At 37.7% G+C, this 72,089-nt stretch overlaps 1 protein-coding gene across 2 annotated transcripts; it reads right to left on the bottom strand.

Moving 5' to 3' along the window:
* Positions 1-49,471: 49,471 nt before the first annotated feature.
* On the bottom strand, positions 49,472-70,674 carry LOC122606245 (potassium channel AKT1-like). 2 transcript variants are annotated; one of them, XM_043779206.1, is made up of 10 exons: positions 70,364-70,674; positions 66,346-66,711; positions 62,596-62,653; positions 62,185-62,502; positions 61,853-62,098; positions 61,653-61,751; positions 61,332-61,550; positions 60,944-61,138; positions 50,856-50,931; positions 49,472-50,560 (listed from the first exon to the last, which is right to left on the bottom strand). In XM_043779206.1, exons 1-10 carry the CDS (start codon positions 70,609-70,611, stop codon positions 49,635-49,637), a joined length of 2,751 nt encoding a protein of 916 aa, XP_043635141.1. In that variant the 5' UTR covers positions 70,612-70,674; the 3' UTR covers positions 49,472-49,634. The 2 variants fall into 2 exon arrangements, with proteins under 2 accessions (XP_043635141.1, XP_043635151.1); XM_043779216.1 differs by lacking the exon at positions 66,346-66,711.
* Positions 70,675-72,089: the final 1,415 nt, after the last annotated feature.

Below are 72,089 nucleotides of genomic sequence, written 5' to 3'. Positions count from 1 at the left end.
CATCGAAAGGTTGATACTATGAGAAACTATACTCTTATACGATTCCAACGATAGGTCATACCCCTAAAACAGACTTGCGGATCAAAAGTTATTGACATTTAAAAACTGACACGCAAATAGACCAAAATCACGGCGCGAGGTGTCAAGATCGCGGCGCGAGTTCAGGGGCTAGCGGCGCGAGAAAAACCCCTGACCTACGAGGGACCAATCTAGCGGCGCGAGGAGGAAAGTTGCGGCGCGAGGAGGCTCAGATCTGCAGATTTTTAAGCCAAACACGATCCAAACTTCATCCAAACCCCATTTTTGACTTCCAAATCGACTTGGGATGCTTCAAGACTCATTTTGAAGCTTAAAAAAACATAGTTTGACATAAATAAACACATCCCACATCACGGTTTTGATCCATAACATCATACCAAGTTCAATTTCGGGTTTGACCCAAGTCAATCCTAGTGAAACCCTAATTTGACCCAATTCAAGTTTTGACCAAGGGTTTCTTAGATATGACTAGTAATGAAGTTCTAAACATAAAGGAAAGGATTTAGGACGAGTTTAACTTACCAAAATGGTCGCAAGCTTCCAAATCCGGGTTTAGGGCAAAAACTTGGATGAACACCTTTAAATCCTTAATTTTCTTGGAGAATGATAATTATTATTATTAGGGTTACTTGATTTTGTTAATTTATTACTATCAACACAAGGTTTAGGGGAATTTATGAAGAATTTATGATGGATTTGGGTGGTGGTTGAAAGAAAGAGAGAAAGAGTAATGGGAGAGAGAGATATGAAATGTTTGGATAGGAAAAGGAATGAATGGTGAGTGTGTGAGGGAGTAGGATGGGGGCCGGCCTTGGGAGGTCCATTTTGGGCTCTCGCTCCACTAAATTCAACAAAAAGCTAAATGTTAACCATTCAAACTCTAAAACGAGACCGTAAACACAATTAAACTCAACGTTACGTTACTATATGACAAAACGTTCGATAATTCATATAAACCAATAAAATCGTTCATATTCAATTATGTTCGATTACAAGCCAACTAAGTCAAAAATCACGAATGCTACAGTAACATTGATTCAAGAGTTTTTAAATATTTTTGTTATTATATGGAATTATGGATGGTATCATGTGTTATTGATTTTTTGTATCTAATAAAGTTATATATTTTTTTTTATTAACTATAAAATTATAATCTTATTAGTCTTTATCTCATTATTTTATTTAAATAGTATTTGATGAAAATTTTAAATAACCCAGTATAACGTTCGAGTTTAATTTAATTTTAACAATATAATGCTTATTTCTATTTCTTCAGGTATAAATAGTACTCGTATAATTTACTAACCTGGTTTAATATATATATTGACTTGATTCACCCGTCGTGCATCACGATAGCCACATCTAGTATAATGAATGAAACCCTAAAGACTTACAATTTGTATTCTTGTTACTATAGAGCAAAAATCGCGGATATGATCATATGATACATATTATATATATAGTTCTGGTTTTCATCATAACGAGTATATGAGAATTTGTGTTTGTATTTATGTTTTTTCTTTTTTATAAATTTGTTCAGGTGAAGAAGTTGGACCGTGGCTAGTGTCTCAAAAGAAGTTGGTGCGTCTTTTTGTTTACTTGACGAAATTGTTTTCGGAAGTTTAAGTAAACTGGATATGAAAGCCTTATGCATTTGCAAACACGAAATTGTTTTCGGAAGTTTTAGTAAAATGGATATCAAAACCTTGTGCATTTGCAAACGTGTTTCGAAAGAAATAACTGATGCATCATTTTTCCTACCTGACGAGATTGCTTTTGAAATTTTAAGTAAAGTAACGGATTTGAGAACCTTATGCATCTGCAAACGTGTTTCCAAACGCTTTAATAAGATCGCATGTCAAGTCGCAAGTCAAGTCGACGCCTGTTAGGTCGAAAATTGACCAAGTATAATTTGTTCAGAAATATCTAAAGTTCAGAGAAAATACTTGTACAGAAATTCTGAGGACCCTCTCAGAGTTAGTTCTCTGAAGCTTCACTTCAGATCAAGATCAGCCCAAACTGAAGACATTCATTCTGAAGTCGAAGACTGAAGAAGAGAATCTTCTGAGAAGTAGAGCTCTGAGGAGATTCTATCTGATTGAAGATCTGAAGCTGCCCAGTGTAAAGTACTTACAACACTTTACACTGATTACGAGGAAACCTTTTTACTTTACCATGCTTTATCCCGATAATAACATTGTCTCTGGAAAGCTTTTTGGTTAAGTCAAATGGTTGGGAATAAAGTGTGAAATGTCACATCAAATGACTTTCACACTTAACCTTAAAATATACAATTTAAGGAATCTTATTGATTTCCTTAAATGTATCCCAACAAGGTATTGTACGGCCTAGTCCACGTCATCATGGACTTTGCCTATAAATACAAGGCTTCTCACATTTTGCAAAGGGCTCGAAACTTTGGCATTGCAACTTGTGAGATATACTCTAAGTAATTCTTACGAGTATTTCCAAGTTATTAGATCACTTGTATTACAAGGTTGTTTAGATATTTTCACAAGTGTGATTATCTTTGTTCCGCAACAACCTTTGTATTTTGTTTATATAAATGAATAAAATACATTGAAAAATACATCGTGTCTCAATTGCCTAAATACTTGATTATACATATTACTTATATCGTTTCTTGCATTTACTTTCTGTTGATATCCATATCTGGATCGTATTCTGAACTAGTCATTCTTCTAGTTTAGAATTACTTGCCAGTCGGGTTTACTTGATATACTTGTCTTATTTATTGTTGTATTCGACTAACATCTTGTGCAGGGACTCACAACGCCATTTCCTTGATTGCTCCTTCTAGTTGGGAGACTAGTAATAGAGAATTTTGCGAGGATGTAAATTCGTATGCCATATTAAAACAAAATCTTGACAAAAATTTTTATGGTAGTCGGACAGGTCAGAGGTTTATTTATTTGGATGGTGGATTGATCGACTCAATGACAAAGTTTACAAGACTCAAGTCTCTGTATATCGAACTTCCTTTGTCATCGTTTGACGATTTACCTCTTCTAAAGTGGAAGGTTTTTATAGCCTATAGTAGAATCAAATCATTTGTGATCTTGTCACCGAGATCAATACATGACACAAAGGGATCATCATACGATGACCATGAAAAAGAAGAGCCAACTTCAAATAATTTGTGGTATTGTAATCTCGCTACTGCACAGATGTATTTGAAAGATGCATTTTTAAGGTATATGATGTTGTTGGGTTTCGCTCATGAATGTCCTTATTTGGAAAAGATCTTCATTACAGATTCATGTAAAATAGGAAGGATGTCTCTTAGTGGTGCAAAACTTTTCGAGGCTAGAAAATCATCTACTACACCTCTTAAAGTAGACGAATTTCATCATGTGATTAGTTGGTGATGACGTACGCCCTCCGGCAATACTTACGGAAAGCTTAAGGCTCCGGATTATCTGAATCCGGAACCAACTACACTACGAGACAATGACGTCTACGCTCGTACGTTGCAGACTCGTATTGGGATATCTGAGCTAAAGAGACAAAGTTTGTTACACAACACGACGCACCGAACAACGGCTCCCGGCTGAATAGGCGTCATGCATCAAGGACGGTCCCCTCACTTGGTGCCTATAAATAGCAGAACTTTGGCCTTGAAAATAAACAAGAGATGCAACCAAAGAATACAGTACACATTCATTACACTTGGTAGTGTGAGAGTTGTTTAGACTTTCGCACCAACTGGGAACCGCTAGCAAGCCTCGTAAAATCCCAATACGTAAAATCCCAAGCCTCGTAACCCTATCGAATTTAAGACATAGTAACACATCCTTAGACCCTGTGTAAATTTATGCTTAAACAAGTGGCGCTATCCGCACTCTACTAACTGATCTTGTGACGAACAATGACGGAGGAGAACCCGCGGTACCCCCCGGGATTTTTGAGAAATAATGAGACAATTAATAGAACCACTAATCAGAGAATGCTTACGACGCATAAATATGCGTAGTGTTCAAACTCGACTAGACTACGACGATTGGAGCGAAGATGTGGATGAAGATATTGAAGCAAAAACACTGCCGCAACCCCATCCAGCGCAAGAACCAATCAACAGAGTACGATTTAGCGACACAGTGACTGGAGGGGCACCTCCGGCCAGCAACACGGTTTCGGCACAAGCACAGGCTGCTAACTTGCCACCCTCGCTGCGCAACAAGTCAGTCAACAAGGGCAGACGTATAACCCGGCATATAACGGCTACAGTTATATATACATGCCGCAACCCACTCCCATCCCACCAATGGGGTATGGCGCATAATATTTCCCAAATGGTTATCCACAACACCAATACTTCATACTGCAGAACAATTCATATTTCACCCCTCAACCGAGTTACACCCCAGCGCAACCAATGTAAACTCGAGGTCAACAGACAAATCAACAAGCAAGCGGCAGCGGTTTACCTCCGGAGGCAGATATGGTTGTCCAAACGGAGCCTGACTCTCGAAAGGAATGGAGATGTATGACGGAAAGGATGATCCGGACAACCATTTAAAACACTTCAACGGCATGATCCGGATGTAGAAGTGGAAGGTCCCTGTAGCATGCCACATGTTTGCTTTAACGCTGAAAGATACAGCAAGGGCATGGCTAGACAGTTTACTGGTCGGGAGTGTAACCAATTTCGAAGATCTAAAAGCGAAGTTCACATCCCATTTCAGCCAGCAAAGAAAATATAAAAAGATACACCTGGAGGCTCACAATATCAAAAGAAAGGAGAATGAAAGTGTACGATAGTACATTGCTAGGTATACAAATGAAACCTCTTTGATAAGGGGTCTAAGTGAGAATCAGAGGGTTTCAGGTTTCATACATGTTCTGAGATACAAAGCGCTAGTAGAATTCCTTTCCATGGATCTGCCAGAAACATACACGGCAACCACAGACAAAGCACACATTTTCTTGACAGCTCAAGAGACAAGCGGAAATGTAAGGTATGTCGGAGGGGAGGACGGAAGAAAAAGACATTGGGGCAAAGACAGGAAAAACCCCGACAAGATAGGGGTCGCAATTCACCCTATCCAAAAAACACAAATGCTCCCTCCAGTAGCCACAATACCTTGCATACCCCAAATAAAAAGCAGAGAGATGTTTTGTCAGCAGAATAAACAAGATCAAGGAGCAACACAAAAGGAAGAGATATAACAAAGTTTTGTGAATTCCATGGCACGCATGGACATGACACGAACGACTGTGTCGTCCTCAAGGGAAGGATAAAAGAAGCAATGGAGACAGGGAAATATTCCGGTTTTCTGAAAGGAATACGAGAACCAAATCAAAGACAGTACAAGGGAAAGCAACCAATGGCACTTCCGGACGCCAAACCGGAGCCACTGGACGAGCCGATAAATGTGATTATCGCTGAAGTAAGACACCAAGAAAACAGAATAGTAAAACAAGAGGCATGGAAGTCAGCCGCAATAAGTTTCCCCCCAATCCAGGAAGAAGAAGCATCCGAAGCACCTATCGTAATAAGTGCAGTCATAGGAAACCACCCAGTGAAAAGAATTTATCTGGACACCGGGAGTGGTTGCGAAATCATGTACGATCACTGTTTTCAAAAACTAAAATCATCACTAAAACAACTGAAGAGAGAATGCTCCAGTCCCCTGACAGGGTTCTCCGGAGAAAGATCATGGTCTACCGGAGAAATAACACTACCATGCACAGTCGGGGAAGGCCAAAAGACAAGGTCGGAAGTATTAAATTTCGTTATAGTAAAGGCCGCGTCACCATATAATGTCATTTTGGGAAGAACAACAATGCGTCGACTTGGTATCGTAGCATCACCAATACATGCCATGGCAAAACTCCCAACACCTTATGGTGTCATTTGCATAAAGTCCGAAGCCTTCACAGCATGCCGGAGCAACATAACGAAAGCAAGGAAATGAAGGTAGAGGGCGAAACAAGTAAGCAAGTAAGCAGTGTGGAAGGAGCAGAGGAAAAAGTTTTCATTAACGATGAGTACCCAGACCAGCACATTCTGGTCGGAAAAACCTTGCCGGAAGAAGTAAAGGAAAAGTTGAAGGACTTGTTGAAAAGAAACAAAAATATCTTTGCATGGACCCCAGCAAACATGACGGGAGTCCCACGGCAGTTAGACATCGGTGGTGACAGATTCGATACCCAACATAGACTAAATGCTATGCCCCATATTGAACCAATAAAGCGAAAGAAGTGGAGCCTAGCTCCTGAGAGAAACAAAGCAGCAACAGAGCAGGTGGCAGATCTGGTGAAAGCCGGGATACTAAGGGAGGTGAAATACCAAAGCTGGATAGCAAACCCTGTCATGGTTAAAAAACATGATGGTGGATGGAGAATGTGTATGGATTTTACGGATATCAACAAAGCATGTCCTAAAGATTGCTACCCCCTGCCAGAAATTGATTGGAAAATCGAATCCTTGGTCGGTTTCAAGCTAAAATGCTTCCTAGATGCCTACAAAGGCTACCATCAAATCCAGATGTTCCCACCAGATGAAGACAAAACAACTTTTTACACCAATGACGAAATATTTTGTTACAAGAAAATGCCGTTTGGCCTAAAGAATGCGGGGGCGACTTACCAAAGGTTGATAGATAAAGCATTCGGGAAGCAGATTGGGAGAAACTTGGAAGCGTATGTGGACGACATGGTGATAAAAAGCAGAAGTGAAGACGAAATGTTAGAAGACATAGAAGAAGCCTTTCAAACGCTCAGGCACATAAATATGAAGCTAAACCCGAAGAAATGCCTGTTTGGAGCAGAGCAGGGGCAGTTCCTGGGTCACATAGTTACCCAGGAAGGCTTCCGGGCAGACCCGAACAAAATAAGAGGCATACAAGCCATGCAAGCTCCAAGAAACATAAAAGAAGTCCAAAGTCTTAATGGTAAGCTCGTAGCCCTTCATAGATTCTTGTCAAAGTCGGCAGACAAGTCCCTACCATTTTTCAAAACTCTCAAGGGTTGTTTAGAGAAGAAAAACTTCGTGTGGACAAAAGAAGCCCAAGAGGCCATTGAAAGAATCAAAGAATACTTACACCAGTTGCCGATGATCATGGCACCAGTAAAGGGAGAAACACTACAAATATACCTGGCAGCCGCAGAAGAAACCATTAGTGCAGTCCTAGTCACAAACAGAACAGAAGGGCAATTCCCAATTTATCATGTCAACCGGGTCCTCCAAGGTCCGGAAACCCGATACCCAGAAATAGAGAAATTGGTCTTGGCGCTAGTACACGCAGCACGCCGACTGCGGCGTTATTTCCAAGCCCATACAGTGCAGGTTTTGACTGACAAACCAATCAAGCAAGTGTTGAACAAGCTGGAGATGTCAGGAAGATTAGCGAAATGGGCAATTGAATTGGGGGAACACGAAATAGAGTTCCGGCCCCGTACGGCGGTAAAGGGACAAGCGTTAGCCGATTTCCTGGCAGAAGCCAATCATGAGAAGAAAGTAGTAAAGAGAAAACTGCCCCTAGAATCTTACAAAGAAGATGCAGAAAGTGAAATGAGGCCAATCTGGAAGTTGTTTACCGACGGAGCCTCGAGCGCCGACGACTCCGGCGCTGGTTTAATCCTGATAAGCCCGGAAGGACAAGAGTTCACATACGCTCTAAGATTCAACTTCAAAGCCTCCAACACCGCCTCTGAGTACGAAGCACTTTTGGCAGGCCTAAGAATAGCAAGACAAATGAAGATAGAGCACATACATGCATTCGTTGTTTCCCAGATAGTCGCTTTCCAGGTGGAAGGAACTTATGAAGCAAAGGAACCAACCATGAAAAAGTATCTGGAAAAGATTCTAAGTATAAGAAAGCAGTTCAAGCACTTCGCGATACAGAACATCAGCCGTAACAAGAACAAGATCGCCGATACGCTAAGCAAACTAGCCTCAACTTCTTTTGCACATTTCACAAAGAAAGTGCTAGTTGAAATGTTAGAAAAAAGCTCGATTGAAGAAGGGGAGGTGACGGCCCCCATTGAAGAAGAAGGAACAAATTGGATGACCCCCATCATCACATATTTGTCTACGGGAGGACTCCCCGCAGATAGAGACGAAGCAAGAAAGATAAGAATAAAAGCACCACAGTTCTCAATTCAAGAGGGAAATCTATATAAAAAGTCATACCTAGGCCCAATGATGCGATGCATTGGTCCCCGCCAAGTGAAAGAAGTAATATGAGAATTGCACCTGGGGTCTTGTGGATTGCACTCCGGACCAAGAACAATAGTAAGGAAAATGATGACAATGGGATATCACTGGCCGTCGATGCATAGAGATACTGCCGAAGAGCTTCGTTCATGTGACTCCTGTCAAATCCGCTTCCATACCACCAAAGCCCCGAAGAATAACCTGATACCTGTGACGGCGGCATGGCCATTCATGAAGTGGGGGATAGACATAGTGGGACCGTTCCCAAAAGCCCCCCACAATGTCAAATTCCTCGTAGTAGCAGTCGATTACTTCACTAAGTGGGTGGAAGCTAAACCACTAGCAACAATATCAGGAAAGCAGATAGAAAAATTCGTGTGGGAACAGATTGTGACAAGATTTGGAGTACCAAAGACAAATGTCAGCGATAATGGCAAGCAGTTCCGCGACGGAGTTTTTAAAGATTTCTGTACTGGCCTAGAAATTGAGCAGTCTTTCACTTCTGTAGCTCACCCACAAGCAAATGGTCAAGTGGAAGCAACAAACAAAAGTATTGTGAAGGGGATAAAGACCAGGCTGGCAAGGTGCCAAACCGGATGGCTAGACGAGGTACACTACGTTCTGTGGGCACACCGAACGACCCCAAAGACTAGCAATGGAGAGACTCCATTTAGTCTTGTTTATGGGACGGAAGCCATGATCCCGGCCGAAATTAGTGTCCCCACTCTTCGAAGGAATGCCAACCCAGAGCCGAATGAAGAAGAACTAAGAAACAACTTGAACCTACTCGAAGAACGAAGAGAGGTCGCATCCATCAAGGAAGCAATCTACAAGAAACAAATGGAAAAATACTATAACAGTCGAGTCCAGAAAGAAGCCTTCCAACCTAGAGACTATGTGTTCCGAAACAATGAAGCTAGTAAAGGCGAGAAGCTAGGAAAGCTAAGTGCACAATGGGAAGGGCCCTATGTGGTAACAGAAGCCTCCGACAATGGAGCATATAAGCTGGCGACGTTGAGCGGAGATGAGATCCCCAGAACATGGAATGCAAATCAACTAAGGAAATGTTATGTGTGAAATGTCAGACAAATTAAAGTAATGAAATCATTTGTATGAACTGCTCCATGAATCGAGATTAATGAATGACATTTTCTTACCTGTAATGTTATAAGTCAATTGATAAAAAATCAAAGTATATTTGCTTCCGCACACGCTCCGGCTAACGGAACAAAATACTTACATTCTACATAAATTAAAAATCAAAGTATATTTGCTTCCGCACACGCTCCGGCTAACGGAACAAAATACTTGCATTCTACCTAAATCAAAAGCAAAGTATATATTTTCTTCCGCACATGCTCCGGCTAAGGAAACAAAATATTTTAATAAAAGCAACATATTTAACTCACTCCAGACGCTTGCAAGTAGAAAAGAAAAACGTAGCATTAACGAAATGGAAATCACGGGGCACATGGCCGACATAAACATAGTAAAGTAGGAACATTGTATCATGCCAACAAAGACTTACAAACCAAGGGAGAAATTGTCTAGTGCCAACAGAGGCTTATAGGCAACATGTTCATTAGATGGATAGAAAGTGACATAAACATCCCGGGAACAACAAAGGGAGCGCAATAAGGAAGATACGACGACAGAGTCAGCAGCTGCAGCAGATGCGGAGGGAGTCGCTTTGGTAGCAGGGGCAGTGGTAGCAATCTTAGTAGGCCAGGGAGTAGGTTCAAGTGCCACCAGTTCTGCGAAGGAAAGCTCGAAGCCATTAGCCAAGCTTTTCAAATATGGGAAGGATGTATCAACAAGCTTCTTCCCAGCTTCCTGCAACTCCGTAAGCGTAGCAGGGTTATATCCCGGCATGCTCTCGACATCAACCTCCGGTTTTTCCATCCTCATATTCTCCAAATAACAATGCACACCATAGGCAAGAGCTTTTGTTTGGACAAAACCCATGACTTTACCAAACTTACAACTGCCAAGTAACCTCCGCACAAATCCGGGAAGAGCATTGAGAATGGACCTTTTATCCGCACGCAACTCGCCAACTTCTTGAGTAAGGGACTTCACTTTGGCCCACAGATCTTTTTCAGAATCGATAACACCCGAAAGTTCGACCGAAAGTGATTCAACCGTACCTGTTGCATCCTTACACTGCCACTCCCAACTTCTCTTCTCGACTTCAAGGTCAGAAACTTTTTCACGAAGCAATTCCAGCTCTTTCTCAGCCATCTCAGTTTTCTCCTTCTCAAACTTGACATCGGCTTTCAATTCAGCAACTTTAGCCTCCACTTCATCACTATCCAGCTTCCGCAACTCACGCTTGAAAAGAACATTCTCCTTCATCAACCCTTCAGAATGCTCGCTTATGATCCTCATCCTCTGGACATACTCAGCCTAACAAAACACGAAGTACAGATAAAGACACAGAAATAAAGGTAACAAAACAAAATTAGCCGGATCGGCACACACCTGAACATGCATATGGCGAGTGGCGGCATCGTTAGCATAATCCTGAAAAGTTTCCTCCGAAAACTCAGACAATCTCTTCATTCGGGCCGGAGCAACAACCCCCGTCACATAGCTCAACAGCTCCTCATCTTTCCGGAGAAGGCTCCGAGAAGGAATGTGGTCAAGAGTAAAAGACAACGGACCATCATCCTCCGGAAGATCGGGGATAGAGAAGTTAGGTGCAATAGTATCTGTATGATGTAGATAAGGATCGGGGTAAGGAGTGTAATAATCCCCGGAAACACTTTCAGTTTCACTAGAAGAAGACCCAATAAACTGCTTCTCAACATCAATGGAAAATCTAGGAACCTTACGAAGGCTAGCAAGAGATTTACCTTTGCCAGGGATAAAGTCAGGAGCCATGTCGTAGTCCTTCCGAGAGTGACCTTTTCCACTTGAAGAACCCTTTAAAACGTAGCCAGAGCTTTTGGATTTTTTTGTCTCCACCACCATGAGTTTTCTTTGATATTTTAGTGACAATCTCACCTTCTTCAACAACAACACGTTTATTTTTCCTTTTGAAATCACCTCTTACCCGGGTAGAAGACCCATCAGTGTCCTCGGCGCCAACAGAAGTACCATGCTCTTCCAAAACAATAACCTCGGGACCATAATCCGGAAGTTTTTGAGTCTCAACCTTTTCACCTTTCGGAACCTCCGGCAAAAATTCAGCAGTATCATAACCAGCATTCAAGAATGTAGTAAAATCCATCACTGCATACAAAGCAAAAACAAAAGAAACGATCAAGGGTGCAACCACAAAAAGGGGAAGCGATAAAAGAAAAATAGTAAAAGCCTAAAATCCGTACCCTCCCCATCTAGACCCTTGATTATAGGAGTAGCCGGAGAGTGAATCCAGTCTGAACGAAGTTTAGCAAGGAATAGTATCGGCTCCGGCAAAGGCCTCCAAACAACAGGAGCAAGAAGCAATTTCTTATACAATGACGTGTTAAAACCAACAGGAGGGATTGTATCATTCATTGTGCCTTTGGTGTGAACAGTATCATGAAAAGTTAAAACGTTAGGGAAATTAGGACCTACGACGGAGGAATTCACATAAAACTTGGATTTCCAACCTTTTTGGGAGTCCTTCACACCTTTCACTACTTCAGGACAACCAACTTTCTTTTCAATGGTGAACCAGTCACTAGCACAACCTAACTTGTAAAATCTACGGAATAAAGTTACAGTCTGCTCATCACCCTGAGCACGACAAAGAGCCTCAAACATCGCTATACGAGAAGCCCCAAAAGGAGTTAGTTGAGAGACATGACATTTAAAATATTCTAACATGGCTAAGAAAAACTGAGTGAAGGGGAGACGGATGTTGCCAAGAGAAAACATATGAAAGTATAAAGTGACTTTACCGGCCGGAGCCATGTTGCCCGTGTCAGTCGGAAGCGGAACGGTATAACCAAGCCCTAATGAAAATCTATGTTTTTGCAAAAGCCATATTAGATCTTCCTGACCTATACTACAGGGAGTGACTCTAAGATCCCTTCGGCTACCCATTTACAATATATATATATACGAACCCTACAGATCTATGCAAAAAATACGACACGGAAGCTAAAACCTACCTGTACCCAGCCGGAAGACCTACGGACCGACAGAAGAGAGAGAAAGCAAAAGAGGAAAAGTGGAAAAATGAAGAAATGAGGGAGTATTTATAGGCAAAAAGGGGGACACTGTAGCGGCACTGTAGCAACCAGCAGAACAGACGCGCCAGCTGGATAAACGCCACGTGTAATCGCACTTTACAGCATGGACGCCACGTGTCAAAGCATTAAACTCTCTCTATATATATATAAAAAAAAAAAATTTCAAGGGGAGGAGCACGTGAGAATCACATGCAATTGAAAGCATCAAAATGCCAGAATAGACTTGGTAAAAGAAAGATCAGAATACTTTCAAGCCTAGCCTCACGATAAAACTCGCAACACTAGGCTGAGGGGCTTGATGACGTACGCCCTCCGGCAATACTTACGGAAGGCTTAAGGCTCCGGATTATCTGCTAATCCGGAATCAACTACACTACGAGACAATGACGTCTACGCTCGTACGTTGCAGACTCGTACTGGGATATCTGAGCTAAAGAGACAAAGTTTCTTACACAACACGACGCACCGAACAACGACTCCCTGCTGAATAGGCGTCATGCATCAAGGACGGTCCCCTCACTTGGTGCCTATAAATAGCAGACCTTTGGCCCTGAGAATAAACAAGAGATGCAACCAAAGAATACACTACACATTCATTACACTTGGTAGCGTGAGAGTTGTTCAGACTTTCGCACCAACTGGGAACCGGTAGCAAGCCTCGTAAAATCCCAATACGTTCTAAACAAGATTAACCCTATCGAATTTAAGACATAGTAACACATCCTTAGACCCTGTGTATTTTTATGCTTAAACAGTTGGTGTCGCGTCCCCTTGTTGGATTTGCCACTTGCAGGTTTGGTTATGAAAGGAGTAGAACTAATTTTATTTGAAGATGTACATCTCCCATCTGATTATAGTTATAATCGTTATATTAACATTGATGATAATGAGGGTGATTTTGAAGACAATGTGGAGACTGCCTATAGTGAAGCTGTGAGGGAGATTTTTAAGAAGTATAGGGATAAGATACAGCGTTGGTACTAGAAGTAAAAGAATAATGCAGATTTGGCACGTCCGAAGTTGGTTTGGGTCATAAGCCAGAGGGGGACTTCTGGATTTACTCGTTTCACAACTGGGGTTCTAACAACTTTGTTGAAATACATACCTTTCATTCAAAATAATTCCCTGCTCTCTCTGTGCCGACATTTTATTTCCCAGTAAACCCATTAGCAAAATCTCCACTGAATGGTTAGAATTGGGGATATGTTAGAAAACACCCGGTTTCAAAACATAGCTTATTCTTTTTAGTGTTGACTGTTTGCCAATAAGCAGATAGGCGAATTTGTTTACGCTTTTTCCTGCTTACTATTTTATAACCTGCTATGTTTAACATGTAGTTGTGTGGTAATCAACAATGCTCTAGTTGAGAACTTTATGACAGTGTTTTGTAATCTGCTTTGTCCTCTGTTACGTGGTGGTTGTGAACATTTTCAAGTATCTAATAGGTTGATTGTTAAGATTTTAGATAATGTCACTTGGACGTTGAGGCAAGTTTGGTCGTCTACAGAATTGTATCTTAATCATCTAAGTGGGATTAGGAGGTCTATGTTGCATTTAAAAGATACCAACTTTAGGTAATACAAACACCTAAAACGAAATATTGACACAATTACTGTTCTTGTTGGTTACTGTACAACAATAATAAAAAGTTACCCAATTTGACTGCTTTTAATTTGGGTTCAGAGTTATCAATTATAGAGGCAGCTGAGTTTGGAATGATTTATCAGGTTAAGGATTCTGTTTATAATTGAATATACGTGTTTGCTTTTTCAGACCTCTAATATGCCAAATAAATTATATAGTTTCTGCACAACAAGAGTTTCCCAAATCTAAATGCAGTATGAATGTATGTCGAGACAAGAAGCTGGTCTAAGCAGATGGAAATAGTATCTCTTTTTCTATCTGATTTGATTGTATCAGGATATTATAATGTTAGTAGCAAATGTTCCACTGAATTGTTAGACTACCCACACCGAACCAATCCAATTCAACCCAACCCAACCCAACCCAACCCAATCTTTACTTAAAAATTAAGGGTGCGTTTAGTTCAAGAAAACTCCCTTATTTTCCATTTTCATTTTCTAAGAAAACTTGAAAAACAGGAAACGTGTTTAAATTTAATTTTTTAGAAAAGTTTTCCTAGAAAATGAAAATTCCCTTTTCCAACTTTTGCATTAAAATTAGAAAACTGTTCTTTTCAGTTTTTGTTTTCAGTTTTCTATTTTCTAAACCTTTTATAAACCTAAAATTAGAAAACAAGTGAATTTGAACATGTTTTCTAGTTTTCTAAAATGAAAAAATGAAAACTCCATCTTTTATTTTGAACGCGTTTTCAAAATTTTCAAGGGTTTCTTAGAAATGAAAAACCTTTTCATTTTCTAGAAAACAAGAAATGGAAAACTTAAAAACATTTTCTCCAACTAAACGCGCCCTAATTTTCTCTATCTTCCACCTATATAAGACAACCTAACTCAAATTTTTACTCGCAGTCACATTCACAACCCAACTTAAACTCTCTTTTAATTATGTTAATATAGTTTATAAATATTTTTATCATATTAAAAATAATTATTTTACTTTAAATAAGTAAAAAGTATTAACAACAATCTTATAGATACAAGAAACAACAAAAGCAGAATACAAAATTAATAAAATACTAGAAACTACAATTTTTTTACCATAGTTCCGTTTTCAATAAAATTTATGTCAAAATATTCGTAAAAAATAACAAAAAATACGATGATTTTATATTTATATAAAAGGCTATTAGATTTAACTTATTAATGAAAGACTAACTAAAATGAAACTAATTATATATGATAAATAATATAGAAAATGCTACCTAATGAAAACTTGACATGTGGCAACAAACTACAACAATCTTGGATTAAAATAAAAACCTGATCGCGAGGATGGATTTTGGCTCTATCTAATTTAATGAATTTTATATTAGTCGATCTACTCTTCACGTGACAAGAGGGGTGGGAGTTGTTGCGGGGAAGTGTGCGGGGAACCCCGGCCCCGAGCGGGCACACCGCCGCCGGTGGCTTGGGGTGAGGTGAAGGGGATGAATTTTGGGGTAGTCTCATCGAGGAGAGAGAAACGTGAGCGTGGGCCTCCAACGGTCATTTCCTTCTTTTTTTACTATTATTTTTTTAATTTTGATTAATATATATGGGTTGGTTTGCAGGTTCATATATATATATATGATGAGAAAATGAAGTATGTGGCTGTTAGACACTCAAGCTTGAGTGTAGAACCCCTCACATACTAATATTTTAATATATATATATAAATGTGTGGCCCTCCTGTTTTTCATGGATTAAAAAAACGAAAGGTGATGAGTTCTATACTCAAGTTGGGTATCTAACAGACATATACTCCATACCCTCATATATGATATGTATAATATGTAGGAGATGAAAATTTAATCTGTGACATATGAAAATTTATTACATGTATTTATTATTGTTTATGGTTTAGTCCTTCCTTCTTTTTTTAGTTTTTTCAACAATATATACGTATGTTTTTATTTATACATTACATTAGATCTAATACCCGTACGATGTAGAAATCGTTTATATATTATATATAATGACATATAATGATTATGTTTCTCTTATAATAAAAAAATTGAATAATACAATTTTTAATATGTTGGACAAAAAATTTAATTTATTATTTCAATAAAGAGAGTGCTTTTCGTATTTTTTCTTTGACATTAGATTATTAATATTTGTGTTTATTTATTTAGAATGGCTATTTTGTGTATTTGGGTGAAAAAATTGAGCATAAATAAAATTGCTTATAGATAAAATATAATCTACCAATATATATATATATAACAAGGTCCTAAATTCTTTTATAAAGAAACAAGGACCGTTAGATGAGTTCAAACTTTTAATCACAACCCTTAAATTGTTATTTCTAATTTTATAATTGAAAAAACACAACATTAGTCCTTCTTCTTTATATAACTAATCAAATATAACAATATAATTTGGAAATAGTTTTAAAAAAGTTTAATATCTTCGTAAGATTCAATGTATGGAATATATGTATGATTACATATTTAGATTTTGAGTTAGCTATCGATGGACTTGATCAAATTCAAAAAGTTTATAACGAGACAAAAAAACAAAGAAAAATTAGAGTTTTAATTTTTGTTACCATTAGACAACAATTGTATTAATGACATTCACTGTTGATGATCATAAATAAATAAATATAAATGAAGTAAATATTTTATAACATTATAAATCAATAGGTATTATAACATCATCAAAATTACCCAACGGTTTAAATGCATTAATAACATCATTAAGTGAATAATCTATACTCCCTTATAAAACGTATTGGACATCTATTTTAAGAAATTAGACACTATTTTCAGTATTCCCATAATACCCTTTACACCCTTACTTAAACATAAAACTCTTATATACCATCTTTTTCCCCATTCTTTCTAATTATTACACACTCTTATCAACCTTCTATCACCCTCCTCGCCTCCCTCTTTCTCCACCGCCTCCCTTTTATGTTGCCCTCGCCTTCTAGCCGCCGCAATGCGCGGACATTATGCTCGTAGTTTTTTAAGGATAACCAAAAATATAATATACTTAATGGTCTTAAACATATAATTTCTATATGTTATGAATATAAAATCAGATATTAGGGATTTATTAATGTGTTATATACAACTTTTTTTTAAGTATTGGATTATCTTTGTTCAATTTAGTTTAATGAGTATTTATCATTTTTATGACAACAGGATATGTTTATTTATTGTAAATCGTGTTTATAAATCAAGTCAAATGAACTTTGAATTTTGTTTGGTTTTCGATTGGTAACTTTATTTGAGTATAAATTTATATTTTCAATTTAATATTTTATAAGTTTTTATCAATTTTATAACAATTGGATATGTTTATTTATGGCACGTAAACCGTAAAATATTTATCAACAATTTAGTTTAATAATAATTTATTTTAATAGTATTTATCAAGACCTTGGGTAAACCAGGATTGTATCTGACCAACTAAGCTAGTCATCATTAGTTAAATATCGATCTATCAGAATATTGTTTAAAATATATAAGCACACCTTTATTTTACTATGTCTAGATATATATATTTTTGTTAACATTCTATCATTGAATATGAGCCGTTGATTGAAAATGATAATTCCAATGAAGTTGATGACTTATTGATAAGTTCATTAATATTGAAATGTTTCACCAACATTCGAGTCTCATTATATTAAAACTCAATGTTAGACATATATTAGTTAGTTTACATATATCTACTTTCCATAGTATTAGTTTCCAAATATTGATTTAGGCTACTCTATAAATATAGCCTCTTGTAATCTTTATTATTACAATCAAATACAATAACAAGGTTTTATATGGTATCAGAGCCATAAAACTGATCAACTACCAAAAATTCCGGCCACAATTCCCGCTACAATAAACCCTAACTTCTATACAATTTGTCCACTTTCAATTACCCTATTTAAACTTCGAATTACACAACACCTCCGATCCCATTAGCTTCGGATCGAAAAACCAAGAAACCCTATCGAATTTCGCCGCCGCCAGAGGTCCCACGCGCCGCCACGCGCCTCCCGATTGATCGCCGGAAAAATCACAAATCCGGCAATTGAAGTTGATTTCTGGCGAGTTAGTGTACACCGCGACCACCATTGTTATCCTTGACAAAATCCGGTCAAAACCCACCATTTTGATTTTACATCAGCTTTGAATTGTGACATATGTTCATACTTTTCTTTTGTCTGAGCCCTTTTTACCATATCATCCACTTCCCTGGACACCTTTCTTTGTTCAGCAGCTTGTTAAAAATTTTCTTTATTGATTCTTTCTGAAGTGTTCAAGGGAATGAATGTGCTAAGATCTGCATCTCTGGCAGCTTTAGATTTTCTGGCTGGTGCCTTGGGCAAACCTTTGATCTTCTTTCTATATTCATTCTCCAGAGCAGTAGCATTACTCCTTACTTGTTTCTGGAGATCTTTCAATTCTTCTCTTCTCTGGGTAATGAGATCCAATATGCTCACACCATAGATTTCAGAATCATAAGCTTGTTCATCTTGAGCATACATGGATCGAATATAGACATCATCCAAGGCATCCAGACATTTCTTAAGCCTTGGATCATCCTTCATCTTTTTATAGACATCAATTTAAACACCCAACCTCCCAGCGTTATAAGAATCCAGAGTCCCATGCTTGGCCATATCTAACTGGTGAGCAATCAAGTCATCCTTCAGATTCTTCTTGAAAATTTCAATCAAGATACACTCTTGCTCCAGTCTTTTTGCCTTGGCCTCATCAGCAGATACATATTCATCTTCTGCTTCATCAGTTAGTTCACCAGACACCACTTGCTTTCTCTTGATCTTTTTCATTGTGGTTGGGATGTCTGGGAACTCTTCAAACACTGGCTCACTGGCATCAGTACCAGCAGCTTCTTCTTCAACCTGTCCACTGGCATCAGTACCAGTGACATCTTTTCCAATCACCTTCTTCTAGACTTCAATCTTCTTTTAAAGATCACCGACACTTTCCTTTCCAGAACTTTCCCCCTTGGAAGCATCTCTAGATTGAAGATGATTCCACACCTGGTCCAGCTTATGTCTGTCAGCAGAATCAAAGGTTCTACCAGACACTGGAGCAATATTATTCATTGTTTTCCTCAGCTGCATCACTTCCTTTTTGATAATTTCAAGATCCTGAGGAAAGTGGCGAGGCAACTGGGTGTCAATCATCTTCATTTCCTCAGGCAACAACCCATCACTAAGATTTGTGAGGAGTGTTTCAGAAAGTTCTTCAATAATTTCTTTCAGTATATCCCCCCTAAATTTTCTAACTACTTCATCACTGAGGAAGCTGACAACAGAGTTTTTCTCTAAGGTTGGCCTGCTTTCCAGAGAGCTTATTCTGTTGGTCAAATCTGAACCTCACCAGTTAGAGTTGCCAATGGTTGAACAACTTCGGCTTTTATGGCAGTCTGAACAGCTGTCACCATATCCTCCTTAATTCCCTGGACTGCAACTTGTATAGATTCAGAGTTTTTATTTGTTGCCACAACAAGTTCATCCAGCTTCTCAAAGACCATCTTCTCATTACCAGCAAACATGTGATTTCTGACTTAAGATTATTAGAAATTAGAGATTTAAGTCAGAAAATCAGAAATAACTTGAGAAGAAGCCTGAAGTGATCTCTCCAGGTCCGCCACCTTATCAAAAAGGCCTTGGACGTCGGTTGAAGAAGAAGAGGAGAGACCACTGGAAGGATTGGTGATTCTGGTGATGGAAGATACTGACAACACCCTTGTGATATTTTCAGTTGATTGGGTGACTACCAATGAATAAGGGGATCATGATGATATCGATTTTTTTTTGTGTAGATGTGTGTTGTTTATCATCTTAATTTGTTTAAGGGGATCTTGTTTTAATTAGGTTTTTGTTGAAGAAGACGACCTGGAATACGAGGAAGAGAGAAGAGAGAAGATGGGGTATTGGGGGGAGAGAAAGCAGAAGACACGTGTTGAATTTTCATTGGAGCGGTTCAATCCGTGGGCCGTACAAGTAAAACACACGGATATTTTGTTCATATCAGTTATTTTTAAAAAGTGAGTCTAAAGTATAAAATAGAGGTGTTATTTTGTTTATTTAGGTAACTATCCCATTGAACAATGACTCTCGAAAATTCCAAGGACTCTGATGTTGGCAGCAAACGAAAGGTTTGACATTCAAAGAAATGGTGGCTGGTTCACTTGCATGATCTGTCTCTTTGGAAAACGGAATAGATTTGTAGCCAGTCATAGCATTGACTCATTGACCAATGTGTTTATTAATTGCCCATTTTGCTCCTTGCACTTTGCGAGTATATGTATTCGGTAAAGATACTCGCAACATGTGAAGAGCTTAGCTGGTATTTGACCCTTACGTTTAATCTTTTCAAACTGACTGTATTGAAATGGAACATTGAACCATACTGTAAGATTCTTTTATTGCTATAGGTTAATTAAATGACAAAACAGATCGAAACACCCCTACAAGTGCTTCGTATTAACCAAATATTAAATCCTGGCTCGGGTGGCTCCTTCAGAAACTGATATGGATTCACTAAGCTTGTTATAGGCTAAATCCAACCAGTTAAGTTAAAAAAATTTCCCCAAAGATGCTGGAATTCGTCCAGTGAAGCTGTTAGAGTTCAAAACCTACAAACAGTATAAAATTTAAAAAAACAGGGAACTAGAAAATAGGTGGGTCAAACTCGATATAGTCTTTATACATTGATATCACAATACGCTTTACCAGTTTATGGACAACATTAATCAAGTTCCTTACAAATAGCCTAGCAGCTGGGATATAGAGATCGGAGAGTGTCTCGAAGTGGACCAGTGAAACTGCAACGCATCAGGATTCTGAAAAGTAACCCCAAAGCAATTTGGTAAGCACTTCATAAAACATAGAGTTAATTACTGAAATGGTACCTCACGTTTGCGCCATATTACTGGTTTCATACCTTTCCTTTCAAAATTACGCTGATCATACCCAACGTATGCAAATCTCCACTCAGACCATACTGGAGGCTAACGTCGTCAGCTGGCCGTTAAAACCTCCCCCACGTGACTTGCACGTGAGGGGTAAATATGTAATATCGCGTTTCCTAATTACTGAAATGGTACCTAACGTTTGCATGATATTGCTGGTTTTATACCTATATGTTTCTTAATTACTTAGATGGTACATAATGTTTAGTTATTAATTTTTTTTATATTTTTTTAAATTTGTTTTATTTTTCTTTTATAAAAATTCTCCAAAACTTGTTATAATTTAATGAAAATAGTCAAAATGCACCTATAATCCACTAAAAAAATAATACCAAATAGTTATTTCATAACAAAATATAAGTTTTAAAGTTCACGAATAACCAAAAATAGTAATAAAGTATCATAAAAATAATTTAAAAAAAAAATTTTAATTTTTTAAAAAAAATTTTCAGAAATACCGCAACGGTAATACCAGAAATATCCAGGAATACCAGAAATATCAGCTGGTATTTACGGGTATTTAAAACATTGATTTAAGCTTCGTGTCGCAGTAAATACTGACTTGTATTTCTGGTATTACCATTGCGGTATTTCCGGAATTTTTTTTAAAAACAATTTCCTCGCAAATTTTTTAAAAATTGTTTTATGATACTTTATTGCTATTTTTGGTTATTCGTGAACTTTATAACTTATATTTTGTTATGAAATAGCTATTTTATATTATTTTTTAGCGGATTATAAGTGTATTCTGACTATTTTCATTAAATTGTAACAAGTTTTGGAGAATTTTTATAAAAGAAAAATAAAACAAATTTAAAAAAATAAATAAATTAATAACTCAACATTAGGTACCATTTAAGTAATTAAGAAACATATATGTATGAAACCAGCAATATCGTGCAAACGTTAGGTACCATTTCAGTAATTAGGAAACGCGATATTACGTATTTACCCCTCACGTGCAAGTCACGTGAGGGAGGTTTTAACGGCCAGTTGACGGCGTTAGCCTCCAGTATGGTTCGAGTGGAGATTTGCATACGTTGGGTATGATCAGCGTAATTTGGAAAGGAAAGGTATGAAACCAATAATATGGCGCAAACGTGAGGTACCATTTCAGTAATTAACTCTAAAACATAACACAAGGATAAAAAGTTTCTTACAGATTTCTAGAACATTTTATACTAACCAATTAGCGTTTGATTCCAAATGAATATCCAAAATCAAGATATATAATTACAGATACTTATGGATAGAGAGTAAAAATGAATTTATATATATATTTGATAACTGAATCGTGTTTACAGGCATATATTACTCGTAAAATCTATCTAAATTTAATTATATTATTATTATTATTATATAAAATAGCATTGTACCCGCGCGATGCGGCGGTGGTCGTGACGGCGACGGTGTGGTGGTGGAGGCGAGTGTTGGTGGAGGATGCGACGTCGAGTGCAGTAAATAATTCATATAAAAGTAATTGATTTGAAAGGTTAATGGAGATATTTAAAAAAAATAAAGGATTGATAGTGTAATTTAATTATTAATGTTAAGAGAATAGTGTATGTGAAAATATTTTAAAGGGTTGTAACCTTGTAGGTGAAAATATTACATAGAAGGACATTTTAGACATTTCCCCATGTAACTTTCAACATGAGGGTATTTTCTTTAATATAGAGTATAGATATAATGATAATGATAGCCACTATCAAACAGTATGTTATTCCGTTAATTATATTATTATTTATTATATATATATAAAGTATAATAATGATGATAGCCACTATCAAATGTATGTTAATCCCATAATAAGCATGTATATTTTAGAAGTTTTTTTTTTTTTTATCAATAAGAAGATATATATGCTTCATCATAACTAAAAATTCTGTTTTATTAGCTGCCAGGCCAGCGTTTACAAATACATGCAGTATGTTATGTTCCCCCTTTTCGATCATAACTAATATACATTACTTCTGGTTTTTATCATAATGAGTTTATGAGTATTAATTTGTGTGTTTAATTTATAATATGTTTAGGTGAAGAAGTTGTACATGGCTAAGGTTTCAAAGGGACTTGGTACACTATTTTGTTTGCCTAACGAAATTATTATTGAAATTTTATCTAAACTGAATTTCAAAACCTTGGGCATTTGCAAACGTGTTTCCAGACGTTTTTCTCAAATCGTCTGTCAAATCGACACCATTTACTTTAATGCTCCTCCTCGTTGGAAGACCAATAAGACGAATTTCCGTGAGCATGTATATCTATTTGCTTCATTGAAACGTTGTGACACGAGTTGGTATTCTACTCGGTATAGTCGGGGGTTTTATGGTTTGGTTTATGGAATAATTGACCATATGAAAAAGTTTACAAGAATCAGGTCTCTGTATATCGAACTTCCTTTGTCATCTTTTAACGGTTTGCCTTTTCTGAAGTGGAAGGTTTCTATAGCTAGTCATAGAATCGACTCAATTATGTTTCTGTCACCGATTTCGGTACATAACACAAAGGGATCATCATACATTAATGGAAAAGAAGATTGTTTTAATTACGAAATTGCAAGGAAATGTATGGAGGATGCATATGTAAGGTATATGACGGTTTTCGGTTTCGCTCGTGAATGTCCCTTTTTGGAAAAGATTTCCATTACGGATATACGTAAAAGGGGAAGGATCTATTTTAGTGGTGCAAAACTTTTAGAGGTTATAAAATCGTCTACTGCACCTCCTAAACTAGGCGATTTTCCTCATAAGGTTAGTAGGTGTCGCATCCCCTTGTTGGATTTGCCCGTTTCAGGGTTCGTTATGAAAGGGGTAGAACTAACTTTATATGACGATGGGCATTTCCCATCTGGATGTAGTTATGATCGTTATGTTAACATTGATGATGATGAGCAAGATTTTGATGGCAAAGAGAAGGCTGCTTATAGTGAAGCTGCGAGGGTGATTTTTATGAAGCACAGGGATTTTCTAATTAAACGGTCCTGATTGGTAATCCTCTTTTCTTATTTTAGTTTTATGTTTCAATGTTTTATGGATTCTCAAGCGATATATCTTTTAACAATCTTTTCTGATTTGTTAACTTAAATTTGCGTACTTACGTTTTGGGTAAGGAAGATGTTGTATGGTTATTAAAACCTTCTTGTTGCTGGTTGGATAAATTTGTCTAAACCTATATATATAACTAGGGGAATACCCGTACGATATATTAATAGTTCATTCTTGTCATGTTGTACGTAGTGCATATAAGACGTGAATCGTTGACTTAAGCGTGTTTCATAAGCACGAAAAATGTGCACATCCGAAAGAGATAGACAATAGAATTTAACATAACTTGAAGTGTGACGGCTGATTTAGGATGTAGTGTGAGTGACGTTTAAACCTTGGCATGTTACCTGTTTTAAAAAAAAAAAGTTAAATGGATGGGAAACCTCTGATTTCATGTATCATTTTGATACTCAAAGCGTACACCGCATAGAACTCATGTTTGGTAAGTCACCATTTTCACACCTGAAATGTTACCTGTTTATTTATCACAGTACTTTGTTTTAATTATATGACAACTGGTGTATATGGTATAATTATGTAATAATGTAAACAACTTTTCTTTATTAGTGCCATGAATTCCTAGAATTATTTAAGTATATATATGAACTTCTCTATCTAGATGGTGGATGTTGCAATATGCACGCTTATGCCAACGATTGTCTCAAATGGCAACGAATTAACCAAATACTGTACTTTGCGATGTTGACTCAGCTCTGATGCTTACTGCAGTCTACGGCTCTACAACAAAATCGAGTTACCTAAATAGTTGCACATAGCAACATGTATATAAGGGGCAAGGGTGTAATCGGCTTGTTTTATTGGCAAAAACTATCGGCAAATCGGCTCATCGGGTAACATGTATCGACATGTATTGGCAAGTTTAATCGGCTAGTTTTGGCTCTATATATCAGCATGTTTTGGCCGATCCTTGTGAACGTTGGGAGCGTATACTTATGACTGTTTTTTTTTTGTTCAGTGCCAATCTTCTTGGTTTCGCCGGAAACCTAAAAAAGTTATTTGGGGGTTTTCGATTTTGAGGCTTGCTCTACGTTTTTCTTGACTTCTATTGCTAGAATACGTGCCGATAAAACGTTCACTTTTAGTATGGCCAAAACTTTGTTTGGCTTGTGCAAGGGTGTAGTTGGCTATTTACTACTTATTGGTCGGTTTTCCGGCGACCCCTTTTTTGGGGTTTCCGGTTTAATCGATATTGTAACACCCCGAGCTAAGCTCGAAATGCTACCGAAAAGATATAGCGTATGCATGGAATTATCGTAGAATAAGTCTAAATGAAAAAAAGGGATCCGGTGTGTTGAGTCTTGGATTCGCTGATAAGACTTGGTCGCTGACGTGTGTCGTCAGCGAGCGTTCAGCGAGTCCAGTAACTCTGTTCAGCGGGTTGGATGCTGCCCAAATGTTTTTCATGGCGGGAAGTTTTCAAACCATATGAAGACAAGAGTCACATGGTGGTTCTTCCAACTGTAACATACCTCATATGGGAAAGGTACATGTTGGGACCAAAACTTGGGTTTTCTCTCTCACACCCGTTTTGGTAAAGAAGACAAGGGCTCTTGCATGAATGTACAAGGAGCCAATGGGACAACGACAACCACCATCTATAACCATCAAAGGAAGGTTGTGTTGCCCTAATTCTTCCTCTATATAAAGCAACACAACCGCATTGTATCAAGTGTGTTAGTCACCTTGAAAGTGTGTGTCACTTGTAATTGTTCAAGTTTATAGTGTGTCTAGACTTAGCAATTACCTTGTTCATTTGTATACTTGTAAGTCAAGTTTGTAAGATCGACCATGTATTCATCGTTTAATCAATGATACATATGATTATACCTGCATTGATTTACTACAATTGAACTTGTCATTGTTCTTGTTATTTATCGTCTTATTTACTTTATTGTCTAATTTAAATATAACATAAGTTGTGCATTCGTGGACCATCAAGTGGTATCAGATCCAGGTTCCTAAATCATTGGAACAAGATCTGTTTGCCTCCTTGTGTTTACATTGAAATTCTGTTCTTTTTACTTTTCTTGAAAAATTTTCTTTTCTTTTAAACAAGAACATGTCTTCTGTTCCCAAACTTGTGAAGACACGTGACTTTGGTTATGTGTCGACACCTCCTAAAATCGAACCCAAGGATTTTGGGTCTTGGAAGGAGAGAATGCTTTTTCACATCTCTGGTGTGGAACCCTATTTATTGACAATATTAACTGAGGGTCCATATGTGTTAATGTACGTCCAAAGGACTCCAGGAGCTACACCTGAAGCTCCTGAGATAGTCACTGACCTGGTAAAACCAGAGGTCCAATGGACGGATGTTGAGATATGGATTCGCTGAGAGACTCAGCAAGCCTCTTCTTCAGCGAGTGGCTTCGTCAGCGATCAATATTATCTTCAATTTAAAGATAAGTTCGATGACTCATTGCCTAGTTTTTGTAAGTCAGAAATTAGCGGGAAAATGAAGATAAGAATATTGGTCCCAAGACACGTGTTGATCAAGAAGATTGAAGACATGTGATCATGTACCAAAACGGTATCTGGGTCTTTCTCTTTCATACCGGATTTGGAAACAAACAAGATGAAGACAGAGAGCCCTGCAGATCTGAGAGATCCACCATTAGATGGTTGACAACCTTGAGATGTCAACATCTATTGGGTTGTCATGTGATTCCCATCTCTGCCTATATAGAGAATCACTTGACCTAGCCGCAACCCTTGTTGGTGTAGTTCTGCAATTGTCACTTTGTGTGTTCCTTATTATTGTAGAACATTTAAGTTTTTGTGTGTCAAAAACTTAACAAGTATTTTCTTTTTCTTTCTAAACCAACCATGTATTCACTGTTTAATTAATATATACATATAGTTAAACATGTTTACTTTGTTTGTGTTTACTTAATTAAGCTTACATTAGTTGTAACTTAACTTAATCTGTGCAAACGTGGGACTTTTAGTTGGTATCAGAGCAGTGTTTCGACACACTGAAACTGATCTGAAACGGTGTTTGCTAGATTAGTATTTTAATTAACTCTTTGTTTTTTTTTTTTAAAAAAACTTTTTCTTTCTTAAAAACCCTTATTTCTTGTCTGCTTATCTAAAATGGCTCACGTTCTTGCTCTTGTTAACACAAGAGACTTTGGATATGTTTCCATTCCTCCCAGGTTCGATGCACATGACTTCGGGTCCTAGAAGGAAAGGATGTTATTGCATATCATGGGTATTGAACCATACCTTATGACCATACTAAAAACTGGCCCATATGTACCTCTTGCTATTTCAAGAACACCGGGAGCTACACCTGAAGCTCCTGAGATAGTGGATGAAATAATCAAGCCTGAGGTGCAATGGACAGATGATGAGCGCAGGCTTGTCAATCTGGATGCCAGACTCAGAAGCCTTATTATCAATACTTTTCCTGATGACATCATGAAATCTGTCATCAAACTTGTTTCTGCAAAACAAGTGTGGGATAATCTCTGTGTACGTTTTGATGGTACAGAAGAGGTTCTTGCCACAAAGAAGATTGACTTAAAACGTGCCTATGAAGGATTCTTCTCTCTTCCCAATGAGAATCTGGATGGCACTTATAATAGATTCAAGTGTCTGTTGAATGACATGATGAATGTGGGCATAGAGCATAATATGCTCAAAATATGTCACAAGTTCATTGACAGCTTACCCAGCAAGTGGTTGAGTCTTAGGCAAATTCTTCGTACTACAAAGCAACTTAAGACTCATGATCTGGAATCTCTCTATGGTACTCTTCAATTTGAAGAAAGAGCTCTTGCTCAAAGCATTAGAGCAGAGAATGAATCCAAAAGGCATGCTGGTCTCACTGCTTTTTCTTCTTCTTCTTATCCTTCTGATTCTCTATCTCCTAACTCTTTTGCTCTAGTTTCTGCTGATGATAACACCAGCTCTACCACTCCCTCACACATTCAGGACCTTGTCAATGACCTCGATTTCGAGGAGAGACAAGAAATGTTCTCTGATTTCATGCAATTTGCTCTAATTGCTGGTAAGAGATATTCCAAGAAATGGAATAGTCGTAGGTCGACATTTTCTCAAAAACCAGTTGTTGACAAATCGCAGGAAGAATGCTGGAGGTGTGGTAGAAAAGGTCACTACCAAAAGGAATGCAAAGTTTCTGTTCCTTCTTTGCAGGCAGCGAAGCCTTATTCTTCTTCTTCTTCATCAGCTAAGCCATCCGATGAGTACAAGAAGAAATATTATGAACTTTGTGCCAAAATGGCTGAAGTTGAAGGCCCCAAAGCCCTTCTTGCCAAAAGCCTTGTTGCTAAGCAACATGACTGGGCAGAATCTGATTCATCAGAAGATGAGGGTGCTGATTACGTTGATGCCATTTGCTTTATGGCACTCGCTGACGACCAGGCGCTGACAAAAGACCAAATTTGTTCAAGGCAGTGGGTCAACGTTGTTGGGTCTTTTGGGTTTTATCAAAGTCATATTATCCTTATAACATGAAAAACGCAGCGGAAAAATGAACCTTTCATTATGTTATATATAGTTAAAACCAAATTTTAACTTATAAAAGAAAACCCCAAACAATAAGGATCCATGTATATGAATGTCATACAATCAAAATAACAACCATAGGGTGTTTAGAAGACTACCTTCTTCCAAGCTTATGAGAAGGTTGATATGAAGAAGATGATGTTCTTAAATAAGCCAAGTCTTCAAGATAGAAGTACCTCAAGCTTGCATACCCCAAGCCTCCAACAAACACCCATATATGCTAGGATTTAGACTTGAAAAACCCTTCTCTTCTTTCCTTGTTTGTGCCGAAAATCAAGAGAGAAAAAGAGAGAGTTTTTGCACTTGAGAGTTGAGAGAACACTATAGCAAGTGCATGTATTAAGTGTGTGTTTCCAATGTAGCTAGTGGGTTATATAAAACAAGCAAATGCATGTGTGTTTTGGGTGGGGGGTGGCCGGCCTCAAGGTGAGATCACATGGGTCTCACCAACTCAAAATCCACTTGCATTTTCCTTTTATACAATATATATAAATGTATTATAACATGTTATATACCTTATGTAACATATTATGTATTATACATAACACACATAAGTGTTTATTTTGCCAAATAAACACATTCACATATTTCTCAAAATAAATTATCCATATAATTTACTTATATTTCTCAAGTGCATTTATTTAGAAACCCATTTCCTAAATGCTTCAAGTATTGATATTTATTTAAAGATCATATCATATAAATACATATCATAAGTGTTTGTCTAACTTGTTATTGGGTATGACCTGACTTGGATCATCACATACTAGCCACGTCAATTTAATATGTGTCTTGGGCATCCGAAATTCCAACAAACGTCACTCTTAAAAAGGTGAACCTTCTTTCTTCTTCCTCTGATGAAGACAAAACCAAAAATCTTCAAATCTCAAATGAGAATCTCAAAAACTTCTCACCAAAAATGAAAATTTGAAAAATGAGGTCGCTGACCTCAAAAACTTCTCACCAAAAATCTTCAAATCTCAAACGAGAATTTGAAAAATGAGGTCGTTGACCTCAAAAGAATTGTAGACTCTTGGTGTAAATCTTCCAAGCTAAATGAAAGGATCTTCAACTTGCAAGTCCCTGCTCAAAAGAAAGCCATTATTGGGGGAGATTATGAGACCGCTGCTCGCATAACTAATACGTTCAGCGACAGTCCATTATCCGAGGAAAGAACTCCTCCAAGTCCTGACGCTTCTCCTGAAGAACTGATGAAATATTATTTCGTAAAACGTTCGAATGACTTTCATTCTGAGCATGTTATTGATTCTCCCATTGAGAAATCTGAATCTCCTTCTTTCTCATCCTCTAGAACTGTAACTAGCAGGTCTCCAGTTTTGCTAAAACAGTGTTTCCAAATTGTCCCATTATTGATATGATGCCTGATGAAGGCAGAATTCAATACTCTCCATCCCATTCATTTGATGGAAATATTTCAGTGATGGTTTCAGGCCTCTTGCTCCCCAAATGCTAACCCTCAAATCAAAAGACCCGTTTAAAAGGAGAAAGGTCGTTGTTCAATATGACTACAGTTCCCCTCAGCGAACTAGTTTTACTAGTCAACCTGCTGAGACTTCAGCTTCCCAAAAGGTCGTTGAACTTCAGAAGGTCGCTGATCCCTCTGTTTCATTAAAATCCATCCCTTCCTCTTCTTATTCCTCCAACAGTAATGAGGCCAAGCCTGCCATGCATGAAAAGCTTATGAAAAAACGGTTATAGGCTGCTGACGCTCGTTTTCAACAACCTAAACCTGTCTACATAAGAAGAGGAACTTTCGTTCCTCAGCAAGGCAACTCCTCTCAGCAAATGAAACCTTATCAGCAAGAAGGACAGCGAGTTGGTCAACCTCATTCTGGTCCATCATCTTCAAACCAATCTAAAGAAGAATCCATTCTTGGCCTTGTTCCTAGAACTCTTCCTCCTCAATATAGGAAGAAGAAAAACAACCCTGAGAAGAAAAACAACCCTGCACCTTCATCCTCCTCATCTGAATCTCAGATTAGTGAGTTAACAAAGCGTGTAAATGATCTTTCTTCTCAACTCAAAGGATTCTTCTTGCAAAATCAAGGGCAAACTCCTCCTCAAAGGAAGTGCTATCATTGTGGTGAAAGAGGGCATATTGCCTCTGATTGTGAGAACAAAGGATCAAGGGATCCTCCTGAGGTTGTGATTGAATCCAATCCATCTTCAGCTTATGTTGCTTCATCCTCTTCCTCTTCTCTACCTGCTGTTAATGAGGAAGTTCCCCCCACTGAACCAAGTATTACCTTGGGTGGGAACATTACTCTCAATGGCAGCAATGTCGCTGAATATATTGCTGCTCAACAAATATCTTTTCCTTCGAGACAAGAGGTGATGTCTACCTTCTTTGGAAACATGTTAGTGGAATATGGCAGTAACGATCAAGTCACCAACATGGTTGTACTTGACTCTGGAAATACCATGACATATGCCATGGATCAAGGTTATACCTTAAGAATGCCACGTCGTCTGCTCCCTGCTCATCAGCTTGTTGAACAACAAATTGATGAGAAGGCTGACCCTAGAGCCCCTCTTCCTTTCAAAAATCTTCAAGACTCTGCTGAGGAAGCTCTCAGCAGGTCTAATCCTGATTCTTCCTAAATCCCTATTATGTTATCCTGCAGGCTTCGCTAGGAAAGGAAGTGTGGTACTTGGACAGTGGCTGTTCAAAACACATGACTGGATCAAAGGACCTGCTGGATAACTATGTTGAGGCCAGTGGTCCCACAGTTGTTTTTGGTAACAACTTTACTGGCCAAACAGAAGGATATGGATCTCTCTCAAATAGGCTGATAAAATTCACAGAGGTTGCTTATGTGAATGGATTAAAACATAATCTTATCAGCATTAGCTAATTGAGTGATGCTGACTACAAAGTCATTCTTGACAAGCATCAAGGCACAGTTATCAATATCAATAAAGAGGTAGTTCTAATTGCTCCAAGAAGAAGAGACATCTACTTGGTAGATTTTACTCCTGTCAAAACTGACAGCGAGACATGTTTCTTTTCTAAGGCTACCTCTCAAATTAATTGGTTATGACACAAACGTATGTCGCATGTCAACTTTAAAACCATTAACTCTCTTGCCAAAAAAAATCTTGTTCAAGGCCTTCCTCCTCTATCTTATGAGAAGGGCAGGCTCTGTGGTGCCTGTGAAAAGGGTAAAAGCCACCTAGCCACTTTCAAACTAAAAGCCAACTCAATCAATGGCTGCTTTCATCTTCTCCACATGGACCTCTTTGGTCCTGTAAATGTTCAAAGTTTAAGGGGTAGCAGATACACCTTAGTTATTGTGGATGAATATTCACGATACACTTGGACAATTGTCCTTCATTCTAAGAGTGATGCTGCTGAGGAAATTATTAATTTCATTAAAAAGATGGAAAACCTCAACAACATTCGTGTTAAAGAACTCAGAAGTGATCATGGTACTGAGTTTCGAAACCAAACTCTTGAAAGTTTTTGTGCTGATCAATGGATTGGACAAAACTTTTCTTATGTTAGAACTCCTGAGCAAAATGGAGTAGCTGAAAGGAGAAATAGAACTCTCATAGAAGCTGCTAGGACCATGCTCAGCGAATCTTCTCTTTCTTCAAAATTTTGGGCTAAAGTAGTTAGTACTGCTTGCCATACTCAAAAATAGGTGTCTTATTGTCAAGAGACATGATAAGACTAGCTATGAAGTTTTCAAAGGCAAGAAACCCAAAATTGGGTATTTCCATGTATTTGGTTGCCCAGTCTTCATCCTTAATAATAAGGATCATTTAGGAAAATTCGATCCCAAAGCTGATGACGGCTACTTTTTGGGATATTCTTCAATTAGCAAAGCTTTCAAAGTGTTTAACACTCGCACTCAAAAGGTTGATGAATCAATTCATGTTACTTTTGACGAAAGTTGTTCAGCTTTGAGTGATCTTCCCAAACAAGCATCTGCTAATGATATTCTTGATGATCTCGCTGATCCACCTGAAGTATCAGCCATTCAAAATATTGCTGACACTCCTTATACCGAACCATCTCAAATTGAATCATCCAATATTGACTATATTGCTGCTCATATCTACTCTGTAGATCCTGTTGAGCCTCTTCTTAGGTCTATACAAAAGAACTCCATCAGCAATTCTTCTCCTAAAGTAGTTCAAGAAACTGACAGTATCGCTGATGATGTCTTCCATGATGCCTCAGCGAATCCTGATTTAGGAGACGCTGAGGATGACAATCCTCAGCAGGAAGAACCTGTCAGTGACCCTCCAGTTAGCAATCCTGAACCAACTCTAACTGTTGATCTCTCTAGCTATCCAATAGTTACTAGTGATCCTATCTCCACCTCATCTACTGCGCCTACCTACTCTTCCATTCATTCTCCTGCACTCAAATGGACTGCTGACCTCCCACTTGACCATGTAATTGGTAATCCAACCAATGGTGTTCGAACTAGATCAGCGACAAGTAATACTTGTCTCTATGTCAATTTTCTCTCTCAAATTGTTCCTTCCAACATTGGAGAAGCAATGGCTGATCCCTCTTGGGTTGAAGCCATGCAAGAGGAACTTACCCAATTTGAAAGAAATCATGTTTGGTTTCTAGTTCCTCCTCCATGTAAGGAACCCATTGGTTCTCGATGGGTTTATAGGAACAAAATGGATGAAGCTGGTATTGTTGTTCGCAACAAAGCCAGACTGGTGGCACAAGGATATACTCAAGCTGAAGGCATTGACTATGATGAAACCTTTGCCCCAGTCGCTCGTCTTGAGGCCATTCGCCTCTTTCTCGCTCACGCTGCTTATAAAGGCTTCATTGTCTATCAAATGGACGTCAAGAGTGCCTTTCTAAATGGTGCTCTTGATGAAGAGGTCTATGTCAAGCAGTCTCCTGGTTTTGAGGATCCAAAGTATCCTCACTATGTTTACAAGCTCAATAAAGCTCTTTATGGTCTCAAACAAGCTCCTAGAGCCTGGTATGATACCCTCTCTTCTTTTCTTTTAGACCATGGCTTTCATAGAGGAACCATAGATAGCACTCTCTTTATTTTCACAGAGAAAGCTCATGCTTTGTATTATGAAATATATGTTGATGACATAATCTTTGGTTCCCTTTCTCTTAAGCTGTGTAAGAAGTTTAGTACTCTTATGTCAAGTACGTTTGAAATAAGTATGATGGGCGAGTTAACCTTCTTCTTAGGTTTACAAATTAAGCAACTTCCCACGGGCATTTTCATCAACCAAGAAAAATACATTAGGGATATGTTGCATAAATTTGACTTCACCCATGTCACTCCCAAACGCACTCCTATGTCTCCTTCCAATTAACTTCATGCTGACCCAGATGGGAAGCATGTTAATCCCACTTACTATAGAGGCATGATTGGGTCACTTATGTATCTTACAGCGAGTCGCCCTGACATTATGTTCTCCACATGTCTCTGTGCTCGCTATGAGGCCTCTCCATGAGAGTCTCACCTCCTTGCTGTAAAGCGAATCTTCAAATATCTTAAAGGTACACCCACCTTGGGTCTTTGGTATCCTAGAGATTCTAACTTCGATCTTGTTGGCTTCTCTGATTCTGACTATGCTGGATGCATGCTTGATCGCAAAAGCACCAGTGGTGGTTGCCAATTGCTGGGAGGAAGACTAACTAGTTGGACCAGTAAAAAGCAACATACTGTCTCCATCTCCACAGCTGAGGCAGAATATGTTTCTGCAGCGAGTTGTTGTGCCCAAATGCTTTGGATGAAGCATCAACTCGCTGATTACGATCTAGAATACTCTAAAATTCCAATCATGTGTGATAATACAAGTGCTATTGCTATTACACGCAATCCTGTTCAGCACTCCAAAACCAAGCATATTGATATTCGATATCACTTCATTCGTGATCATGTCATGAAAGGAGATGTTGAAATCTATTTCATTCCAACTGATGATCAACTAGCTGACATCTTTACTAAACCCTTGGATGAAACTAGATTCAAACTGCTTGTAAGCAATTTAGGAATGCTGAATGAAGAATCAACGACATGATTGTCATGTCTGCTACTTAGCAAGTGAGTTTGTCTTACTCACTGATCCCTGTTGCTTTTTGGGAAAAAGCAAAACAAAGGCAATGGAAAGCCAAAAGTTTCCATCTAGTCCAATAGCAAACGGTTATTGGTAAAGACTTCTAAAATCCGTTGATCCCTGTTGCTTTGGGAAAAAGCAAAACAAAGGCAATAGATAGCCAAAAGTTTCCATCTAGTCCAATAGCAAACAGTTATTGGTAAAGACTTCTATAATCCGTTGATCCTTGTTGCTTTAGGAAAAAGCAAAATAAAAGCAATGAAGAGCTAAAAGTCTTCATCTAGTCCATCAGCAAACGGCTGTTGGTAAAGACTTATAAAATCCGTTGATGGCTGACAATTTGCAAAAAATTGTTTTATCAGCGACCTTATGTTAGTCATAAGATCGCTGACCTTCATTCTCTAAAAATATGTTTCAGCACCAAAATTAAATCCTTTTCTTAAAAAGAGGTGCTGAAGCATTTTATAAATAAATTATTATCAAACATATCTTTTCGATATTAAATAAAACATAGGAGTACATCTGAAACTAACTATTTCGGATGCAACTATGTTGGTGATGTGGCACTCTTTTGAGCCATATGTTATATAATTCAAAACTAAAATTTACCCACTTGTTTTTCTTGAGTACGTCACCTGTCCACTTGAGGCTGTTACTGTGCATCTGACTGTCTGGCTCTGTCTGACGCATACGGCGCACACTCAAGTATTTGTAAATATTTTTTTATAAACGTTACCCACAGATGTATTTTTTTTATATATCTTTGACAGTTGTTAAAAACAACTGTACAGTTTGAAAACGAGGATAGAGAGAAAACCTTTTTGTCTTTTCATTTGACCAATCGTGATCCATCATCATACCCTATATATACAAACTCATACTCATATTTCCACTTTCACGCTTTCTTTCAACTATTCATCTTCTTTCAAATCTCTTAAAATCTCTCAAACTGTTCATCTTTTCATAATCATCTCCTTCTTTTGATCTTTTCATCTTCCAATCTCCATACTAAATATTTTCAATGGCTTCCTCATCTGAAACTCCATCTGCTTCCGCCGCCACTGAACAAATTCCAAAATCTTACTTGAATTCTTCTACTTATTCTCCTTCTTCTAATGTTGTTAAATCTTCCAAAATCTCCTTTTCTGCTTTTGATATGGTTGTAAAACCAAACAATCATATCGGCTCGTCTGACGTGCCAAAAGGCACAAAAGGATATAAGCCAATGCTAGATTTCATCCATGCTTCTCCTGCTAGTTACTGTATTATGGCAGATCCAGAGAAGATTTATGTTCATCTTCTTCGAGAGTTCTGGTGGACATGTAGTTTTGATGAGTCCACCCAGACCATCTCTGGCATGGTTCGAGAAGGGACGAAAACTGTTACCATCACTCCAGCATCATTACAACAAACTCTTCGCTTCCCACAAGAAAATAATAATAATGCATTTGTGGAAGCTGCTGGTGATGATGAATGGAAGGCATGGCTGCCTTCAATCGGGTACAATCATAACCTGAGGAACCCTTTGGCGATCCCAAGCAATCCCTTGAAACAAAATCTCCCTGGGATTTGGAGAGTTCTCTTCACTCATGTGATCCAGTGTTTGGGTGGAAACTCTGGATCTTATAATTAGGCATCTACAACTTCGATGCCTATTATCCACGCTCTCGCTGAAGGAAGATTTGTGGATTATGCCTTGATAATCTTCAATGACATGAAGCACAAGATCACCCTAAACAACAGATCTCACACGGTGCCTTTTGTGAGAATTTTCTCCCTTGTCTTCAAAGAGGTGTTGGGTGATGAATATGACTTGCCAAATGCTGCCACAATTCAAGTAGCAAGGGTCGGCAACAATATATACAAGCAACCTGCTGAACATTTGGTTACTCGCCTCACTGTACATATGAAAGAGGTACTCTTCTCTCTAAACTCTTCTTTATATCCCAAAGACAGCGACTGGAAGGTAGCACTTCTTTCTGATGAAGTGGCTGATACGGTCGCTGTGGACGCTGAAATGCCTTCTGAGGCTAATTCGCTAATAAACCCCTCAGCGACCTCCAAAGCCTCTACTAAGACCAAAAGCAAATCCAAGGCAGCGTCCTCAACACAAAATTTACAATCTTCACCCTCCGCTGACGTCCTAAAACGTAAGCGGAGTGTATCAAAGGGCCAACCCAAGGTTAGGACGTCCTCAGCGCCCAAGGACATTAGTACCCAAACCATCCCATCAACAGTCTCCCAACAGACTGTTGACGAGTTAAACGGGAACAACAAGCAACCACCTCAAACTTCTTTAGGCGAGGTTGGTGAAGATATTGGGTCACCCCAACCCACGAGAGGTCAAACTTCTTTACCCCCTTTATTACTATTAGTGTCTCGGAAACTGTTAGTGTAGAAACCGAGACCAATATCTTTGAAGTAAGTGTTGTTAGTGATGAAGAATTGGGCAGTGAGTTTGACCTCCAAGATGATGATGCTGAAATCAAACTCACTGCTGCAGAGGAGAGTAAAGAAGAGGTAACTACTAGTGGCTTCTTGGCAGAAGACTTGGTATATGTTTTAGTCTCCTCGCCTCCCACTGAATTTGAGGATACCCCAGTTGTATTGAATGATATGCCTTCCTCACCCAGCTATTCTCCAAGGCCTATAGCTAATCGTGAACAAATTGGCCATTTTGGAGATTATGCAACTGAACTTAATGATGATGAGCTTCAGCGAAGAGTGCAATTATGTCACTTTCAAAGACTCAAGACAACAATTTATATTGAGGTAGAGGAATTTGATGACCAAATTATTATGGAAGTACCTCCGTTGCACCATCCGGATTTCTTCAGGGTTCCTTGTGCTTGATATCCAGTTTCCTTAAAAGCTCTCAAGGTTCCCTCTACTGATGAAGATCTCCAAATTGCTTTTACTGCCATTAACGTGACAGGCCTTGATTATGTTGAAACTTGCCAGCTGCATGAGTTATTAAGGAGGGTGCAAATCTGCCAGAGCCAAGGGAACAAACATGGTTATTTATATGGTTGGATGGTGGATAAGATTGCTGCATTGAATGCTGATGTTCATGCTCAATTTCTAAAGTTGATCACTGGCAATGATGAGATGATTGATGAAATGGCTGAATTGAAAGATAAAGTATTTGGGATCATCAAGGAGCATCACTATCAGCACAAGTCTCATGAAACTCTTCTTAAGAGAAACCAACTACTGTTGGATCAAAGTATGAAGAGAGTCAGCACTTCCAACTCTCAAATTTCTGCTTCGTTTGACAAACTCACAAATGAATTAAACTCAACGAAGGTCACTGAAGTGCCTGGACTCTTATCCTCTCTCAACCAACTCTCTCAATCAAATATTCTCTTCACTGCACAACTTCATAAGCTTGATTCCTCTGTCTCCTCCTTCTCCAAAACTCAAGAAAACTTTCTCACCACTCTCACTAATGAAATCTCTTCCCTCAAGAATCAAGTCTTCTTTCGTACCCCCTTTCAGGCTGCTGTTGACAAAAAGTTGCTTGACGAATCCGTTAGCAGGACAAAGAACCTGGAAGATGAGGTTGCGTCTCTTAAAGGAATGATGGGAGAAATGTTGGAGCTCCTCAAACAGCGAAGTGTGGAAGTAGCTAGTCCCTCAGCTGCTTCCAAGGGGGAGAATATTGAAAAGGAGGCCCCAACAACTTAAAGTGATGAGCATGTGAATGTTGCTCCCCATGCTGAAACAGACAAAGCTGAGACGGTTGTAGAATCGACAGCAAATGTTGACGGGGAGCAGACTAAGAAGGTAGATGAACCAATTATTGCTGAGGGAGTACCAGTGAATGTTGAAAAGGTAGTCGCTGAAGGCAGTGTGCCAGCACGACCAATCAATGTCTCTAGCTTCAAGCCAACTGCTGAATTCCATGCTGCCCTTGAAAAGAAATATGTTGATAAGGGTAAAGCAGTTGTGACCACTAAGAGCAAGTCGGCCACCAAAGGTTCCCTCCTCAGCAAGGGAACAACAACAAAAGTTGATGTCTGGTGCCTTCCCTAAGTTTTCATCAGCACCTAAAACAACTGCTGAATTAACACCAACTGAGATAGTTCTTCAAGAAGAACAAAAGAAGAAGAAAATCCAAGAAGAACTCTCTCAGAAATTTATAAGCGAGCAGGTTGTGAATGAGGAGCTTAAAGATGCTGATGATGAAACTAAAAGGTTGGCTCAGCAAGCTGGTGGTTTGGAAGCCTTAAGGAAGAAAGAAGAAGAATTCTTCGCTGAAAGGCAGAAGAAGCTTGTGGGTCAAGCCAGAGAAAGGAAGAGATCTTGTGGGTCAAGCCATCTCTTTCTCAACAAGGCATGAATCTTCAAGTGCAAAGAAAAGGTGTGCCCAAGATGTTCACTCTGAAGAATGTCAAAACTGATACTCTTGGGCCCACTTAATGGATCGAGATCTACAAGTTGATAAAAGACAATAAGACTGCCGTGTATGATCCATTGCTGAAGATGGCTGGCGACCAGATCAAGCAGACAAGGAGATTGGAAAAGAAGTACAAGGTTGAAGACTCCTTGCTCAGCGCTGCCAGACATCCATATTTTCCTTCTCCTCAGCAACCTAGAAGTGGTGTCAAGAGGACAACTTCTGGTCAGGTTACTTCCTCCCTCCCCACTATGCTTAGAGCTTTACCAAAATCTGATATTGGGGAGGAATCATCGCTCAACCTTCGCATGCCTTCAAGATTATTGTTCGTGGAAGGTTTGTATAATGAAGATCTGGGAGGTTTATGTTTTTGTAATGTTCATGGTCATGAACTTTTCTTCAGGACCAGTGGAATTCCCATCGCTCCCTCTGGATTTCTTGTTAAATTAAGAAAGTATTGCTCAAGGACTTCAAACAATCCAAGATTCATCAAGCTAATTGATCAAGAATTAATGAAGTCTGAAAGACAAAAGGATAAGGCCTTCATTGAAGCAAAGCAAGAATCTGTGTGGGAATAGATAAATATTTGTAACTTTACTTTGCTGTATTTGTAAATTGTTTGTCATATATAAAATCAGCATTGTACCAAAAAAATCTCTTGTCAAACACTTGTTAGTGCAAGTCTTTTACTCAGCTAAGTCTCCTCAGCGAATAGGGGAGATTGTTGAGATATGGATTCGCTGAGAGACTCAGCAAGCCTCTTCTTCAGCGAGTCGCTTCGTCAACGATCTTTCAGCGATCAATATTATCTTCAATTTAAAGATAAGTTCGATGACTCAGTGCCTAGTTTTTGTAAGTCAGAAATTAGCGGGAAAATGAAGATATGAATATTGGTCCCAAGACACGTGTTGATCAAGAAGATTGAAGACATGTGATCATGTACCAAAACGTTACCTGGGTCTTTCTCTTTCATACCGGATTTGGAAACAAACAAGATGAAGACAGAGAGCCATGCAGATCTGAGAGATCCACCTATAGATGGTTGACAACCTTGAGATGTCAACATCTATTGGGTTGTCATGTGATTCCCATCTCTGCCTATATAAGGAATCACTTGACCTAGCCGCAACCCTTGTTGGTGTAGTTCTGCAATTGTCACTTTGTGTGTTCCTTATTATTGTAGAACATTTAAGTTTTTGTGTGTCAAAAACTTAACAAGTATTTTCTTTTTCTTTGTAAACCAACCATGTATTCATTGTTTAATTAATATATATATACATATAGTTAAACGTGTTTACTTTATTTGTTTGTGTTTACTTAATTAAGCTTACATTAGTTGTAACTTAACTTAATCTTTGAAAACATGGGACTTTTAACGGATGAAGAAAGGAAATTGGTAAATCTTGATGCTAAGCTTAAAAACATGATTATTGTCACTCTTCCTACTGAAAGCATGAAGCTAGTCATCAAGTATCCCTCTTCAAAAGAAGTATGGGATAGACTAGTCAGCACCTATGAAGGATCTGCTGACCTTATTAAAATGAAGAAAATTGATTTAAAACGTGCTTATGAAAACTTCTTCTCTCTTCCTGATGAAAGTCTTGAGAGCACCTATACTCGCTTTAAAGGGTTGCTTAATGATATGACTAATGTTGGCATTAATCATGATAATTTGAAGTATGTCACAAATTCATCGACTCTCTTCCTCTTAAGTGGCAAAACTTAAGACAAACTCTTCGTACAACGAAGAAAATTCAAGATTTTGATCTTGAAGAACTCTTTGGCACTCTTCAATTTGAAGAGAGAGCATTAAGAAAATGGAAAATCTCAACAGCATAAGGGTTAAAGAACTCAGAAGTGATCATGGCACTGAGTTTAGAAACCACACTCTTGAATCTTTTTGTGTTGATCAAGGGATCTCACAAAACTTCTCTTCTACTAGAACTCCTGAGCAAAATGGTGTTGCTGAAAGGAGAAATAGAACTCTCATTGAGGCATCACGTACAATGCTCAGTGAGTCCTCTCTTCCCAGTCGGTTTTGGGCAGAAGCAGTCAACACTGCATGCCACACTCAAAATCGCTGTCTCATTGTCAAAAGACATGACAAGACAGCATATGAAGTGTTGAGAGGAAAGAAACCTCAAATCAAATACTTCCATGTATTTGGTTGTCCTGTCTTTATTCTAAATAACAAGGATCATCTTGGCAAATTTGATCCTAAAGCTGATGATGGTTACTTTGTTGGATATTCTGCCATCAGCAAAGCTTTTAGAGTATTTAATACTCGTCTTCAAAAAGTGGATGAATCCATTCATGTCACTTTTGATGAAAGCTCGTCCGCTATTAAAGATATCCAGCCCTCTTCTACTGAAGAGATCTTCAATGAGTTCACTAGTCCTCCTATGGAGGATGCTGACTCATTTGTTGATGCTTCTTGCTCACTGCCTCTTGTTAATCAGCAACTCACCGAGGACAGTACAGCAGGACCTGAACTAGAGCAAGTTGCTGCTCATATCTATACGATTGAGCCAGTTGAGCCTATTTTAAGATCAATCCATGCTGCATCAGCCAAACCTAGCTCACTGGCTGGTGATGTACAAGTTGATGACTCTGCTGATGAAGAGTTTCATGATGCTTCAGCTAATGCTGAAGACATGGAGTCTGCTGATGACCCCATCATTGATGATAACTCAAATCATTTAAATGGCTCCACTGATCAAACTCAAGTTGAACCTTCAATAACCATTGATCTCTCCTCTTATACTTCTCATGCTGATCCCATACCAATGTCTTCCGCTGCCACTCTTCTGGGTTCATCAAGTGTCCCAACACTTAAATGGACTTCAAGTCATCCTGCTCACCAAGTAATTGGTGATCCTCAGCAGGGCATTGTGACATGATCAACGACTAGAAATACATGTCTATATGTAAATTTCTTGTCAATGATCACTCCTAAGAATATTGGAGAGGCTATGGTTGACCCATCATGGGTTGCTGTCATGCAAGAAGAACTAACACAATTCCAAAGACAACATGTCTGGTTCTTAGTTCCTCTTCCTCCTGGCAAAGAACCCATTGGAACCAAATGGGTTTATAGAAATAAGATGGATGAAGATGGTGTTGTTATACGTAACAAGGCTAGGTTAGTTGCTCAAGGTTACCTTCAAGAAGAAGGTGTCAACTATGACGAAACCTTTGCTCTAGTGGCCAGACTTGAAGCAATATGCTTAGCTTATTCTTGGCACATGTTGCTTATCGAAACTTCACTGTATATCAAATGGATGTCAAGAGTGCTTTCTTAAATGGAAAACTCGAAGAAGAAGTGTATGTGGAGCAGCCACCTGCTTTTGAAGATCTAACCAAGCCAAACCATGTTTATCGTCTTTATAAGGCATTTATATGGTCATAAACAAGCTCTCAGAGCTTGGTATGACACCCTTTCTGAATTTCTTCTTTCTCATGAGTTTCAGCGAGGGTCTATAGATAGCACCCTCTTTATTTATTGAAAGGGTGCTCATGTCCTATATGTACAAATTTATGTCGATGACATCATATTTGGATCCTCCAGCAAGAAACTTTGTAATAAGTTTAGCTCACTAATGTCTTTTCACTTTGAAATGAGTATGATGAGTGAGCTGACTTTCTTCCTTGGTCTACAAATTTGCCAACTTCCTGATGGCATTTTTATAAACCAAGAAAAATACATACGAGACATACTGGCTAAATTTGATATGTCTAATATCACTACTAAGCCCACTCCTATGTCTCCTCCAAACAATCTCCATGCTAACCCTGATGGTAAGCATGTGAACCCCACTCTCTATCGTGGGATGATTGGCTCGCTGATGTATCTCACAGCGAGTCGTCCTGACATTATGTTTGCTACTTGCCTTTGTGCAAGATATCAAGAATCCCCAAGGGAGTCTCACTTACTTGCTGTCAAGAGAATTTTTAAATATCTTAAAGGGACTTCCTCACTAGATCTTTGGTATCCCAAAGATTCTAACTTTGACTTAGTTGCATACTCTGATTCTGACTATGATGGATGCATGTTAGATAGGAAAAGTACCAATGGTGGATGTCAACTGTTCGGGGGAAGGCTGACTAGTTGGTCTAGTAAGAAACAACATACAGTTTTCATCTCCACTGCTGAAGCAGAGTATGTGTCAGCAACAAGTTGTTGTGCACAAGTCCTCTAGATGAAAAACCAACTTGCTGACTATGACTTAGATTTTTCTAAAATCCCAATTATGGGTGATAACACTAGTGCTATTGCCATCACACATAATCCTGTTCAGCATTCCAAAACTAAGCATATTGACATTAGGTATCACGTCATTCGTGATCATGTCATGAAGGGGGATGTTGAAATCTACTTCATCCCCACTGATGATCAACTTGCTGACATCTTCACTAAACCTTTAGATGAAAAGAGATTCAAGGATCTCGTCAGCAGGTTGGGAATGCTAAATGGTGATTCTGCTACTTAACTTACATATCTTTTGTAAGTTAAAATCTCTTGACTTATATCAAGATCCTTCAGCAAGTTCAAGTATGTCTTACTTGCTGAACAGAAAAGTAATAGGGTGCTGAAAGTCCCTATCTAGTCCAGCAGCAAACGGCTGTTGGTAAAGACAAATAAAATCCGTTGATCCCTGATGCGTTGGGAAAAAAGCATAATAAAAGTAATAGGGTGCTGAAAGTCCCTATCTAGTCCACCAGCAAACGGCTGCTGGTAAAGACATCTAAAATCCGTTGATCCCTGATGCTTTGGGAAAAAACATAATAAAAGTAATAGGGTGCTGAAAGTCCCTATCTAGTCCAGCAGCAAACGGCTGCTGGTAATAACATCTAAAATTCGTTGATCCCTGATGCTTTGGGAAAAAGCATAACAAAAGTAATAGGGTGCTGAAAGTCCCTATCTAGTCCACCAGCAGACGGATGCTGGTAAAGACATATAAAATCCGTTGATGGCTGACAATTTGCCAAAAATTGTGTAATGCTAGTCAGCGACCAGTCTTTCCTTCTTTGTGTTGCTGATTAAAAACTTGGTAACCAATTTTTAATAAAATAGTGACTCTTCAGTGGATACCTCTATTTATCAGAGTGTATTCCACTACGTATTTTGTTAATATTTTATTATATATATCTCAAACGGTTACCTTGATTTTCTCCCAAATGGGCAACTTGTACACTGTACGCGCCGTATGAACTCGAGTACAGTTGAAATCGTGGTTCATATAGTCACATCATACAACCCACATACGTACATATAAACAGTGTCTCCTAATTTAATATAATATTTCATATGCCACGTATGAAAGAGAGTACATGTGACGACTCACTTTTTGCAGTTATGGGACCCATATCCATGCCATATATATGCAACTTTCTTCCACTTCTCCTTCTTTTACGTTCATTTCATTCTCTTAAAACTTCCAAAATCTCTCAAATTCTCTCAAATCTTTTATATTCTCTCAAAACATTCATATTCTGATCTTCTCTCATCTTTACTCTCATCTAAAATGGCTTCTTTATCTGAGAATGTTCCTGAACAACAAAATTTCTCATATATCAACTCAAAGGTATATGATAATGAAGGCATTTGTTCCTCTAATCAAGTGTCCTTCCAAGCTTCTATACTGGTCATCAAGGCCAACAACTATTTGGGATCTGAAGAGATCCCATCTAAAACCAAAGGATACTTCTCAATGCTTGATTTCATCATGGGATGTCCTGCCAGAAAGGCTATCTATAGTGATCCAAAGGAAATGTGTGTCCACCTCCTAAGGGAGTTTTGGTGGACATGTGATTATAAGGTTGCCAGTAGCACCATCACTGGCACTGTAATGAAAGGAGAACACACTATCTCCATCTCAGTAGACTCACTGAGAGATGCTCTTTGTCTTCCCAAACAATCGGAAGAGCATCCATATGTGGAGTTGGTCCCCATTGGAGTATGGAAGGAATGGTTGTTAACCATTGGGTATGGGACCAACATGGAACCAGCACAACCGGTGCACAGAAACCCTCAAAAAAAGTATCTACTAGGAGTATGGAGGCTGCTGTTCACCCATGTAATCCAGTGTCTTGGTGGCAACAGTGGCAATGGTCGCAATATTGACTTTACCAGCGCAATTTTTGAAGACCTGAAGGGGAAGGTCACAATAAAGAACATATCAAGCTCAGTGCCCTTTGCACGTTTTCTCTCTTTGATCTTCAGAAGGGAGCTGAAAGAAAAGTATCTCCCTGAAGGTGCTCAATTCATCTTCTCTCCAGCAATGAAGCAGGTACTATACTCTATATATCCTGATATTTACAAACCTAACCTTGCTGGAGCTGGTATGCTGATAATCCCCCCAGCAACCTCCAAAGCTCTCAAGAAAACCAAGAAAACACTATCAACTTCTTCCACTTCACCTCCTGCTGCTGTCGTAAAACAGCAGCAGCGAGTACCAAAGGGCCAAACTTCTAAGGTTAGGAAGTCCTCACTGCCCAAGGACAATAGAGACCCAGCCAGCCCATCAGCAGTCTCAAAAAAGGCTGCTGACGAGAAAAAGGGTAACCGCAAGCAGCCACCTCAATCTTTTATAGGCGAGGTTGGTGAAGATCAAGGGCCACCCCAGCCCATTAGAGTTGAGTCAACCCCACATATACTTCCTACTTCTTCTTCTCAACCCTCTGAGTCGCTGTCAGCAGCCAAATCACAGGTGATGCTAGAGACAACACATTCTATGGCCGATGATGCATTAGTGACACAACACACTGATGCTGAGGCACCCCGTTCCCCTACCCCTTTAAATTTTTCAATGGAGGAAAGGATGAGTGTTGAATTTGAAAGTGTTGAGGAGATTGTACAACTTGAGAATGTAAATGGAGGAGTTGGTGCTGATGTTGGTATTGAAGTTGATGATGATGATGATGATGAGAATGATTTGGAGCTAGGAGAGTTTGTTGGTGATGGATTCCAGCTGGATTTCTCCAACCATGCTGATGAACTTTAAGCTAGTGACATGGAGATTAATGCTGGAAATTAGACTGTTGCTGATGTAAATGCAGCAGTCATCAATGAGAATGTTGAAGGAGCTGCTGCTGATGATATTGCAGCAGCAAATGTCGAAGAAACTGAGGTGCTGACTCATTCTGCCAGGCCTCGGACTCCACTTATGCAAATAGTGAATACCATGCTCTCCCTTGGCATACCCTCTTCTTTCCAAAGTGTTCCTGGGTGCTCATCTGCTGCCAAGCCTATCGGCTCTCAAATTGCCAAAGAGTTGGGTATCTCTTACTCCACTAACTCTTCTGATAGGCTGGCCAGGGTGGAGGACTAGCTTAATGATCTCACCAGTGCTGCCAAACTAGCAATTGAAATTAAAAATCATGAAGATGACAGACTGGTGACGACATTGGAAAGCTGGTACAAAAAGCAAGAAGCGAACACTGCCAGCATCATGAACGTAAAAGACAAGTCCACTTCAATGGCTGCTGATCTAGAAAAGCTACGCACATACTCCACTATTCTAAAAAGAGATCAGCAGGCCATTAGAAGTTCCTCTCGATCGTTGTGCAAGATTGGAAACAACACACGCCTCCTGGCAAGGAAAGCTTCCAGCAGCACTGACTCTGCTGCTGCTGCTGAGATAAAAAAGGTTGCTGACCTGGTCTCTCTTCTCACCACCCAGGTTGAGAGTAACACCAATGCTATCAATGCCTTGGAAACTACGATGGCCAGTCTTCCTCCTCCTCATGTCTCATTCACTGAGGAAGATCGTAAGCGCCAAGAGAACCTAGTGCAAGAAGTTGGGGACATAAAGACTATGTTGTCCCAACTTCTTCAAAAGCAGGCAGCCCCAACAACAACGGTGGAGGTAGTTATTAATGATACTACCTCCAAGGGGGAGAAAGTTGATGCTGCTGTAATGGCGTTTGTCAGTGAAGCTGTTAACAAAGCGGTGAACGATATCTATGAAGCTTCTGCTGACAGGGTTGCAAGTGAAGAAAACACTGCTACAGCCACTGAAAAACAAGATGAACTGGCAACAGTGGCTGCAGTGAGAATAAAGTAAACACTCCCCCTGCTGGTGTTGAGGGGGAGACAAAAATTGATGCTGAAGTTCCCGCTGCTGGTGCTGAGGGGGAGACTGAAGATGTTAATGCTGAAGGGGAGCAGCAGATTGTTGCCAAATATCCCCAACTAGAAATTTCTAAAGCTGAGCAGTTGGAACCAGAAACCATGAAGGCTGTATGGGAAGCTGGGTTCGCTCAGGAAATGGCTGAAGACAGATCTCGTGAAATATTGCCAATCTTTCACAGACGATATCTGGCAAATGCTGAGATCACTCCAATGAATGATAGTCAAAGGAAATAGCTCACGGGGTCTGGATTCTTCAAGAAACCTCTAGCTGCTGCCACCTCGTTCTCTGCTGAATCACTAACCATCCAATCCCCAGCAGGTCATCAACATAAAATGATTGACATTTTGGCCTTGATTGCTGAGGGCAAAACTCAAGAAGAAGCCATCAAGGAGCTAGACAAAATCAAAGAAAACCAAGAAGATGAAAAGAAAAACTTGGAATTCATAAGACAGCTGCCACTCCTTGAAAAAGATCAATTGGATGATGAGCAGAAAATGATTCTACAAACAGGTGGTGCTGAAGCTCTCTACAGGCATAAACATGATGAAGTTGAGAAGCAGCTGAGTGAAAAAAGAGCCAAGTTTGATGGTGAAGAGGCTAAATGGTTGAAGTACATGAATGACAGGAGGAGGCCTCAAAGAATAGTGGCAGTTGAAGCCTTTCGTGCTGACATGGGCCTAAAGACAAATCTGAAGATTTTAAGGGAAGGTGCTGACAAGCCTGTCAGGTATGAAGGTGTCAAGGCAACTACTCTAAGTGCCTCTGAATGGGCTGAAGTGTACATGCTGATAAAGGACAAAAAGGCTCCCAGCTACGACCAATTGAAGAACATGCTGAGGGAGTACTTTGAAAAGGCAAAAGTTTTTGAAACGAAGTTCATGTGTGATTTGCCTATGCTGAGGCTAGTGTTTGGAGCTCCAGCAGCTACCTCAATGTCTGCTGGCAAGAAAATAAGAAAAAGAAAAGAAATGCATCAAACCTTGCCAGCAGCTCTTCTTCCTCTAGCTGGTGATGCCACTTTGAATCTTCGATTGCCTCCTAGAAGCATATTCGAAGAGGGAAGAATATTGGAATCTCCTGCTGGCATATTCTTCCAAAACTTCCAAAATGATCAACTCTTCTTCAGATTGGCAGAGATTGAAAAAACGTCTACTGGTTTTCTGATCAGCATTAGAAGAAGATTTGCTAAAATGACAAGTGCTAGATCAGTCATCAGCATGATAAATGAAGAGCTGTTGAAGCCAGCGAGAAGAGAAGATCCAGTACTAAGGATTGCCAAGCAGGATGATTCTTGGAAGATTGAAGTTGCTAATCTTTAGATGTCTTTCTTTGTAAAAGCTTTAAGCTTCGGCTTGTAATATTCTTTGATGATATAAAATACATCTTTCTTCCATACTTCATTCTTTTCTAAGACTTTTCTACTCAGCAAGTCTCCTTAGCGAATAGGGGGAGATTGTTAAGTCTTGGATTGACTGACAAGACTTGCTCGCTGACGTATGTCGTCAGCGAGTATTCAGCGAGTCCAGTGACGCTCTTCAGCGGGTTGGATGTTGTCCAAATGTTTGTCATGGCGGAAAGTTTTCAAACCATATGAAGACAAGAGTCACATGGTGGTTATTCCAACTGTAACATACCTCATATTACTAAGGTACAGTTTGGACCAATTCAAGGGTTCTCTCTCATACCCGATTTGGTAAAGAAGACAAGGGCTCCTGGATGAAAGTACAATGAGCCAATGGAATGTCGACAACCACCATCTATCACCATCAAAGGAAGGTTGTGTTGCCCTAATTCTTCCTCTTTATAAAGCAACACAACCGCTTAGTATCAAGTGTGTTAGTCACCTTGAAAGTGTGTGTCACGTGTAATTGTTCAAGTTTATAGTGTGTCTAGACTTAGCAATTACCTTGTTCATTTGTATTCTTGTAAGTCAAGTTTGTAAGAGCGACCATATATTCATCGTTTAATCAATGATACATATGATTATGCTTGCATTGATTTATTACAATTGAACTTGTCATTGTTCTTGTTGTTTATCTTCTTATTTACTTTCTTGTCTAGCTTAACTGTAACATAAGTTGTACATTCGTGAACCATCAAAAAGTATATCATACATATACATCAACTATAGATAACATATAAATAGATATACATTTGAGGTAGTTATCTGTGTTTACATCATTGCGATGTCTTTTGTTATATGGGTATTCCCATCCTAGTAACTTCCCCTAAAATGGTATTTAGGTCTAGTCTGTGTTTGGTGGAAAATCACTAGCAGCATTGTATTAGGAAGAAAGTGACAGATTTATATAATTGCTTGCGCTGACATATTACAAAACAAAGAGATTTATGATTACAAAGATTGGATGCTGATGTTAGATTTCACCACCTTGCGTTCTTGCCAATCTAACAATTACGACAGAAAGTACAAAACTATATTCTAATGTTATCTTTGGCTTTTACCATCTTGCTTATCTGATTCCTGGACTGTCTGTTTTGAGTCCCCCACAAAAACTAGATGATCACCATCCCTAATTACTTCTATTTCATCTACTTCAGCCCCCTCTTTGTTTACAACTTTTGAAGGCAAAAACCCATATTTTTTTACACCAATCTCCAATACTTCCTGGAATGTTTTTGGTAATAAAACTAGTTTCCCTGCAATGTCTCCTTTCGTGGGGCAACTTACAACCACCCTACCATGGATTTCCCTCTTGCCAACAATTGTCATACTTTTGGGCCTCGGGGACAAGTCTATACTCGTCTCCCCCTCTCGAGCATTCAACATTATACCAAACAGAGAATTGTGAAAATTGTCACCTTTTCTTCTCCTATGTCGACTCAAAGATCCATCATCGGCATATTGTGAACTTGGCCGGAATATTGCTGGCTCACTTTTAAACCTCCCGAGAAACTTCACGTGTAGAAAATCATGTGCATCTTTCTCCTCGGGGATTGAGACGAGTGGAGTCGTGCTGGTGAGCTGTTGGTCATCTGTGAACTTTACAGTCAGGAAGAGGGTTTTTATATCTTCGTGTCCTTGTTGGTCAGCCAAGTCTCGGGGGGTCCATCCTTGATGATCTTGTTGGTCAATGTTGGCTCCTTGGTCTAATAGGTATTTCACGATTTCGATATTTCCTTCACAGACTGCAACATGAAGAGCTGTCGATCCATCGTTTCTAGAACGAGTTACGTCCCCTCCATGGCGTGTTATTTTCTTGAGTAAATTTAAGTTGTTTTGCTCAGATGCAATGCACGAAAACTGCCCTACGTCACCAGAAGATAGGCTTGCACCGTTATCTGCTAACACTTTGACTACCATCTCATGGTTGCCTATCATAGCCTCCCACAATGGAACGTTCCCTTCTGAATCTGTGGGTCAATGTACAAGAACTTGTAAAATTCAGAAAACATTATAGATGTAAACCAAGTACCAAAATATTCTTGTAGCTATTAATACAAGAGGTGGAAACCTTATGAGTACATCAGATGGATAACATGTCAAATATAAGATCAGGTCCAACCAAGTAATTATTTGTAGCTTCCAATGGTCTATTAAAATCATTCAGACCCAAAAGTCTTTTTCCCAAAAGAATTAATGACTTCCCTTGAATTGAACGAAAGATTAACTTTGTATTTTGCTTTAAAGAAGGAGAAAAGGAACTACCTTTGCAGCTGGGGTCTGCCCCATAATCAAGCAGCAGAAGAACAGAGTTCTCACTTCCTTTTGACGCAGCTATGTGCTGATAATAACATAAAATCACGTTGAGACATGTGTATACTAGAAATGCATACAATTCGCTAATATAGTTTACGTAGATAGTTTCTCGACTTTATTACACTAAAAAGATCAAAATTTCCAGCAAATAGACATTTTAAGATTGAGATCATGTAACTATAAAATTTTAACCATTGGATTAAATCCAATGGTAAAAATTTAAGCATCAAATTTTAATCTTGACCATTGGATTAAAGTTAATCCAACTTATAAAGTTGGATCAACTATAGAGGATCCTAATCCGACATTTTAAGGGTAACAACGTAATTGAGGTCTCTAGCTATAAAATTAAGTTAGCTAATGAAATTCCTTTTATTGTTAAAAGATTATTGAATGTTAACTTTGTTGCATATTAATTACTTGCCTTATAAACAAAGAGAGTGATAATTGCACCCGTGAATTAAAACTTATATTTATTATGTCAAAAATCTATCTCTAAATTTTATGAAGTACACAACTACTTAATGCACTTTATGTTGGAATAATCTGGATGTGTCAACAAGTCAAAGTGTCGGTTTTAATTAGCATGAGTCTAATATTTTATCTTAAGTATGTTTAGTAGTTTAGATTGCTCATATAGTAAGTTAGGTTTTAGGTAAAATAAAACAAGTACTAAAGTGAAACAAATAAAACAATAGGTTTCACTTCATTGAAATTCACTGTCCATCATGAAAATCATCGTGCATCAACTGCTTTGTGAATCTTCGTGCATCAATTTAACCATGATCTAAGGGTCAAGATCTTGTCTTATTTGTTTTAATTTAATACTTGTTTTACAATACCCAACCCCTAGTAAGTTATTTAGTAGTTATGTGCATGTTCTATATAGTTAAGAAGTGGCCATAGTTTGACCGGATATTTAGGAAGTATTTTAGTGGCTACATATTAGGAGTAGTGGGTGGTAACTAGCAAGTTGTAACCGAATGTAGTGACGTAGTGTAGGCTATATATAGCCATGTCCTTTATTAAAGTAATGTAAGCTTTTCCTTTTTGCAAGTTCCCTTATCTTTTATCTCTGCAAATACATATACATATATAACATATAAGTGAGTTTGTGAGTGTAATTGGGGGCCTGATCCTACACTTGGTATCAAACAAAGGTCGAGGTAAAGGGCCGGTTTGAGAGTCGGTGGCGAGAGAAAGAGCAGCCCCTTCTCTGCAGGGCAGAAAAGAAGAGCAGCAGCAAGCATGTAGGTCTCATCGTCAATTATCAGCAGCCGCTGGTTCTGTTTTGAATCCATGTAGCAGTAGCAAGATCAGCAAGAAGAAAGAAAGAATGTCGCGACAAGAAAGCAAAAGCAAGCAGCAAGTAGCAAGAATAGCAAGAGAAAAGGGATCCCGTAAGAAAGTAAAGAAAGAAGCAAGGTGGAGAAGAACAGAAGGGTGATGGGTGAACACAAGTGTCTCATGGCTGTTAGAAGTACTAAAGTTTTAGAGAGTTTCGTCGTTAGTTATGGGTAAGTCACCACAAAAGAAAGGTCGAGACAAAACAAGCGGCTTTGGATTCGTTTCGTTTAGCGGATGAAAGAAAGTAGCTGGTGCATTTGTTTTTATGATCGTGGATGCTCGAATCGCAAAAGTGTTGTGCGCAAAACATGTTATGTGTTAAGACAAATAATAGCCGGTGGTGGACTATGGTGGCTGACGATGTACCCCTTCGAACCATAGTACGAAGGGTACTCCATACGAAGCACCTACACGAAGGGCCTATGCCGGAGGTGTTAATAATAAATAGTTAGTTAGGGATAAACCTAAATGCTTTCCTGAAATATAGTAAATTATATCCCAATTATAAAGGGATAATGATGGCAAGCAAGAGGGATATGGATGGCAACCGAATCGGATAAACATATCCTAGATATGCCAACCCTAGCTTCCTCCACAAGTTACCCTTTCCTATATAAGGAAGGGAAACCCCAGTCATTCGGCATGATCACAAATCAGCCGCCTCACACATAAACACACAGTTGGCGTAAAGGTATACCATACCTACCTGCGGGGAATCGCCAACAAACCCTAAAAAACCCTTTATGGTTTTCTCTTCAAACTACATTCAACCTTTAAACCTCAATCATCTTCTCGAGATCGAAGCCTCTTGCCGGAATCATCGTCACTATGCGGTTTGGTGCACAATCATTTGGCGTCATCCGTGGAACCCCACACGGATTCATATCAAAAATCCAACCACACTATGATTTGTCGTGCCAAACTAAAACGATGATAGATTATTGTAAAGAGAAGCTCAAACGGATAAAAGGTTTTTCTTAGACGATTTTCCTCTGCAATCAGATTCGTATGTAAGTATCTCCTCGTTCACCTATACTCACACCATGCGCCAATTATAGGTACAATTATTATATTCTTGCAAATACTATCAGCTGTTATACCTATGTAAAATTATTTAGAAGAATCGCTAGTTGCTGACAGTAAGTGTTTGTACACCGGATCACGCTAAGGATAAATGGGGGATGTTTCTGACTCTGATTGCTAGCGATTCCCAGTAGGTAGAGTGTAAGCCTCTTTACGCTAATCAAAGTGGAAGTGTGTTGTGTTCTTATCTCGTCGTATCCCTTTTATAGGACCAGAAGTCCGTAAGGTGGGAGAACTCCTTTGTAGATAGGTTTTCCTCATTCTTAGGAATAGATTTAATTTCCTAAATAATTTGGAACCAATCGTCCTTAATTTAGGGAGGAAGAGATTTAGGTGATCTCTTCCTTGTTTAAGTGTTACTTCCAACCGGGTGCCTTTCACCCGCAAGCTCTTTCGCGATCCTGCGGGGTAATATTTGTTTGTTTGGCAGACCCTTCGTAGCGTAGTACGGATACGCCATCAGTAAGAATAGATATACATGTGCACATTAAGATATATTAAACTTCAATTAATAGATGTTAATTGATTGCAATACATGTATGTTAATCTACCGTCATCAACAACTTTTATTGAACACCAAGTACTCATATATTGAATAACTCCTTGAATTTAACTAACACTAACAAGGAAAGTTCTTTATCTACAACTTTAGTAGGTTTTCCATAAAAAGGTTACATGCATACGTATATGCATAGTAAACCTCAAAATTATATACTTGCTCATGATGACGCATAATTTATGAAATCGTAAATAGTCGGATTTGATAATCTAGTTTGATATTTTTGACCGACTTAATAATATATACCTCATTGGTATAAGATACAACCATCTTAATAATATATACCTATACCTATATATATATATGTTATAGTTATAATAATAAAACAACAACACACAGCAATAATACGCGGCGATCGACCTTAAATATATGCCACATGCATTAGCATCGATAATTACTATCAACATTCTGGAATACCCAAGATATTATATTTATCATACATAATGGTCCATATATGAGACCAATGTCTAGAAGAAAAAATCTTTTATTTAAGAATAACACACGACGGCTCACAAGCCGTCAACTTTTCCATGCATCATGCGGTTTTAGATAAATCTAAATCCGATGCAAAACGATAAATCTCTTACAACCTCTTCTATTATACAAAACCATCTTAATGGTACAAAATAGTAATAATAAATTCTTATGATAAAAGAAAAAGATCAATATGAAGGGTCTGCTATGTAACTTCTCCGATGAAGATCCAGATAGAGAGCTTGACCTAAAACATCTGACAACCTTCGTTGAGCTTCGGACACCTTCGATAGCATCCAACAAGCTTCATAAACCTCCGATGGCCTTCGATGAGCTTCGAACACCTTTGGCAGCCTTCAATAAGCTTCGGAAACCCTCAACCGCCTTTGGCGAGCTTCGGAGACCTTCGACAACCTTCAGCAACATTAGGAAGCCGAAGTAGATTCGATACAATAATTCGAGAAACTCGCGCAATCAAAAGATAAGACATTAAGTCTAAAATCACGACCCTAGCAGCCCATAAAGTTAGACTAGGTGCGTGATGGTATATACCTCACATAACCTTCGGTAACTTCGCGCAACCAGGTTCACAAATCTCTTTGACACTCTCTCTAGTCACAGAGCTACACTAGAAAGGATCACATCTGCAATCTATTTCCATAAAGCTCAAAACGTGAGGTAAAAACTCTCCAACCAAACTCTATAGGCATTAAAACCCCAAAGTATGCACTAAAGCCATGATCTTTTATATTTTGCCTAAAGGTATATATAGCTTATATAAATGGTCACCTACATGATAGTCTAAAGCATATACCACGGGTTACCTATGACTTAATTCGTAACGCATAAGCCTTATAAAGCCAATCCCTAAAAATTATTGACATACTAAAATATTCCCGTCAAGATAAAGCCACAGACAACCTCCGTAGAGCAAAATTATCGGGTATAATAGTTTTCTTTCGTAAAACTCTGAAAACAGGTCTATTACCCAAAAACTAATGTGCCCTTGAGGAGCATATACACATATGATCGAGATAAATGTCAAGCACATAAAACTCATACACCATGGGGAAAACACGAAACCAAAATATATCAGAGGCCATGAGCCTACGATCTTGTATTAAAAGTCTTATTTAAACCTATGAAGGTCGAGACTACTATCACTCATACTTCTATCCCATAAATCTTTTAAATAACGCCCCTCCGCAAGCACGGAGGTCAACAAATAAACGTTTTGTCACTACCATTAAGCCCGAGAGGCCTAACGAATACACCTTCCCGTAGATCTAGAAGGTCATATACAACTTGCCGCATTAATTCCTTTATGACATCTGAATATCGAAAGATTTACCCCTTACCAACAATACCTTACACAATGTATAAGTCGAAGAAGTCCTCGTCCCATTCTCGTTGAGACACTTAGGGACTCAGACAAAATCCTCCAACACCTTTTACTAGAAGAGCTTACTCAAATAGTTACCAAGGCCTCAGCCTCGTAACCAAGCATCAATTAAACTCTACTGCCAAATATAGGACATTACCCTAAAAACTTACAGAAATCCAAGTATAACAAAGAAACGCTCAAATAGCATATAATTAGAGCCACAAGGATACAATCCTGAGGCAATAAAATGTGAGACATGGAATTCCGCGGGTGGTTGCCTTCGGAACCATGCACTAATGTTCCTAAACCTATAGGAGCCTAGATCACACTCTAGAATCATAAAACGAAGGGCATACCCCTTCGAGAAAACAAACACTAGAAACCATTTAAAACAAGATCAAATACTTCAATGGAATGATATATTCAAATGTAAGAGATTGCCATAGCAGATACCTTTCACTCAATACGGAGAAAACCTCATATTAATAATAAATTATAAATAAGGAGGCCATTGAAAAATAGGAAGGCAACGCCCTCCGCAATTGGCCAAACATCGGTCCTATTAAGACCACAATGATTTATACCAAAAATGGTGCAACCTACCAACCATATAAGTATTTATTAGATATTATGCTAACTCTCTGATCTCAGCTCACATCCGACAGTTGTTTAAATGACGTAATAGCTTAACTACCAAGTTTAGACAAAGCTTCATAATGGCTAATTTATGGAGTCGTCCATATGTGAGTACTGAGATTAAAAATAGGCATGATATAAAGGTTCCACCCTCGAAGGCACCAAAATCACATACGAGACCTACGTGGCCCATGTCGTAAAACTCATGGCCTTATTAAGGTCAGAAAGCGGTGAACACACCCTTATACTTACCATTACGAAGGGTCCCTCCCTATCGTTCTATCTACTTACCGCATGCATTTCCTTTACCCACGTAAGATGTATTTTCATGAATTAAACGCATGTTCAAGGGGACGCCCACATAGCTTAAATTCAGAGACCGAAAAAGACTGTCCTAAGGTACAAAACGCACAACAAAGACGTGGAACAACGAAGGGAGACCCTTCGCAACCACACACAATTATAACACAAATAAATACGGAAACCTTAGGAAGATCCTTCGGGACCATATATAAAAAAGAGACATGGAAAAAAAACAAACATATATATATATAACAACAATGAAAAGAGGAAATAACACTTCCAAGCATTCCATTACAAAAGCCTAACCGTAAGTAAAAATATCTTACTACGGAGCATGCAATAAAAAGACGAAGGTGGTTGCCTTTGATACCATGCAGAGTTTTACCAAACTAACCCAAAAAAGCATTAGACACGAAACAATCTAATGATGATACCGTGCACATACAAGAAAAGACCTTCAATTTCTAGCAAACTTCTACATGACCATACGGAGGCCATACATGCGCCCCCGAAGTTCCAGAGACAACTCTCAAAGCAATAAAAAGGTAGCTCTGAATGATGAACCCTTCATAATATATCTTCAAAATGACTTCCGAATATATAAAGAATAGTTCATCACCCGTAGCCCATAAAAAAAGATTGAAAAAGTCAACAAAAGATAGTGGCCTACATAAACCACTACCAAAATCAGAAAGAGAAAAGTGGGATCCCTCCTTGGGAACTCCAATGAAACCTCCCATGACAACAAGAATACCTCTAGCACCTTCTTGAATAACTACAAGAAGAGAATAGTCATCCAAAGACATCAGAATCAACAATATATGAAGAACATATCCTACGTAACTCTAAAACATAAGCGTTGCCTTCTCCACATAACGAGAAACAAAATTCCTAAAGTCTGCAACTTCTACCCTACATCAATGGAAGGAATCACAAGAAGATAACCATGTGGTCTACGAAACAAGGACACAACCACCTGACAAGTAAAAGTAATGAACATCAAGCTCATCAACGCAGGTAGTTACTGAACAAAGCAACAAAAGTGGAACAACCCGATACAACGGAAATACAACCCCTGATTTGAAGGGTACAACACCGTTTATTAACATAACAGAAAAATGAGAAGATACATCGAAGCTTACCTCATTATGAGGAAGACCGATAAGAAGAAACTCTCTCATTACGAATACCTAACCTCCACACCACCCCAAAAAACTACTATGCCTAGTTCCACCCACCATGCATGACGCTCACGTTTCCCATCAATTTATCCAAAAAAAATGCAATAACAAAAGACCCCGTCCCAAGATAGCCTTCGCTGCTCAAAGGGACTACACCCTACGAAGCAAAGTGCACTAATTCACTAAGGACACCATGCCACCAGAAGCATAGCACTTCATGATCATCCATAAATACATTCCCAATTTCCTCTATCACAAGACTCAATGATCCCCGTAAATCCACTATCGCGCAAAAAAGTGAAATTCGAAGATCAAGGGTCCCTAAAACAAAACAGTCGATCTCTAGTAAAACCATATCAAAGAGCCTTCGTGGAAGTACCTTACAAAAATCGCTCACTCCCTTATCTTATTTAACAAAAGTCACCATTCGCATATCACTTTTACACAAAGAAAGAGAGTTATCTGAGCGAGAAGTGATCAATAGAGACGAAAACAATTCAAAGGTATAATAACGCGGACAACGAAGCCTCATCCCAACCGTTTTATCAACTATTACCACTTGTCACTCGAAAGAAAATATGTAGAAAAAATCGACATTGGATGGTACCAAAGATCTATCAAAATTGAGCATCTTTAGTCCTCCGAGCAAAAGCTTATTCAAACGAAATTGTATGAAGACCGGAGAGTTAGAAGATGGAGAAGTATAGTCTAAAATCATAGCCTTAACAGTCTATAATGTTAGACTGGGGGCTTGACGATGTACCCCTTCGAACCATAGTACAAAGGGTGCTCCTTACGAAGCACCTACACGAAGGGCCTATGCTGGAGGTGTTAATAATAACTAAATGGTTAGGGATGAACCTAAATCCTTTCCTAAAATATAGTAAATCATATCCCAATTATAAATGGATAATGATGGCAACTGAATCGGATAAACATATCCTAGATATGCCAAAACCCTAGCTTCCTCCCCAAGTTACCCTCTCTTATATAAGGAGGGGAAACCCCATTCATTCGGCATGATCACAAATCAGTCGCCTCACACATAAACACACACTTGGCATAAAGGTATACCATACCTACCTGCGGGGAATCGCCAACAAACCCGAAAAAACCCTTTAGGGTTTTCTCTTCAAACCACCTTCAACCTTTAAACCTCAATCATCTTCTCAAGATCGAAGCCTCTTGCCGGAATCATCATCACTATGCGGTTTGGTGCACAATCAGTGGCTGACAAGAAGACGTAGGAAGTGAGGTGTTTGAAGAGGTGGTGTTCTTTCTTGGTTGTTTTTCTATGAAAAGAAATATGTGAGATAAAAAAAACATGATTGATCTGGTTTAAGTTGAGAAAAGAAAAGGGATATATTGAAAGCCAGTGGGTCAAAGAAGTGTAAGTATATTCATGCAAAGTGTTATGTCTTTGTCCAAGAAAGAGAGAGTCACTAAAATCAAGATATAAAGTCATGGATTTCATATGTTGAAGTAACATCACGTGAAGAAGAAAAGAAGATTGCAAATTTTTGCTGTTATCGTTACCAGAAAGAAAGAATTGAAAGAAAAGAAGTTGTAGTATGACAAGCATTCAAGAACAAGTGGGTTGAGTTTTGTTTTGCAAGTTGGTTAGAGGCAAGTTGAAACTGAATCAACAACACTACAAGAGCGAGCATGTGTTCGTGTAGAAAGACCGAGACGTTGAGATTATGGGGGCGAATGTTGGGATAATCTTGACGGGTCAACAAGTCAGAGTGTTGGTTTCAAGTAGCATGAGTCTAATATTTTATTTGAAGTATGTTTAGTCAGTTTAGCTTGCTCATATAGTAAGTTATTTAGTAGTTTTGTGCATAACCTATATAGTTAAGAAATGGCCTTAGTTTGACCGAATATTTAGCAAGTAATTTAGTGGCTATATATTAGGAGTAGTAGGTGGTAACTAGCAAGTTGTAACCGTATGTATTGTAGGTTATATATAGCCATGTTCTTTATTATTAAAGTAATGTAAGCTTTTCCTTTTTGCAAGTTCTCTTATCTTTTATCTCTACAAATGCATATATATATATATATATATATAACATATAAGTGAGTTTGTGAGTGTAATTGGGGGCCTGATCCAACACTTTAACTATAACCTTGTGGGCTACAGTTTATATCAGGTGCATAACTATTTAATGTACCTTAACGACACTCTTAAGGGTTGCAATTAATAAAACCCTATATATATATATAATCCTTCTATACTATTAAAAGTGTCTTAATATGAATATTCAAAGTCTTAATCTTTAAACTTTGATCTTAAATATACATTATTGTGTTATATAAAACTTAGTGAAAAATATATCATGGATAACACTTCTAAAAAACAGTCAATTCATATAATTTTCATCAAGTATCATTTAACAAAAAGAAAATTATTTCTGGTCAAAATTGTAAAAGTTAAACTTTGAAAATTCAAATCATCACACTTTTATCCGTCCCACTAAATGTGTCTTTTTTTGAATTTTCAAAGTCTTTTTTATAAATTTTGATCTTAATTATTTTGATTTGTGTTATATAATATTTGATTGAAAATTTTACCAATAAAAAATATATTTAAAACTCAATCAATTCATATATACCTATCATCAAATATTATGTAATATAAATCAAAACTTTTAAGGTCAAAGTGTACAAACGAAGACTTCGAAAATTTAAAACACGACAAATTTAGTGGGACTGAGGGAGTAGTATAGAGGTAGTAAACATTCCCGTGAATATGGATAAGTCATATGCCCGTGAGATACGACAATGTGATGGCGGCGACGGCAATGGCGACGGGTTGTGGTGGCGACGACAACAGTGGCGGTAGCGGTTTGATTATTTATATAAAAGTAACTGATATAAAAGGAGATATTGTAGTTATTTTAAGGGTTGATAATGTATGTTGCAAATAATATAATTAAGGATATTATTGGTATATTAGGTGGAGATATATAAGATAGTGAATAAAGGAGAAGAGTAGTTTATGTAGATCAAATTCTTTTTTGAAAAAATAAAAAGAGGTCAAATAATGTAGTATAGATATAGATATGCATACCAAAGCGGTTCTTCCATTATTGTCCGATTCATTTGGATCAAGACCTTTCTTTAACAATTTCTGCAACAACAAATCGTCTCCTCTAAGTGTGGCAAAGCACAGACTTAGGGGCAAGTCCATCCTACCATGAGCGAGCATGTTCTCCGTTTCCAACAACACTCCATCCATAAGTGGATCGTCTACGTCTTTCAAATGCTACTCCCAGAAAAAAAAAAAAAAAACAATAATATTTCAGATATACAACTAATAATACAACATTTTAGAGTCTCAAGGTAGAGTTTAATTAGCAATCATACATATTAGCTTAAGAGTCACGGAAACAGAAATATTGCAGTTTTCATGTAATAGAGACAGTGAAATGTTAGATCGGAGAAGAGCTACAACAAACCTGGAGGAGATTATTCATGATAATTGTCCCGTCTCCGACATTAGCTTGAACAATGTTCAAGAATGTTGTTCGGTTTAACCTTAGTAACTGGCTTAATCTTTTAGTGCGAACTGTGAAAAGTTGAGGTCTATAACAAAGAACCCCAATTTCACCACAGAGGTCACCAGGTCTTGCTTCATGCACAACCTGTTCAACTCCATTTTTCATAACAAGTAGTTCCTGAAGGTATTATTAAATCATTAGGCGTGACTTTAACAACCAATATAATATATCAACAATTCCTTTTAGGACATTGTACAGAATACAAGATTCAACACTCACCACTGCTCCAGTAACAAGAATGTAAAAATCTGTCGGCGCTTCATTCTGCAAGATAACATCTTCCTTTGGAGGAAAATATTCAGCTTTCATTTCTGAAACCTTCATATTCATCGACATTTGTTATATTATTAAAAATGTTCGACATTTGCTATAATATTAAAAAAGTTCTCAATATCGTATAAATGTTGGACAGAACGTACCAGCTGAAAGAGCAAGTCGTTGGACACCCCCCTAAACAAGTAGGCCTTATCTAGAAGCGAGTAAAAAAGGAAATGAGAAATGCTTGATCGTATTGCTTTTGGAAGCGAATCAATAGTCTCTTGTTGTTGAAGTCCTTCTGAATCAGTTCTAAACTTGAGACACAAATGTGCAAGCATCTGATCTTGCAACCGAACGGGCAACTGATTCCTATGAGCAAAACTGGAGGCTGCTTGAATGGTGTCCCTCTACATATATAGAAGCTCCATCAGTAGAAAAAAGTAATGATAAATCCATACACAAAACAAATATTTAAGTACAATATTATACTCACAAATTGTCTAGTTTTACTCGTGCCGTGTACAACCAAGTTTGTCATATTTCCTATAAGATAGGATGTCAATCCGAGGTTGAAAAGCATGTAGCATATGACAAAAATCATCTCCCTTCGATTTTGTGCATGCAAATCTCCGTATCCCACGGTGGTTAGTGTCGTGATGGACCAGTACATAGATGTCACATAACGGATCCCCAAGCTCTGTTCCTTAAAATCTGTATTATTAAATCCTATCCACGTATTGCTAGCTTTAGGATAATTGGCAGCAAGATAATAGTAGAAACACCCGGCACTGTGTACAGCGAAGAGAGTAACCTATAATCATCATGTTTTTACAATGTTAGCCCATTTGAAATGTAGACTTGGTTCAGGTTGAATTTTGTGGCATCACCTGTAATTAGTACTTACAAAAACAAGCTTGGCGCATCGAACCCAAAAGTAGTTGAAGTTCCTATCTTTCTCCAATCTGTTTCCAAAAACATAAGAAAATGAAGAATTAGTAATTAGGGCGTTAAGGTGATTTGTGCTCTTTTTGAACCTTACTGGAACAAAGATCGTGTTTTGGACACATTACTTGTAACTTGTAAGTGCATGTATTAATTTATGGCTGAGTTAATTTGCGAACATCCTTTTCAAAAATGAGAATAGGATAAATTTCAGCAACTCATTTTCCTGTTGGTCCCTCGTCCCTCTCACTCACGAACACAGAACAATACACACTAACCTTATCTTCTTATTTCACAACACTTGAACGCACGACGCGTTCTTCTTGTTTTTACAAATGGACGGTACACACATATATATAGTTTTCAATAGACACTACGAACCATCATGTCGGTTCACTAATAGGTATGACTTTCTAATAGACACAACTTTTCTAACAGTCACGTCCCTTCACAACATAACTACCTATAACAGAAAATAATTTCCATTCGGTTGTAGACTTTATTCTTGACACATTAGACCCCTAAACTTATATACGTAACTATTGACACATGGATTAATAGATTATTATCCAATACTCCCCCCTAATTTATTAATCCATGCCTTCACTTCTTCAAGTGCTTCATTGTCTTTATCCTTGAACTTTGGCTTGTTTCCACTTTCTTTGTCTTGATCTTTAATATGAAGTATGTCTTGAATTTCTTCCTTGATTTGGCTACTTTCTTCCTTGTCTTCAATCTCGTCTAGATCATTGTTGTTAACTTTGTCGGTATCTTCCATCATTTGTATTATCTCATAGTCTTGAATCTCCAACAATATGTTTCCTTTATCACGATCTTCGTATTCAACTTTCTTGGTTCTTGACTTGATGTCTTTCTCAATCTTGCTTTCCTTTTGAAATCTTGATGGCGACTCTTGATGCTTATCGCATTCACCATCGTCAATTCTAGGTTCTTCTTCTAGATGTTTCTTTCTTGAAACAACTTCATGGTTTTCTTTCTCAAACCGTTCTCTTTCTGACTTTAACCTTTTTATCTCTTTGCTTGTGCAATCTCTTATCTTCTTCAGGTTCTCTAACTCCTTTTGCATTTGTTTCTCAAATGCTATCTCTTTATCTTTCATTTTCTTCTCAAACTCTTGTTTCTCCAACTCAAAGTCTTGGAGTAATTCAAACTTTCAAAACTCTAGTTTACTTCTCAAGTCAGTTTCTATTTCTGATCTCATCTCTTCAAACTTTCCTTTTGGAATTTCGTCTTCCTTAATGAGAATTTCATTTCTTCGCTTCTCTTGTTTTAAGGATGTTGTCTCCTTTTCATCCTTAGTAGTAACCATCAATAGCGCTGGTTCGTCATCTTCGAACACAAGGTTCGCTCTTTCTTCTTTGTGGTTTGGTTTTGGACAATTTGCAGCAAAGTGTCCAAAATCTTGACAATTATAACATTGTATGTCCTTAAGTTGTCTTCTTGGATAGTTTTGATCTCCAGAGCTTTTCTTCCATCTATCATAACTATCTTCATTCTTGTTTTCTCTTACGAATCTTCCTTGACCTCTTCCTCGAGTCTGATAACCATCTCTTCCTCTATTATTTCCATAGTTGCGTTCATAATTTCTGCCATTCCCTTGACGTGTGAACAACAACTTTTCACTATTATCTTCTCCACTTTCTTTTCTAAACTTAAGCCTTTCTTCGTAAGTCTTAAGTTTCCCAATAACTTCCTCCAATTTTACTTCCTTAAAATCAACAACCATTTCAATGGTTGCCACTATTGGTATAAACTTATCTGGTACTGCGTTGAGTAATTTTCGTACTTTCGTTTGTTCATCAAACGTCAATCCACATGTAGCAGCCTTTGTGATGATACTCATCATCTTTCCGGCAAATGAATCTATTGATTCATCTTCTTTCATAATGAGTCTCTCAAATTCTGATTTCAATTGTTGCGAGTGCGCTTGTTGAACATCTTCTGTGCCAACAAATCTAGACTTTAATGAGTCCCAAATTTCTTTTGCTGTTTCACATCCCGCAACTTGCATTTGCAAATCTTCGGGCAATCCTTGGAATAGATATGCAGATGCATAACTATCCTTTTTTATATCAACCTCTCTTGATGTACCCATTCCTTCTACTATATCCCATATTCCATTTGCCAAAAGTATCTTCTTCATTCGTATTGCCCATAACGTATAGTTCGTATTGTTTAGAATTGGATATTGATAGGATGATAACGGTATGACAACAACATGATTGTTGTTTCCATCTTTATCTCCCGCCATATCCTTTCGATTTGGTTTTCTTCTAAAAACAAGATAATTCTAACAATCGTTGAACTTAACTTTCGTCTAACCACAATAATTCTTCAAACAACTTGCAATTGCAAAATCTAGTTTCTTATATCTATATCTACTTCTTCTAATAAATATTAAGTTATGGATGTAGAAAAGATATAGAACCTGTTTAATTGGGCTTCCTTAGTTGTCGTGGGCTTTTAGATGGCCCCTTTTAATTCCAATAAAAAAAAACCAGCGGCCTCTTTAAAAAAAAGACACGCTCTTTTTGAGTTTATTTCCAAATAAACTGATGCTTTTTCTCCTTCTTCTTCAGTACGTAAATTAGGGCTACAATCTAATCCCTTTTCTTTCAATTCTAGTCTTCAAATCGAACGATGGTGGGTCTGATTTTTGTTTCAAATACTCAGCGGCGGTGGTTTCCTTTTCCTTTCTTCTCCGATGGTGGTGGTTAGTCGATTTCTATGACGGTTACTCTTCTCCTTTGTCTTCTCCGGCAAGCGCACGACGGCGGCGGTTTCTCCTTTGCACAAACGGTACGTTTTTCTCTTATCTTTTCTTAATCTGATTCAATCTTCTTTGTTAATTGATTCCCTGAATCAATTTGATCTTAGTCTTTGTCTTTTCTTTCGATCGGTTTCTTTCGATCACTTTTCTCTCGATTGATTCCCTGAATCAAATCAGTTCTCTTCTTCTTCTTCTTCTTCTCTGTCTCTCTTCTTCTAAGCGATCCTTCCTTGAATCGCTGCTCTCTGTCTTTGATTCGAATGACCTTGTCTCTGATACCACTGTTGGTCCCTCGTCCCTCTCACTCACGAACACAGAACAATACACACTAACCTTATCTTCTTATTTCACAACACTTGAACGCACGACGCGTTCTTCTTGTTTTTACAAATGGACGGTACACACATATATATAGTTTTCCAACAGACACTACGAACCATCATGTCGGTTCACTAATAGGTATGACTTTCTAATAGACACAACTTTTCTAACAGTCACGTCCCTTCACAACATAACTACCTATAACAGAAAATAACTTCCATTCGGTTGTAGACTTTATTCTTGACACATTAGACCCCTAAACTTATATACGTAACTATTGACACATGGATTAATAGATTATTATCCAATATTTCCTTCCTTCTCTCTTTTTGATATGATTTAAAATTTTTTTTATTGTTGTTTTTTTCATTTTATGAATTATTTATATATATTTTAAAATATTTTTATTCACTTATATTTTTATAATAAAAACACATTAATATTTTTTTTTCTCCCTATTTGATACAGTACGAGTTTAGGGATATTAATAAGGGCTAGTTAGTTGGGTGACTGGTTATAGAGGATCATAGGTCAAAATGGGTGATGAGTAATGGGGTGATCCTCAACTATATGAACAACTCCATATTAGCTGATGTGTACCTGGCAAACAAGGCACTAACTCTGCGCAAACGCCATAGTCTAAACATGTTGAATAATCCATAGGATTGCAAGGAACTAGTAGCAATCTTGTTGGCTAGTTCAGAAGGGATCGTAGCGATGATATCAAAAATCAACCAAGTGCTTGCATACCTCCAAGCAATCTGCTTCGGGTTGTCGACAAGAAGATAGGTACTTTTATTGAGATATGCTACAAAGAATGTAAGTATGATGTCAATGGCAAAAAACCCATTGACAATGTTATCAATGACTGATAGTGGTCTTCTTGGTTGTTCAAGGAAACCGAATTCAAATGGGGATACCCATGCTGTGTAGAGTACCAAAACTACTAGATACGTCTCCCATGTCCTGAAAAATTTAATCTTGCTTAAGAAACGCAGTAAAAGTAAATGAATATCAAACATACAAAACCAACTAACATGTTGTGGGTATAACAGTTTAAATCTCATATTGAGACATATGTATGTTATTAGGTTGTATAATGATACTAGTCAATCAACAAACTTACTTTGAAATAATCAAGAAAAGAACAAATACTCATTTAAGATCATAATAGTTTTTGACTTATTTTAGATATCTATACCGATATATCCATGGAGTAGTATTCATTTGAAATGAAGATACATCTATACGAAGGGGTTGAGTGCCAAAAGGATCTAAACTTGAATTTTATTATCGTTTTTATTTTAGGTTTTGTTAAACGAAGTATTGAGGGTTACATATAAGGTGAATTAAATAATTGTATATTTACCGTAAATTTAAAAATGAAAATTTGATATTAAAAATATATTTTGTTTTATACACGTTAATATTTTCCTTTACTCGATACTCCCTATGTCCCAATTTAAATGTCATAGTTTGACATTTTTGGTCTTTCATGGTTAATTTTGACCGTCTATAATTCTATTTGTGTTATGTAATATTTGATGTAATATACATGAATCGATTACGTTTTGAATGTATTTTTAATGATATAACTTTCGTCAAGTATTATAAAACACAAAGAATAATATTAATGGTCAAAGTTACGAAATAAAGACTTAGAAAGTCAAACTTTGACATTTAAATTAGGACGGAGAGAGTATAATGTAGGGGCTAAACATCCCTGCTGTTAACTGCATGGATGTTGGCTACGGTTCATGTAAAAATCAAGGGGGATTTTGTATCTTTATTAAACTAAAAAGGTTAAAGTATAAATTAAAATGGTTTTAAAATTTCTCTTTGTAATTGACTGCATATTTTGATTTCTCTATAATGTATATATAAAACTATTGGTAGATAACAATAGGCATAAATATCTAGACATCTAGTCTAGGTAGGACACCCACAAAGATTCCACTACACACAAGTAACACAACGCGTAAGTTTGATTAGAATTTGACTTTCCAGTTCCAGGGTAGTCTTTGAATGCAATTTCATTTTTACTTCCACAAAGGGTCAAAGATTAGACACTTATTCATAACAAATAGTCGTTTCGTTTTCCATTAACTGTCACTAGCATTGTAATCGCACGTTGTAACGAATACTATTAAGAGGATGCAAATAAAAGAAAGAGAGAAAGTTATTGAGTGAGGATTATATATGTAAATGACTTCAAATGAATATACGTCCTACTTTTTGTAAAAATGGAAAGAAAAAAGTTTTGAACAATAATTTGAATAATCAAAAGATATCATATATTTTTTTCATTTAAGTTTTTTCTCTTTATCAATCTCATTAGAAATAGAAACTTAAATGAATAGTATAGTAATAGGGAATACTTTGAACTAAAAAAAACCTGACCTCAAAAGTGAACATTTTGTGAACCTATTTACACTAAATATAGCATACCCAGAAATATATATATGTATCCGTCACTACAGATAAGATGTCAATACTTTAGTTGTGATAGATAAAACGGGCATAGTACCCGCACGTTGCAGCGGTTAGAAGATGAGTACAATATAAAATGAAGGTGGTGGTGGTGATCGAAGAATGCGAAGGAGAAGGATGTTGTGTATTTTGTGGGTTTAAATTTTTGATAAGGGTACTTTCGGTAGATACTTGAGGAGGTGTAAAAAACAATAGAAGTAAGAAGGGTATTATAGGAATGAAAAAATTGCTTAACTTCTTAAAACCAATACCCTTTATAAGGGTTTATAGATTTGAACTAGAGGTGACGGTGTTTTATTGAAAAAAAGAAATATGATAACAATAAAGCTATATATATAATAAAATATTCATTGTTTGTAACTAATTTTTAGAATTATCAATGAGTTGTACCATACCTATAATTAGTTTATATTTATATATATATATACGGAAAATACTAAAATGAAAAATTAGATCTTTCGTATCAAAAACTTATGTTTAAATGGTACATGATTTCTTTTGGAATTTCTCTTCTACTTGTAGAGTTGTAGTATGCACTCTGCACCATTCAAAACCAACCCAAGATTCCTATCACCTTTTATGAATTTAGATGACCAAAAAGCTCCATGGTTGGCAACAGAATCTATAATTTTCTCCGTCCAAAGTCCAAACCAATCCTTTCTATCACGCACTATATAACTTTTATTCTAATTCTATCATATTTCCATTTTAACAAGTTATTAACTATGTCACGTGAGTATGTTTTCCGCAATAATTCAATAACACACATACATTGTATGTCACGAATTGATATTCTCAAATTAATCCATCCCTGTATCACTATGTGTGTATATATATATATATATAATTTATAATTTCTTAATACTTTATGGTTTATGGATGATACAACTTTGATGATAAAAGCATGCTATCCGTGAAAAAGGATTTTCAAAGCATGGTCCTCAAAAAAAAAAAAAAGGTAGTAATTAATTGATAGTTGATACAGTCTGATTTTGCTAAATTCGATTTCCACTAAACCAGAAAGTAATATGTTTGCAAAATAATACATTGGCATTTCTTTTTTCTCTTTTTCTTCTGTAAACTATATTAATGGGTCTTTTCTTGATTATTATTATTTTTTTTATAATATTTTTTTGTATTTTGCCCTTTTTTTAACGATAAATATATACATTTAAATTACCTAAAACCTTATAAGTATTAATGTTAGTTTTTATTATCTATATCTCTGCCATTATTTCGGAATCAAAGAGACTGTAAGGTTATAATTTATTAAATAGAGTATATTTTTCATGTTTTTTTCTCGAACGTTTAGTCGGTATACAATATCGAAGAAATCTCATCGTATAATGATGAAGCCTTACATGGATCCTAAACAACTATGAGCCATTACAAGTATTAAGAGAGAAAACTCTAAAATTTTGCCATCCGTGAAAATCCAAACCAAGATCTTAAGTAAAATCAAAAGTGTTTCTAACCGGTTTATTTTTCATGTTAATAAAATATATGCTGACATCACCACTCCATTACCCCAACGGACTCAATTAATACTTTCAAAGGCGGTCTATCATAAACGGGATAATTGTAGGAACCCGTGACGTACTCATATATCTTTAGCTTCTTTTTATTTCCTATTTTTTAAAATCCCGATTATATTCAACTCATAAGATTTGGGTGTATGTTTATTGATTTCGTATATTTTAATAATCGTAATTCTTCAGATGTAACATTCATATAAATTTTATGTAAATAAATTAATATATCAACATATACATATAATACCGATATTTGAATTGTAATTTTTCAGATGTAAACATCCATAAGTGTTGTCGTAAATATATACAATGCCAATATTTGAAGTTCGTTGCATTTATCTGATCTATTTCGAATCACCTCAAATGTGTATAAAACGGTCAAGATTAAATAAGAAGCTATATAGACATGTAACATGTGTACGTCGATGCAATACTTTTATTAAATTGATCAAATATGTAAATATATAGATTTATCTATATAAGATAGATAGATATTAAATCAGTAGATTTATATATATAGATAGATCTATTGAATCAGTTTTTTTAACTCGTATATTTATATCTATATAGATAGATAGATAGAGATATAGAGATACCTGTAACGGCGATCATAAGGGGAGATGATGAAATTCCGTAGCTTAACACGGCGATTGCTACGTGCACCAAGAGATGGTAATATTCCGGTGGTAAGACTATATTGACTGCCGTTTCTAGATATCTCATGTTCAACTTCACTTATATTAGCACCACCACACATTGAATAAACCCTTAAACCACCACCTATAATATTTTTCTTATTATTGAAGTTAAGATTATTTTCGGTAGTGCTAAATATATCCGCCATGTTGAAGATAATATAGCTCTCCCTTATTTTGCGTTGATATGTATATAGCTATATAACTATAACTATAACCTAACTAGTAATAACTATGTACGCATGTAGAGAATTTATAGGACTCATCATGTGGGTCCATTTCACACGGGGCATTTTAATTATTATATACATATTAAAAAGCAACATGGATTATACTTAATGATGACCAGTCCAACTAGTCAGAGACATCTTAAGTTTTATTCAAGATCTTGAGTTCGATTTTTAAGGATAGTAAGTCTTCAGGTTATTCCTACGAATACTTGTAACGGTCCATAATCAAGATCTCGTTGTCTAGGATACGTGCAAGGCTTCACCATTATACGGTGAGGTTTCCTTGATGTCGTAAACCGACTGAATGTTCGAAGAAAACATGGATTATACTACTTTTTAAGCATAAGGTACATCTAGGAAAATATAAAAAGTAAACTTAATAACATTGGGAAAGGAACCGAGAAATAAAAATCGAATATAGAAAATCGATCTCAGATTTGACAAAGTTGTAACATCCCAAGATTTTTCGGATAAATAAATTAACCTCTTTTGTAGTTTTGACCACTACAAGAAAACCACCATTTAGAGACAAACTTAGCGACACACTATTAAAAGACGCTATTTTGAGACTCAAGTAAAGACTCGTTTAGCGTCACCTTGGTTTTGATCGTCGCAACTCAAGTCGAAAACCGAGTCGCAAAATGTTCCTAGTTTACGATGTCGCAAATGTTGTAGCAAATTAAGACGCTATTTTGCGATGTCTTTGAACACATGGCTAACGTCGTCGCTAATATTGCGACTTATGGATCCACATCGCTAATGATGTCATTAATTTGCGTCTTTTTATAAACTTGTCGCTAATGGTGTCGCTTGTTTCATAATGTCTTATTAATAATTTGATTTGATGTAAAACGAAAAATATTTCTATAAACTTACCATAGCAATTTTTGTTGTTTTTGCCTAATGAAAAAAAAAAAAAAAAAAAAAAAAAAAACTTTTCTATTTCCATAAATTAATAAAGAAATATGGCTACATATATTTTTTTTTTTAAAAAAGAAGTTAATATCATGGTCAATACCTTGTGCTCAAACCTTTCACCAAACCAAACCAAACACGTCGCTTAAAATGGCAGATCTAACTCATCATCATCAATAAAATCTCATAGATCGCAGCTCCACCAGACACTAATTTCCGAACAGTATTTTAAAACATTCGTTAAACTTCACCAATTTCACAAACCTTCATTTTTCTCTTTTCAATTACTTTCCAAATTTCACACCACTAATTTCTAGGGTTTCGCCATCATCGGCGTCGTCTATCTGCCATATCTCCGGCGTATATCGGTCGTCATCTCAGTAGTACCTCCGCCATAATCGCTGCCGCACGTCCGCCATTCTTCGTTTCTAGTCAGTTGGTCGTCAGACTATTAATAAGGTGTGAGTTTATAATCTCTATCT

This window comes from Erigeron canadensis, chromosome 1 (assembly GCF_010389155.1).
Source record: "Erigeron canadensis isolate Cc75 chromosome 1, C_canadensis_v1, whole genome shotgun sequence".
NCBI lineage: Eukaryota > Viridiplantae > Streptophyta > Magnoliopsida > Asterales > Asteraceae > Erigeron > Erigeron canadensis.
Note: the sequence above shows the minus strand (reverse complement) of the source record. Positions and strands in the feature narration are given on the sequence as shown.

Excerpts from the sequence above, each read along its gene's own strand:
- LOC122606245 (XM_043779206.1), bottom strand. The coding sequence starts at position 70,611 with ATGGCGGATATATTTAGCACTACCGAAAATAATCTTAACTTCAATAAT. Across the intron at positions 66,712-70,363 it reads CCTTATGATCGCCGTTACAG|GACATGGGAGACGTATCTAG; the intron begins GTATCTCTATAT and ends TAAATTTTTCAG. Across the intron at positions 61,752-61,852 it reads ACGACTTGCTCTTTCAGCTG|GTTTCAGAAATGAAAGCTGA; the intron begins GTACGTTCTGTC and ends ATGAATATGAAG.